Below are 72,089 nucleotides of genomic sequence, written 5' to 3' on the forward strand. Positions count from 1 at the left end.
CTTTAAGGAGAACTACAAACCACTGCTCAGTGAAATAAAAGAGGACTCAAACAAATGGAAGAACATACCATGCTCATGGATAGGAAGAATCAATATTGTAAAATGGCCATACTGACCAAGGAAATTTATAGATTCAATGCCATCCCCATCAAGCTACCAATGACTTTCTTCACAGAATTGGAAAAAACTACTTTAAAGTTCATATGGAACCAAAAAAGAGCCCACATTGCCAAGACAATCCTAATCCAATAGTACAAAGCTGGAGGCATCACGCTACCTGACTTCAAACTATACTACACGGCCACAGTAACCAAAACACCATGGTATTGGTACCAAAACAGAGATATAGACCAATGGAACAGAACAGAGCCATCAGAAATAATACCACACATCTACAGCTATCTGATCTTTGACAAACCTGAGAAAAACAAGAAATGGGGAAAGGATTCCCTGTTTAATAAATGGTGCTGGGAAAACTGGCTAGCCATAGGTAGAAAGCTGAACCTGGATCCCTTCCTTACTCCTTATACAAAAATTAATTCAAGATGGATCAGAGACTTAAATGTTAGACCTAAAACCATAAAAACCCTAGAAGAAAACCTAGGCAATACCATTGAGGACATAGGCATGGGCAAAGACTTCATGTCTAAAACACCAAAAGCAATGGCAACAAAAGCCAAAATAGACAAATGGGATCTAATTAGACTAAAGAGCTTCTGCACAGCAAAAGAAACCACTGTTAAAGTGAACAGGCAACCTAGAGAATGGGAGAAAATTTTTGCAATCTACTCATCTGACAAAGGGTTAATATCCAGAACCTACAAAGAACTCAAACAAATTTACAAGAAAAAAAACAACCCCATCAAAAAGTGGGCAAAGGAAATGGACAGACACTTCTCAAAAGAAGACATTCATACAGCCAACAGACACATGAAAAAATGCCCATCATCACTTGCCATCAGAGAAATGCAAATCAAAACCACAATGAGATACCATCTCACACCAGTTAGAATGGCGATCATTAAAAAGTCAGGAAACAACAGGTGCTGGAGAGGACATGGAGAAATAGGAACACTTTTACACTGTTGGTGGGACTGTAAACTAGTTTGACCATTGTGGAAAACAGTGTGGCGATTCCTCAAGGATCTAGAGCTAGAAATACCATTTGACCCAGCCATCCCATTACTGGGTATATACCCAAAGGATTATAAATTGTGCACCTATAATGACACATGCACACGTATGTTTAATGCCACACTATTCACAATAGGAAGACTTGGAACTAACCCAAATGTCCATCAATCATAGACTGGATTAAGAAAATGTGGCACATATACACCATGGAATACTATGCAGCCATAAAAAGGGATGTGTTCATGCCCTTTGTAGGGACATGGATGCAGCTGGAAACCATCATTCTCAGCAAACTATCGCAAGAATAGGAAACCAAACACCACATGTTCTCACTCATAGGTGGGAACTGAACAATGAGAACACTTGGACACAGGAAGGGGAACATAACACACCGGGGCCTGTTGTGGGGTGGGGGAAGGGGGGAGGGGTAGCATTAGGAGATATACCTAAAGTAAATGATGAGTTAATGGGTGCAGCACACCAACATGGCACATGTGTACATATGCAACAAATCTGCACGTTGTGCACATGTACCCTAGGACATAAAGTATATATATATAAAGAAAGAATACCAAAAGGATGAGAAAAAAAAGAGTATTATATGAGGTGTTTTATTAAATGTAAATATTACCATAAAAATAAAAGTCTTTCTAAATATCAAAAATATACTGAGAGAAAGAGAGAGGTAGGAAGAGTGAGACAGAACAGCTTACATAGTGGTATCTATAAAATAAATGAGCTTAACATACCTGTTAAAAGAAAAACATTTTCAGGTTTTCTAACAAAGCAAAACAAAACTAAACCCAAAAGATTCAGAAAAGCTTAAAATACAAGGATACAAAGATGTACCCCAGACAAATACAAAGAAACAGAAAGAAGTATATTTTTATATTTGACAAGATAGGATTCAACCCAAAATGTCTTTAAAGAATTTTTTAAAAGGATACTTTATAATACCAGAAGCTATAATTTGTAATAAATATAAAATTGATATTAGTATTTATATACTCAAAAACATCAACAATTTTCATAAAGCAGAAACTATAGGAAATGCAAGAAGAAATAGGTGGAAACATACAAAATATAGAAAACGTTAACATACCACTCTCAATTCGAGACAAATCAAATAGTCACCAATTTAGTAAGAATATAGAAGAACTCATAAATGTAATTTATAAGATGTATCTTATAGTTATATCAAACTCTGTACACCTGTAGTAGAGAATATATATATCTTATTTTCAGGTACACAGAGAATACTCACAAATACTCTGGCAACCAAAAAATTAAAAGCTCAATAAAAACCCAAAGAATAGAAAAAATATGAATTGTACTTTCTAAACATAAGGCAATAAAATTAAGAATTACTAGCACATTTTATAGACCCTTCAACATGCAAATTATTCATAGTCTCACTTTATTAAACTCTTAGGTCCAGGAATAAAACAGACTGAACTTACAGATTTTCTCTCTGTAATAGTAAAATACATAAACACTTCTCGAAGTTACATAGGAGAAATCGACTCTGGTTTTAAATTATTGGTATATGCTAGAGGAGACCAACTGTTTTTTCTAATATGTAAATAATGTTGAATGTGTTTTTCTTCCTTATATTTTTATATTTATTTTAAATTTTTAGCTGAGTTGGTTAATGTTTCATTTTTCATTATGTGCTCTGAACAAAAAGTTCAACTACTATCATAGTTTGCATCTTAGAGTGTAAGAAGAAACAAAATCAAACATCAACCAAGCCTCCAAAATAATGTTTCCATGACCAAAATAGAAAAGTAATGATCAAAGTTGGATTTAAATTACTACCCTGCAATGGCTTTTTCATATTGGTTGGCATCAACTAGTAAACTCACAATGTTTAAAAGCAATTATTTTCAAAACTTGACTGATCATAAGATTTTCCTTGATGTGACTATTGAAAATGCAGATTCAAGTCTCCCCTCTGTGGATTCTGCCTCCATTCCACCGGGCTGTAGGCTGGGTTGAATATTAAGCCAACTCACCAGGCGATTCTTAAGATAAGCAAGGTTTGCAAAAGTCACGTCAAGGAGTGATCCTGTTACCATCCTAATGGGCTCACTTTAATGAATCCCAGGGGATGGAGAGAAGAAAGGCTTGCATGGAAAACGGAGCTTTTACCTTCACTCAGTCTCAACATCTGGATCGGAACTGAGGTAGGAGAGTGAAAGGTAAAATTAGATAATTACGATTTGAATCAAAAGAATCTCTCCTCTAAGAAACAGAAAGTTATATACGAGAGGTTCTGCAACTTGAATGAGCATCAAAATCCCCTAGGATGAAACTCAGTGCAGCAGAACTGGGGCTTGGCCATGGGTTTTTTAAACAAACACCCAGGTAATTCTGACGCAGATGGTCCACAGGCCTCACTTTGAGAAAGACTTCTATAAATTACTTTTCAGACACGTAATAATCGTCAGCCTCCTCAAGCCTTTCCTGATGAATTCACTTGTCTTTCTCTTACTCTCCAGACTTGTTCAGCAGGAGTTTGTATGTGTGTGTTCTCTCTCTCCAAATATACTCAAAGTTTGTTTAACAATGATGATGTATTTTATCTGTTAGAACTCCCACATAGGAGATGTTAATGATACCTTGCTGACTGATTCCTTAACTAACATTTACCAAACACTATGTGTAAGAAAGATATGGAGCTAAATGCTGAGTAAATGATATTTGATGATAGATGTTCCTTTGTTCCTCAGATGTCTTAGTGTGTTTGGAAAGAGAGGAAGGGAGCCCAAGTGTAGACCAGTGTTTTCTTGTGTGTGTTCCTTGAATGTGTGCATGTTTCCCACATAGGCTCACACTCACAGCACAACCAGGGCTAAGGCTATTTGCAATTATGGATGAGTATGGAAGGAGGATGAGTCCAGTCTACGTGTGATGCCTTTGCCCCTTCTTGTAGTGAAATACTATGAGCACCATGAATAGCAATTGCATGATGCTATGGAGATGTGGGTTCTAGGAGAAATTCCAGATGTCTGGCATCATCTTTTCCTAATAAAAGTATTTATTGGCCTCTCATCAGGTACCAGACACTGATACATGATTTTCATTCATTATCTCATTTAATAGCCACAGCATTCTATAAAATAGTATTACATCCATTCCTAATTTGCAGGAAGAAAATGGCAGCAAAGAAAATTAAGTAACTTTCCCAAGACAAAAAGAGGATTGAGCTTGGCTTTAGAACCCACTCCAAATTTTCCTCCACACTATTTTAGTTCAAACCACTGAGGAGGGAAATGGCCCCGAGCAATGACTTTTAGAAGGCAGAGGAAGCAAGTTAATACTTAGACTCACTTCTACGTCATCTCCAGTTCTTAGTTGTAAAACTCAAATCTCATCACTTTACTTAGTGAAACCTATCAATGGCTTCAATATTCATCCCAGACTTGTTAGAAAGCCCCTTAGCATTGGATTGAAAGTTTTCTTCTCAGCCCTCTGGAATCACTGGAATTTTTTCAAAAGTGTTTTACAAATATTATTCAATTTCTAGTTGAAGTGGCTTCTTTCTCACCCCAACTCTGCTCCTAGGGAAGAAAGAATAGAGCTCTCCTAATTGACTCTCTGGAGCCAGTTAAAACCTTATCTTCTCATAAAAATTCTCTCTGTTAGGTTCCCACCTCCCAATAACCCAAACATCCTGGCTCTTCACCTCTGCTTTCCCAAACATCCTGGGCCTACCTTTCTTTATAGCCATGATTCACAACTAATTAATAAAATTACTCTTGTTTCTCTGGGAGTTCCTTCTCATTCCTCTGTTTTCCTTCAATGTGCATTGGCAGTTAGCGGTAGTATCTGGGCTCAGAGATTCTTTCTTGGCTCACAAGGTTAGGTGCATGTGAGTGTAAAACAGGATGTCTCTGGAGACAGAGAGCCAGGTTGGATGGTTAAAAGTTTCCCTATTTGAGTTTGAAGGAGGTGCTGGCATCTCCTATAGAGACTGCATATGCCAAGGAACTCTGGTTCCCCTACTGGCAGAGGCCACTGGTAAGAGGAGTCTGAACCTTAGAAACTGTCTCCCTTTCTGGAGGTGGAGATACTTACCTTGCAGTCCTACAACCTCATTCAAAATGTGTATTCTAGCCTTATGGGTATGTAAAAATATACTTAATACACATTTCTTCATCTTAGCTATGGTATCTGGCTACTTTTTCTTTCTTGTGAGATCCACTGTCCCCTTCCTCCTCAAGGCATCCCCACATATAGCCTTTCTAGCCCATATTTTCACCCAGCTTCACCCAAAAATCCTCCACTTAGGCCAGCCTCCTGGTGCAAAATTTCTCATACCCAGAAACCTCTTGAATTGGTCATTACCATAGAAGAAATTAAGTCTCACTTTTTAACCCACTGTTTTTCTCTCTCTCTTTCTTCTCTCTCTCTCTTTCTCTCTTTCTTTCTTTCTGTTTCCAGTGTTTCGTTCTGTCATCCAGGCTGGAGTGCAGTGTTTCAATCACTGCTCACTGCAGCCTCAACTTCCTATGCTCAAGTGACCCTCCTGCCTCAGTCTCCTGCATAGCTGGGACTACAGGAGCACACTACCATGCCCAGCTAATTTAAAAAAAGAAAAAAATATGAGGTCTGGAGTTCAACACCAGCCTGGCCAACTTGGTGAAACCCAGTCTCTACTAAAAATACAAAAAAAAAATAGCCAGGTATGGTGGCAGATGCCTGTATTCCCAGCTACTTGGGAGGCTAAGGCAGGAGAATCACTTGAACCCAGGAAGTGGAGGTTGGAGTGAGACGACATCACGCCACTGCGCTCCAGCCTGAGCAACAAGGCGAGACAAAAAAAAAAAAAAAAAAGAAATAAAGAAAGAAAAAGAAAAGAAAAGGAAAAGAAAAGGAAAGAAAAGAAGAAAAGAAAAGAAAAATGTCCAGGGACAGGATACTACTACGTTGCCCAGGCCAGTCTCAAATTCCTGGGCTCAAGCCATCCTCCTGCTTCCGCTTCCCAAAGTGCTGGGATTGCAGGCGTGAACCACAATGCTCAGCCCTGTTTTCCTTATGTTTAGTTAATTAAAAACAACAACTTTTTATCACTCAGTGTCTTTTGCTCACACCCCCTATATTCTGTTTTTGTTTTCTTCTCTTTACTTTTTTTTTTTTAATCTTTCAGATATTCTTCTTTTCAGGTCTTTCATCATTTACCTTTTATTGGTCAGTTTCCTTTTAATGGGTCACCACTAAATGCCCTAACTGACAATTTAATTTGTTTTATAACCAAAAAATTGACATTTGATACATGTTCATTAAGAGAACAGACACTGTTACCATGAGGCCTTACATTTTCCTAAATCTAATCAAATCCTAAAATTATTCAAGTGTCACGTACTTTGTTGAAGATTGCTTTTAGGTTTGATCTAAAATATTTCCTTATATAAAGGGTTTTTTGGGAAGAGAAAGCACCAGTAAGTAGGAGCCAAGATTCTGGTTTAACATTTCATGATTTGGGACCCCAAATGAATGAACAATTGGTTTATTACAAGATAAACAGAACAATCCCTAGCAGCATCAAACTAAATATAGTTTTGTTTTGTTTTCTGGGCCTTTTTTACATTTCCCCAATTCACTGATAGAATTTTCTTCCTCCTAGTCACCTTTCTTGTGTTGACATATGGTGGAATCCTCCATAAATATTAGTTATCAAATTAAAAGAATCACTTCTTTAACATTCTTGTTAGGTGGGAGGATGGTTGAATGTTGCATTTTTTTCTTATACAGAGGTGACAACAATGACCAGTCTTTAAGATTTTAAGAATAATGGAACTGATCCATTTATAGCTGAGTGTCTCGTTCTCCTTTTAATCTGTAGTTCATGTACAAAGTTATAAACTTTATAGTTTATAAGACACTCGACTAGCCTAGTATCACAGAGTAAGTATCAATTCTGGGATTAGTTCCATATCCTTGGCCTCATTAGCTTTTTCCTTTAGTTTTCGTAACTGAGATATCGTGGCAGAAGGAGAAAGAATTAGATCAATTTCAGGAGAACTGGATTATAGTTCTGATTCTGCTTCTAACCAGGAGTGAAGTGGTATTTAGGTCACTAAATTGTGTACAGTTGTCCATCGGTATCTACAGGGAATTGGTTCCAGGACCCCTGAGGATACCAAAATCCATGGATACTAAAATCCTGTATATAAAACAGCATGGTATATGTATAAAACCTGTGCACAGCTACCCATATACTTTAGTTCATCTGTAGATTACTCATAATACGTAATACCACATTACTGCTACGTAATAGTTCTTTTACTGTGTTTTTACTTGTATTTTTTATTGATATATTGTTATTTTTTAAAATATTGTTATGTTGTCGTTTTTAAAAACATTTTGAACCCACAGCTGTTGGATCGGTGGATGTTGGAACCCATGCCAACAGTACTTGGTATTCTTATCTGTAAGATGGTTTCAACAAGATTGTTTCTTAAGATACCCAAATTCTATGGTCATCAGACAGAATTCAACTAAGTATAACGAGTGATATGGTTTGGATCTGTGTCCCTATCAAATCTCATGTTGAATTGTAATCCCCAGTGTTGGAGGTGGGACCTGGTGGGAGGTGATTGGATAGTTGGGGTGGAGTTCTCACAAATGGTTTAGCACCATCCCCTCAGTGCTATTCTTGTGATAGTTAGAGAGTGAATACTCATGAGATCTGGTTATTTTAAAAGTGGGTGGCACCTCCCCACTCTCTCTCATCCTCCTACTCCAGCCATGTGAAATGCCAGCATCCCCCTTGCCTTCTGCCATGATTAGAAGTTTTCTGAGGCCTTCTCGGAAGCTGAGCAGATGCCGGTATTATGCTTCTTGTACAGCATGCGGAACTGTAAGTCAATTAAACCTCTTTTCTTACCCAGACTCAGGTATTTCTTTATAGCAGTGTGAGAACAGACTAATAATACTACTAGTCAGTAGGCACTTTTGTTACAAATAGTCTTTTCATTTTTCATATCATGTTATGTCTGTAACATGTCAATTCTACCTATTCGAGCCTAAACATAAATGAAGGAAAGGAGAAAAGAAAGAAGGAAGGAGAAATTATGAATAATCTAAAACGTAAAGCATGAGAAAATTGACCTGATGGCAAGGTTTTGAATGCAATGTTATAATTTCATAATATAGGATTTTCAGAAGATAAATAAGTAAAACGTTTTCTTATATTGTCATAAATACAGTCTTACATCAAAAATGTGTCTGCTCTCAGAATCCTTCAGTGTCCATCTTAAAAGGATATTGGATGTAACCTCAATGTTATTTGAATTTTGTCTTCAAATAATAACTGAAGATTTTTACTGTCATGTTTAAGAAAAATTTGCTCATAGATTGATCTATCCTGATTTGAAGAAAAGTGTAAATTAAAATCCTGAGTGAATTATAATATAATCCCAATGTCAGTTCCTTTACCTGTACTTCCTGTAAAATTAAGAAAGATGATAAAGAATCTCATTAGTTCTGCCTAAAACAAAAGCATTGCAGTAATACAGTATACCATTAGAAAATTCTTCTATCAAACATTGTTTAATTTTATGAGCCTAAAGAATTAGAAGGTACCATTTTAAAAATCCCTTGAATAACCTTAGTGTATTAGGGACTCAAAGCCCAAAAGGGCTATATGATTCTATATGCCAGTAACTTGTGTATAATTTGCAATCCGGAAATTCATAAGAATATCAAAATATTGAATGAATCATGGTTTTATGTGTGTGGAAAAGGGGATAGTATGGAGTAAGAAACGGGAAACAAGAGAAAGATCTTCACAATTAAAGTTGATGGTATCTGCTTAGGTGATAATCTGGTACAAGTTCAACCAGATATTTAAATCTGAGTGGCATGATAGAAATTTAAAAGTCTCAATAAAAGGGCCTCAAATATGTCTCATACGACATATGACTAGAAAACCACAAATAAAAAAATCATAAAATGTAGGTAGTTTTAAGGTTAGTTAAATTAACATTTATTCAGTAACTACTTTGCTGGGCCCTCTTTTGAATGTTTTATATGAAATCAACTCATTTGTTAGGCTCTATGTAGTATATATCAATATTCTCATTTTACACGGGAAGAAACAGTTTCAAATGCTAAATAAATTTGCACCAAGTCATTGCAAATGGTGATGCACAAGTCTGCTAGTTCCAGGTCCCAAATCCTTTTTATTATAAAGTGCTGCACTATATTAGTGTGTGGAGTAGCAAAACTTCACGGAGTCTGATACAGAGTCAGCCACCAGCCAGCTGGGCTGTGTCATTACATCATCTAAACTTCTGAGCTTCCTCTTTCTCATTTATAGAATGAAGAGTCAGGAATTAGCAGCAATGCCAGCCACTGCTGACCTATTCACCTTGTAGTGAAGGCCTCCCTAGATAAAATAACAGCAACAAAAAAAGATCAGAAAAGAAAGAAGTTTAAGGATTAAAATAAAAATTGCAATTTTTCCAGACTACTTACTTATCTTTCAAAAAAAAAAAATACAAGAGAACTTAAAGGATATATTTAACAACTGGGCTGACCTTTTTAATTAGTTTAATACATTGTGTTAAAATTAATTTAAAAGGTCAATGTATTAAACTAATTAAAATATATTAAAACTAATTAAAAAGGTCAGCCCAGTTGTTAAATATATTTTAAAATTAATAGCATTCATACAGACCAGCAAAATACCAATTAAAAAAATGTGAAAGGCAAAAAAATGTAACATTGGCAATTAGCAGTAAAAACTAGGAACAGACCTAACAAACTGCAAGAACTTTATATAAAAACTACAAAATATTCTTGAGAGGCATAAAAGACCTCAATAAACAGGGAGAGCTTCATTCACTCATAAAACAAATATTTCATACCTATTTTGTGCCAGTCATACTTGTAGGCTTCAATTCTTAAGTAGCAAGACAGAAGGAGAGAGACAGAATATAAAAGATAAATAAATATAATGTTAAGTGGTAGTGAGTGATAAAAGTGAAAATGAAGGAATATAAGGTAAGCTACTGTTTTATGGAAGGTGATGTAAGCGTCTGGAAAGAGAAACATTTTAGCAGAGATGTAAAGAGAGGAAGCAAGCTGTGGGAATATCTGGGTAGATTCTGCCTCTACCCAGGCAGAGGGAGAACAATGAACAAGATAACATGCTTAGCGCTGTTGAGGAGCAGCGGGGTGGTGCAGAATGAGGAATGTGGGTGGGAGATGAGGTCAGAGAAAGAGTAGGGAGCCAGATCATTTTACTAACCAACCAGATTTTACCATAAGAAATAATGTTAAAATGACTGAAATTATATCTTTGTTTGCTTGTTTATTTTCTTGAGTAAATTCCTGGAAGGGAGCAGTCTGACTTTTAAGAAACAAACCAAAAAAAGCTTAATCCTGGATTGCTTACTGTAGGAATTGCCAACCTAATGTTCATTTTCGCCTTATTTTTTACCATTAGAACTTTGCTTTTTCCGGGGTGGGGTGGGGTGCTATAAGTGGCACAATTACTTTTTCCAGCTCCTTTGTTGCTAGGAATTAGCATGTGACACACCAGCCAATGAGATTCGAGCTCTTTATCTGCAGCTGACTTAGCACGTTTGTCTCTTGTTCTTCTCCCTATTTCCTGCCTGGAACATAGTCTTGATGTCTAGTGGGGGTTGGACTGGGAGCACTGAGGGGATTGAATGAAATGGTGGAAATGGAACCATCTTGTAATCATGAGGAAAGGGAACAGGAAAGGATGGCTGAGTAAACAGAGAAGGAGCCTGGGTTCCCACTGACATCATGAAGCTGTCCTGCTAATCCTAGACTCTTCTTTCAGACTCCTTGTTATCCTTGTTTTGTGGGTTTCTGTTGGTGGCTCAATATAATTATTGAAAGTATTTAGGTAATAATCATCTTATGTTTAATAGATTCCCTAAAAACCCAGTGTTTTATTTATATATTTCCCTTCTGGCGTTGCAATAAAGAATATTCTGTGACTTGTATTATGGGATTATAAAGAAGAATGTCTTCTCTATATCTTGGAAGTCACATTCCCTGGGAGCCTGAAACCTCCCTCACAACTCCTTAGTTGTGACTTCTGGTACTTTTTTCTTTGGTCCAGGGAAACAAACCCTCTAAAACCACATAAGACTGTACAATTCCAAAATAGTTACTCAAGTTGATAAAGTCTGACCAATTTTAAGGCAAATCTGTTTGCAAAGATATATATAGAAAAATATAGACATATATACATGCAATATATTATATATGTATCTTAATCATATTAGTTTTTCCTATAGGTATTTGACTAGGCTTCCAAAAAAAATCTGTTGATTGATTGATAATAGGTTACTGTTAAAACGAGATAAAGATAATTCTCTTGAATAATAAATGAGATAGTTTTGAGGCTGTCTGAACAGTGTATGTACAAGAGGAATGAGGAATGACCTAGAATAATATTTTTACACATGGGCTGAGTTCCTAGAACTGTAACCCATTTCTGGACTTTGGTTTGGTTGTTACTGAGAGACCAGCTTTGAACTGGGAATTGGGGAAATTCAAGCTTGAGGGCTAGAGAAGTAGTGGGTGACCTATTCAGGGGTCCTTGTCAGGGGTCCAATTTGAGGTCTAGGGTAGTCTTCCTAACAGGCACAGCACACCCAGACAACTCACTAGGTGCAAGGAGCGAGGGGGATAGTCACGTATGGTATTTTCTTTCTTTTCTCTTTTGAAAAAACAAAACCATAGCAAAATTATTGTTATTTGAAGTTAGTTTATTAGACTTTGGGGAGAATGGGGAAAACTACAAAAATAATGCAGGCTTTTTGTAATAATTCAAACTACGCTTAGTTGTTGTATTAAAAAATGTTAATATCTCCCTTTCCCGCCAAACCCACTCCATTCCATTAAACAATGTTCTCGGTCTAGTGTGATACCTCACCTACCTTTTCCTATACTATTTATAAACACATACAAAAACGCAAGATTTCCCCCTATTATTTTTTGCAAGGATAAGAAAATAACATATAAATTTCTTTTCAATCATTCTTTATAGCAATTGCTTAATGAGCTCTAGCATGAATGTACCACAATTGATTCAAGCAGTCAGTCCCTTTTTACTACCTTGAAAAGGTATGTGTGTGGAGAAATGCTGTTTTCCTTTTCTTATAGGATAGATTCATAGAAGTTGTCTGATTGGGTCAAAGAACTGTTAAGTTTAATAGACACTTTTCCACATATGATTTTTTATTTGAATTAGATATATGAAAATTAGCACAATGAAGTACAGCTTTTCCATTTCCCATTCAATACGGTAAAGGAGTGCATGAAACTTGTAAGTTCTCAAGCTCTTTATCTCAACTAAAGGTCTTATCAAAAAAATTGATGTGTGTGTGTGTATCTTTCATGTGTGCTTCTGTGTGTTAAGATAAGTCTGGCTTCATAGAGCTTGACCTGGGAAGTTTTGGAACTCCTGTAGTTATGATATCAGTCAGGGTTAAATCAGAGAAGCAGAAACACTATGATAGAGATTGATAGTAGAGAGATACAAACATACATAGCTATGTCATCTACAATTATAGATATAGATATGCATTTATACTTTTATAGTGATCTGACCATACATAATTGGAGGAGCTGGCTATGCAGTCTCTGTAAGATTTGTCTTTTTATCTGAGGCTAGAGCCTGAAATCCACACGGCAGGCAGTAAGGAAGGGAAGGTGGATATAAAATGGGGGTGAGCAAGAACAAGATGGAAGTACAAGCACATGCTGGAGTACGTGAAAACATACTGGAGTCCATGTCATTTTTCACTGTCTCTGATCTTTATGGTGTGGGTGTCCTACATGTGCTGGGGAGCATTTGTCATGGAGCCAGAGACACTTAGCCCAGGAATCAGAGAAGCTGATCCCTGAGGGAGGATCTGGGGAAGGAGGAGTAATTGCAGTCTCCTAAGGTGTGTGGGCTACAAAATGGCTGCTAATTCACTTTTGGTCTCCAAATCTCATTAAAGCTCTCATGTGGTCTGCCCTAATAGGAAATGTACAGAGAAATAAATTCTGGGAAATGTGGTTCATCATAGCCAGGCTAACACCTTACACTTTGCAAAGCCACTACAATTATGATGCAAAAAACCACAGTAGCAACCACCAACCTACCCTCAGTATTTCTGCAATATTATTTGGTTACCTAGCCAGTCCCCAGGAAATTATGTAGTGAAAAACAACATTCCCAGGCCGGGTGCCATGGCTCATGCCTATAATCCTTGCACTTTGGGAGGCCCAGGCAGGCTGATCATTTGAGGTCAGGAGTTCGAGACCAGCTTGACCAACATGGTGAAACCCCATCTCTACTAAAAATACAAAAATTAGCCAAGTGTGGTGGCGGGCGCCTGTAGTCCCAGCTACTCAGGAGGCTGAGACACGAGAATTGCTTGAACCCGGGAGGTGGAGGTTGCAGTGAGCCAAGATCATGCCACTGCACTCCAGCCTGGGAGACAGAGTGAAACTCTATCTGAGATCTACCACCTGAGATCAGGAGCTTGAGACCAGCCTGGTCAACATGACGAAACCCCATCTCTACTACAGAAATTAGCTGGGCGTGTTGGCATGCATCTGTAGTCTCAGCTACTTGGAAGGCTGAGGCAGGAGAATTGCTTGAACCTGGGAGGCAGAGGTTGCAGTGAGCTGAGACTGCGCCACTGCACTCCAGCCTGGGTGACAGAGTAAGACTCCATCTCAAAAACAAACAAACAAACAAACAAACAAAATCTTAAGACAAGAATAGCAGCTTATTTCTGCAGAGTCTAAGTGTACATTGGGAAGGATTTGGCAAATATCTCAGAGACCAACCATATAAGGAAAAGGTAGTGATAGAACAAGATATTAAAGGATAAAGTAGGCCTTCTGCTCTCCAAGCTTTACTCCCAGGCCATGTATGGGAGAAGATTCTTTCTTACCAAGATAGCTGCTAACAGAAAATGGTCCCAAAATGTAATATCTGAATCATTCAGGACACTTTTTAAATATTCAAATCTTCAAGCCCCATTCCAAAAATTCAAACAGCAGGTCTGAGATAAGGCTCAGGAAACTGTTAGAAAAATTTCTCAGATGATCTGAATGCATAGTTGTGTGTACAAAGAACTGACATATTCTGCTGACAAAGTTGCATTTTTATAGCCCATGTTTTATTTAGAGACTGCATTTCCAAAAAGAGATTTGTCACATGCTGGACAAGCACACTATTGCTTTCTCCTGTGGAGGTGGCTATTATGATTTGGACAATTGCTCACAGTAAAACTAAGATTGAAAGTTCAGAAGGTAGACTAGTACATAGTCATGATCTTTAGTTCATGCTAGAGGAAGTATTCCTGGATGAAATGTGTTGCCGTTCCATCAGTAATGTATTTTTTCCCAACTTAAGAAATATGTACCACTTTTTCCTAACTACTGAACATCCATGTTTTCTAATGTCCTTATATTGAGAGAATCTAAAAGAATCTTCCAGAAGCCACTGACTTCAAAAGTGGACTCAAGATGATAGAACAAGATCAATTTTCTGATTCTTCAACACCTCTTTCTGTCCCTTTACTACCAATATTGCCTATTATTCCACTTTATCTCACACATTCCTCGGTGAAATTTGTCAGCATTCAACCAAGACTATATTGCAACAAGAAAGGAGCTAACTCTTCCCTTCATAATTGGGTAGGAAATGTGAGGAAGGAATGACCTCTGCTACCAGATAGATAACTCTCCTAGTGATGTGGACTTTTCCATTCTGATGTGGTTATTGAGATCACAAGCCTTAGTTCTTATGCGTATCAGGATGGATATCCTCTGAGGGAATAGACATTCACCTCTGTCATTCAGACTGAGAAGAAGTGCATATTGGGACAGGAAATGAGAAAATGGAAGTTTGATGATACTCTGAAGGGACACATAGGATGAGAAGTTCCTCTGGGTCCTCTCCAACCTGAACAGGAGATATTCGGAGGAGTTCCCAGATGGTGAGGGAAAGAGGACCTCACTAAGAACTAGGCAGGGAGCAAAGTTTGTAATTGACAGGAAAGAGCCTATAGCATGGCATAGAAGCACCACAAAGGGTTTTCCTTACTTAAAATCAGCCAGAGTCTGTGGTGTAGGATTGATCCTACAGGTAGAGAGCCAAGTGGTATCTCTGTGTTATAATTCTCTTTCATTAACTTGGAACCTTTACTAAAGTCTTGTTAAACTTTCTAGACCAATCTTAGATATTATAGGAATGGAAAGGAATGATACCTTTCCTCACTAATTGTAAGGGTCACAGACAACACTCCTATAACAAAAGACAGGTTAACAAGAAAAAAGCATAACAAACTTATTTAATCAAAGTTTTACGTGACACAGGAGCCTTCAAAAATGGAGACCCAAAGACCCAGGGAAAACTACCTTTTTTTTATGCTTAGGTTTGATGAAGAATGTACAATCATAGAAATGTGATTGGACAAAAAGGTATAATCTAATGATCATAGACAAAGGGGAGAATCCAGCAAGGCCTATCTGTTCAGAGCCCTCTTTGGCCTGTCTGTGTTGCATTACTTCTGCCCAAGTATGGGCCAGGATTCTTCTGAAATGAGAATTTTCAAGGGAGAGAGCAGCCTTTCTCGATTTTATGGCTTGCTTTGGGGGAAAGAAGTTCTAGTTTCATTGACTTGCCTAAAAGAAGAATTCTGGTTTCTATGACTCACTTTACAGAAGAAAGAGGGGTAGAAGACAGGAGGACAGGAGAAGATCAGAAAGACCTTGCATCTGAGGCCTTTCCAATTTTCAGTTCAAAATATTCCACATGCCAAGGTGCCATACTCTGAGATGTTATGTTCTGAACCCCAATAATATGCAGGGAAGACAAAACTTGCATTGCCTAGGACTTTCTGGGTTGCAAATGACAGAAAATATCTTGTATTCGTCTAAAATAATAAAGGCCATTTATTGGCTTACAAAACTACAAAGTCGAGGAGTCAGCTTACTTAATTCCTTGCTAGATCTAGAAGTGCAGATGGGTTACTGGGGACCTCTTTCTATCCACTCCTTGGCTCTGCTTCTCTTTCTCATAATGGCTGTGTTGTTTCTCTCCTGCTGTAGCCTTTCCTAGGGTGGCAGAGGATGCTCACTGGCCACCTTGAGCCCCAGTCTCTGACCAGTCCTTGTTCCACCTGACTTCTTGACAACCAAGCCTTCTAGTCCCAGTTATAGAAAAAAAAATCCTTCCATATTCTAAGTTCTTTATGTTTCAGATGGGAAGAATAAGAAAAAGAAAATAGAACTTCTGAATGTAAGAAGAAAGAATATCATGAATATGGCACACTGCCTTCCTTAAGCATTAGAAAAAAGTCAATCTATCTCTTGCCAAATCTAGGTAAGAAGATGGTAAATGTTTCCAAATACATTATCACTGAAAATTGCAACACCAACCTTTGAAAATAACATTTGAAAGCAGTTTTATTGATTTTTAGGAATCATAGCAACAAAGGAAATATAGTCAGGACCTAAGATAAAAATGCAAAACTGCCATTTTCTTAAGGAAAAAAATTAGTGAAATGGAAGTGAGATACATTTAGGCCATGAAAAGAGATAAATGTGTTTTATATCCACAACATGCCATTTCTGTTTTCCCATCAGAAGTCAGTCTTTTTCAGCTGCTGGTACCCTTTTCCTTCTGTAAACTGTGATAATAAATAGGAATGGGAAATCACTATGGAAATAGGATTATTACTGCTGTTGAGGGACCTCCTTTCTTCCAGGCATCATAATTCCATGTGGAGGAATTTAAGATTAGCACTGCTCACCTCTCACTGTCCTTCCCTCGCTCTTACTCAGAGGAGGGAGAAAGGCAGGGCACAGGGGTCTCAGAGTTTCTGAGCTGTCTCATCAGACCACCTGGTTTGTGCTCTGCCAGGCTGCCTGGAGCCCACCACCCCAGAGGAGAGCTGCAGGGGCCCAGCTGTCAGAAACTGCTGTGTGTACATTTAATTCTAGGGTATAAAATTACTAACCCCTTTGGCTGCACATCTAATGGGACATCGTGCAGTTTATCAGTAGCAAAAGTGATACTTTGGCTTCCATCTCTCTGACTCTTGGTTCTTTTTCCCAACTGGTTCAGAACTCAAGTAGTCAGGAAAAGGGCTTTAGGTATTGACCCAACATTATTATTATTAGTTAGGTATTGACCCAGCATTATTATTATTATTACAACAAACCACAGCAAAACTCATAAAATAAAGCACCATGTCTTCTAAAGTTGTTTTTCACAGTAGCAAGGGAATGACTACATACAAATAGATTTAAAAGGTATGGTTTCCAATATGGAATTGGAACACATGCCAAATCGTTTTCCTGCCTGTGGAGCCAAAAAAAAAGGGAGTAATTCAGGCTAAAATCCGAGGTACACCTCCAGCCCTGTGTGGAATCATGGAGCAGCCTGGAGATAATCAACAGCTTTGCTGCTAACTTTCTGCTTTGCTAATGCATATATCTTCATTTTTGTGAATAATTAGACCAATCTAAAAAAATTCCAAAAACATTTTTTCTCTTGTTTTATTCTAAATACCTGCTTCAATATATAAATGACCATTTTGCCTTTATAAGGAGAAATGAAGATGGTATTTTGCTGTAGAAGTTGCACCATTACCTCAACGCTTGCCTTTCCTGCCTCCCCTTCTACCTGCTCCACCTCTGCCACCCCTGAGACAGCAAGACCAACCCCTCCTCTTCCTCCTCCTCCTCAGCCTCCCCAACACAAAGATAAGGATGAAGACCTTCATGATGATCTGCTTCTACTTAATGAATAGTGATTATATTTGATCTTCCTTATGATTTTCTTTTCTCTAGCTTAATTTATTGTAAGAATACAGTATATAATACATATGATATATAATACATAAAATATGTGTTAATCAACTCTTTATAAGGAAGGCTTCTGGTCATCAAAAGGCTATTAGTAGTTAAATCTAGGGGGAGTAACAGTTTATTCTGGGATTTTCGACTGCATTGGGCATCTGTTCCCCAGCCCCCAAGTTGCTCAACAGTCAACTATGTTTGCTTGGTTCTATTTTTCAGAGCCCCTTTTCCTTAGTGCTTTTTAACACTAAGCACGGTATAAGCATGGATATAGATTAGACAGACACAATTCATGCTGATAGTATTTAAAGGCATTACCATCTAATTCTATGTCTCAAATCATGCTCCAAAACCCAATAATAATTGACTTTCTTTTGTGGCTTTGATACTTTAAATTGATTTTAGATAGGAACTTGACCAAAGAGCCATTATTACTCAAGAACAACGGTTCTTACACATCATGTGAATTATTTTAAAAATTCTAGATTTCTGAGACCCAGGTTCTGAGGTAGGACCTCTGCAATGTGCTGTGATTACAGAGCATGCTGCTGTCAGCCAGACTTGTCCCTGCAGACAGCACAAACCTCCAAATATTTCAAATAGAAATTCCTGGCCAGAAGGTAAAAACAGTATGCAAATACAACCCTTACTCTCTGAAACTGGGTCGTTTACCTCCAGTTCTCCTGCTTAGGAGCACCTCCGCCTTCCTCCCACTTATTGTGATTAATACCACAAACACATCAGACACACACACACACACACACACACACACACACACACACACACACATACACACACACCCCTCTCCCTGGAAACACAATGTTACAATTTTCTTCTCTCTCAGGATACTCTGTGATGAGAACTATATTTAAAGGCCAAAATAGAACAAAGCTAACCTCCCTCATTGCAAATGCACAAGATGCCATTTAGAAAAACATTGATGCAATCACCCTGGCTCTGTTAAACAACGGGTCCCTAATGTGGTCGGCGATCAAACTCCACTTCCTCGTTAAGAGCATATGCCTAAGGTAAGACAGAGCCTCCTTTGTTTAAAAAGAGGCTGCGTGAACTCTGCCACGGGTCCCCAGACACCCCTAAGTCCTCTGTTCTGAACTTGCAATTAATTCGTAAGAAACCAGGTACCACAGCAGCAGCGGTTTGACAGTAGATTCATTCAGCACCAGCCAGATGTGAAAGGCTTTGAAAGGGACCAAAAGGCACTCCTATTGCCCAGGGAGGCAGGAAATGGTAACCTCTGGTTTGCAGCCTTACCATCATCTGATAATGCCATTTCTAATATATTTCAATTCACTTTAATAATAGCTATTTTTTTTTGCAAAACCAAAGGTTATTGATTAACCCAGAGCAAGTAGGAGGTCACTATTTGATTTGTTATATTTTTCAGCCTAAAATGACTTAAAAACAGCTCAATAGGAATGCTCACATCAATGATATTTTACTACTTTCTATGCTCTTTTTGAAGTGTGAATAGAGTTTCACAAATTAAAGGAAAAAACGTTTCCTTTAAAAAAAATTGTAGGTTATTTTCAGAGGATTTGCTCTATGGAGAGGCATGATAAAAAATCTTCCTCTGGGAAGACTGTATTAGAGTGTCACTAAATTTAGTTCTATTCAACCTCTATCAGCAATTTGGAAGATGCAGAGGATGACTTTTTACCGTTTGAAATTACACAAAGCTTAGAGGGATATTTAATGCAATAAGCTACTTCGAGATGAAAAATTATCTTGACATTAGAATCAATAATACAAAATTTGTCAGCAATAAATATGAAAATTTACATTTAGGATTTAATAATCAATTACGCAAGAAAAGAATAAAGGAGGCTGGGTTCCTTTGAATTCATATGAGAAAAATGCCTCAGAGTTTACTTTATCATAAGTGCACTAGGAATTGGCCATATGGTTTGGCTCTTAAAAATATAATTTTGGACTATATTAATAAAATGTCATTTGTATATTTAATCATTTTGTATTTGCCCTAGTTGGACCATATCTGCAATATTACAGTAAACTCTGTACATTGCATTTTAAGAGTGACTGGGCTTGTCCAAACGGTTCAAATATAAAGGAATTTTAAAATTCCATCAGAGAGTGTTAAACAAACTGAATACGTTTCTTCTAATATTGCCTCCCAACCAGCATGGGAAAATGCTGTTCAGCATCTATGCCTGATGGTCACTCATCTTGCTTAGAATATGTTTAGTTATACGGAGATCATTACTCTGCATTGTCAGCCAGGTCTCACTTTAAAGTCCTTTCGAATTCTTCCTCATGTTATTGCCACTCTTTAATCCTAGATTATTAGTAACCTATTTTTCCTTGCACTTTCTCTTGACAAACCATTATAGACTTGAAAACCTACTATGGCTTCTTCAGAGGATGTAAAGAGATTATTTCTTTCTTTCAGAAAAAATCAATTTGCAAGAAAAAGAAATGTATTAGTCCGTTTTCATGCTGCTGATAAAGACATACCTGGGATTGGATGATTTATAAAGGAAAGAGGTTTAATTGACCCACAGTTCCACATGGCTGGGGAAGCTTCACAATGATGGCAGAAGATGAAGGAAGAGCAAAGGGACATCTTACATGGCCAGCAAAGAGAGAATGAGAGCCAAGTGAAAGCGGTTTCACCTTTGTATAAAAACATCAACTCTTGTGAGACTTACTCACTACTGTAAGAACAATATGGGAGAAACCACTCCCGTGATTCAATGATCTCCCACCGTGTTCCTCCCACAACACATGGGAATTATGGGAGCTACAATTAAAGATGAGATTTGGGTGGGGACACAGCCATACCATACAAAGAAAAGCTTATATTGATAAGCAAAGCTTATCAATACAATAATAAACACAGATGTCAATCAAGTATTTAAGACCCCATGGTAAATACAGATTATAATTTCAGAAGGTTATTATTTAATTACTGACAAATAATCAAAGTTTTAAAAAACTTCTTCACCAATTTTTATTTTTTGTCATTTGAGAGCCTTGGCTGTTCTTTAAACATACTTAGCAAATTTACCTGAAGGACCCACTTTGAATTAGTACAGGATTCTCCTCAGCATTCATTTCCCATCTATTCAATTTCATGACTAAAGCAAGCTGTAGCTGGTGGCTTGGGAATGAGTTTATTTTTGCTTTTAGGGAAATTTAACAAATAAGTGATGTTCTGACTGGTGAAAGTAATAATTTACTATTTAAATTAAATTATTTAATTAAATGATTAAAGGTCCTAATTACTATTTACTTCACTAAAGACTTACCACACACAGGTAGAGAAAAACTATCCCATGGAAGTTCAAGCTTTCCCTCTAAGGTGTAAGTCTGCTGAAACGAATTGACAATATATATTAACAGAAGAAAAGCCATAACACAGTTATTGGATCATAGTTTTATATGATATGAGAGCTTTCGCACTGATGACCCAAAGGCTCAGGGTGAACTACCGATTTTTACACTTAGGTTCTATTAATCATGGACAGCCATGTAGAAATATGGTTAGGTAAAAGGCTACAATCTAAGAGTAATAGACCGAGGGGTAAACACAGAAAGGCAGGTTAGAACAATATTTTTAGAGTCACAGTTTTAGGTCTTATGGCTGGCTTTGGGGAAAAGGGATTTTGGTTTCTAAGACCCCCTTAAGGAAGAGAGATTTTAGTTTCTATGTCGTGCCTCAGGGGGAAATAAAGGATGAGAGACAGGAGGGTAGGAGAAAGACAGAGAAAAACTTTGTTACTTCTGAGGTGTTCACTTTGCGGTATCATTGTCTGAGTCCAACACTACCAAAGATCATGGGTTTTCATGTCACGTCATGTTCTTAATTAATGATTTAAGGGCTATTGAGAGAAAGAGGAGGAAAGAACATGCAAGAAATGGGAGCTAAAGAATTCTGAATTACAGCCAGCTCACTAATACCCCTAAGTATCATTATACCAAGCATGTTGAGAAAATCTCACACCTCAGCCCTCATCTGTTAAACGTTCCACCTGCCTCTAACACAGGCAATGATCTCAGAGGCAGTCCCATGTCCTTGGACTTACCTCCCAAAAGGAAATTTGTTATCCAGCACTCCCCTACATTCTTCAGACAGCTCTGACTTTTCCAATTAGGACTTTCTTCAGTTTATCTCTAGCAGTATCAGAAAATATTTCCTTGACTTCCAAATTTAAGCAGACTTGTGCATAGAAATTCTATTTTTTTTTTCACTTTTGGTAAGTCTTAGTGTCAGGAGGCAAATGTCAGGGTTCCCTGAGGTCATTTGGGAATTGATGATGTCCCCATGTGAGATATTGCCATACGTGAAAAGGGCTCTGGGTGACAGACAAGAAAGGAAAAGAGAAAAGGAGCCACGTGGAGACTGGAGGTCTTGGGTGGGAGTGCTGACAGGCACTGGGTGGGGAGGCCGAGGTTATTACCCTGTTAACAGGTTCCTTTGTAAATCCATCATTTGAGGGGAGTCCTGACGCAAGGTGTGGGAACTGAGAAAAGAGAAAACAGGAAATACACACCAGCAAAAAAGCAGGCTTTCGAATAAAGAACAGAACCTCCAAAATTTCAGCAATGAGAGATGTAAAATTCATCTTAGTCAGTGGAAACACTGACTAACGAGGTCAGATAGCCATAGTTTAATGTCCTTAGTTCACTCTCTCTTTCCCTTCCTCAAAAGAAAGAATACGGAGAAAATAAAAACTTTTATCCATAGAATATAATATCAAATGAAGTATATTTCAAAGCATTGCACAGAATTGACATCCTTGCTACTACAGTGCTGTAGTTAATTGTCTAGCCTGTACGAAAAACTGAAAAATGAGAGAACAATGAAATGAAGCAGATGCCAAAGGATTCTGGAATGAGAACAAAACACAGCAATAATCCATAGGCAGATTTTCAGAAGTTTACAGATGATAATCCTGAAATATTGATTCAGCATTTGTTTTGTTTAGCACTGTCTTAAGTACTTACAAAAAAAAACCCTTAAAATATATACACCTAGTCAAAGATTCAAAGAGCAAAATGAAGGTATTTATTTCCGATCAACGTACAAGCATGTAAAATTTTTTTTGTGGGTGACTAGATAAAGACAGAGAAATCTAGAAATGCCACAATCTTTTAAGGTTTTGAATTGCATTTCAGAGAATCTGATAGTACACATTATTCAGAAATTAAAGAGATGGTTCCCTTCTACTTTCTTTTCAATCGGTGCCTCAAGAACAGGGGACCTTTGTTACACTCCATGGTATACTGAGCATATGTATGGGAAATATCCTGTGTGGCTTAGGATGAAATAAATAACCTCCTGTGGTCACAAGCCACTCTACAAAATGGCACTAAGAAAACTGAGCTTAAAGGCAGAGGCCTTTAAGCATGGCCTTTGGAATCAATTGGTTATTAACATTGTTATAACACAGTTTAATTTTTATATAAACATTAAATAACACTTATTCAACAAGCTTAATTTCAGGACCTTTCTTCCCATTTATCTCACAAGTTAAAAAAAAAAAAAGCAACAGAAAAGGTCTCCCCATATTAGAAGTCCTAGAGTGACAGAGGAAATGAGTCATCAAGATAATTTATGATCTTTCCCATAGCTTGCAATGCACGAGCATAATAATCCTTTGTTATTTGGTCAACTCAGAGACCAACTCCAGGACCTTGATGGAACACAATTAAAATAGGATTTCTGTAGACTCAAGTCTCTGCTTCACATCCAAAAATGGTTTTACCTTATTGCAATATACTCAATTAATTTTTTTTTTTTTTGAGACAAAGTCTCACTCTGTCACCCAGGCTGGAGTGCAGTGGCGCAATCTTGACTCACTGCAACCTTCACCTCCGAGGTTCAAGAGATTCTCGTGCCTCAGCTTCCTGAGTAGCTGGAATTTCAGACCTGCACCATCACGCCTGGCTAATTTTTGTATTTTTAGTAGAGACAGGGTTTTGACATGTTGGCCAGGCTGGTCTCGAACTCCTGGCCTCAAGTGATCCACCTGCCTTGGCCTCTCAAAGTGCTGGGATTACAGGTGTGAGCCACAGCGCCAAACCTCAATTTATATTATTTACTATTTTTTACTTTTCTACTGTAGTCACAACAAGCTAGTCTCTGTAAAAAATTATTTTTAAAATGAATTTTTAAAAAGTTTATAGGCTCTAGGAACTTATAATTGATAGGAGAAAAAGCGAAGCCCCAAACAGCTGGCATACTCAGTAAAATTTACCCTGAAAGTCACAGGAGAGCTTCAAAGTATTAGAACAGAGAGAGAATTTGCATTCCAACAGGTTTTTGTTTTATTTAAGAATTGAAGCTTCTGGATCAATGGGGAAAAACTAATCAGGCATGATGTTTAAAACTCTAGTTATTTTTGAGAATCTTTTGATAGGGAGCCAAAAAGATGTTCTTCAACTTATTTCCAGAGGAAAAAGTGTTCAACAATCTTAACGACCTAAAAGGTGTGTAGAGACATATATTGTTAAAGGTAGTCTTACGTTTTCCCTAGCTTTGTAAAACTGTACTTTCTAAAAGCAACTGTACTTTCTAAATATATTATCTAGGTATAGTACATATTACTGTAAATATCCTCCCACCTGTGAAATGTCATTTAGCTTGACTGGGTGTTGAAGGGTGTCCTCCAGGCTCAAAGCAAGGATAGCCTTTCACATCCTGTCTCCTCTCAAACACTGTGTCTTAAGGCACGTATCCTCAACACCTCGGAAAATTGGGCAGGGCCTGGCCTTCTGTCTGCCACATTATTTATCATGTAGATGTGGTCTATTGACAATTCTAGACACCATGCATGGGAAAAGGGGTTTCTAAGTTAAGTCATCAACCTCTCTCCTGAGCAGCAGGAAACTCCATTCCATTTGGCAGTATTTGCTGAGTCAAATTCCGGTTTGGTAAAAATATGTTAAGAGTGGATCCAATTCAGCCCTGAAACACATCTATGCACTCCATGAGGACCACGCTGGATATTGTTTAAGCCAGTGCTTTTAGTCCTGGCTATGCTAGCCCACTTACCTGCCTTCCAGGAGACCACTAAACCACACATCTGCACATGAGCACAGGTGTGTGCTTATCACACACAGTTCTTATATTACATGAGTTAGCTCCCAATTGCTCATTAGAATGTTAAATGCATTTTCCTAAAGGTTAAGCACTTGCCAAATTATGTGAAACATAAAGATTAAGAATATTTTTTCCCATTCCTAGACCATGGGCCTGTAGGAGTAAAAAGGTAATAATACCTTTCCTTCATATATTATGAGAGTCATGGCCAACACTGCTTTAACAAAAGACAGGTTAGCAAGAGAAAAGCATAACAAAATTATTTAACAGTTTTCTAAGACATGGGAGCCTTTAGAAACAGAGACCCAAAGACCCAGGAAAAACTGTGTTTTTATGGAAAGTTTGATGAGGAATGGACAGCCATGTGGAAATGTGATTGAACAAAATGGGTGTGATCTAATGGCAATAAACTGAGGGTGGGGTGATGGGGAGCAGCATGGGAAAGGGAGTGGTATCCCAGCAAGGCCTGTCTGTTCAGGATCTTCTTGGCTTCTCTGTCCAGCATTCCTTCCCACCACGTATGGGGCAGAAGTTCTCTGGAATGATGAGGGTCTTATGACCTATTTTGAGGCAAGGTAGTTCAGATAATTCTTTTACAACCATGCTTCACACAGAAAGGCAGAGGAAAGGCACAGTGATCTGGCTTCTGAGCCCCACCCAATCTCCTTCAGTTCAAAGCACTTTGGGATAGTGTTTTCTGAGCCTGGACAGGCTTCAGTTTTTGGTTTGGAAAATGTGATCACTAAGTATATACAACAACGCTCCTGACCCACATTAGTAAGGCATATGCTTTTTTGCAGTTTCCTAGTGACAGTCAATCCCACTTAATCACATGAGAATAATAAATGTATTTGTAAGATGCTTGGCTAGATCTTGAAGTATTGTTTACTGCAATGAATTTGAACCAAGTTACAGCCACTGTGTGGAATAACTGGGGACAAAAGGGAGTATTTTTTGAAAATGATGCACTACACACACAACTAAGAAACAGTAAGGTGCACATAAGTCCCGTATAGAACCAACAACTCAAAAGAAACCAGTGCAATCACAAAATTCTACTCTATTTTCCCATTGCTCAGATGCTTATAATCCCTTTTCCAGGAAAGCTTTTCCAAAATTTGATTCTCTTAAGGCATACAATTTGTGCACCCATGCACTGCTTCTAAGTTGGGCACTTCTACTTAGAAAGAGTGCTACAATATGTGGGATTGACTCTTATTTAGGTTAAAAAATTGCTGATTAGTCAGGGTGTTTAATAATAACAAAATACCTAGACCTGATGATTCGGGTGCTAAACCTAACGTTATATTATGTCAATTTAACAAATAATAAATATATATATATTTTTTTACTTAAAGGATGAGGTGGGGTGGAAGAAGCAGATTTTTTTAATAGTCTACTATGAGTTATGCATTTTACACACAGTATCTTCCTTCCACTACATAACAAGTTCTGTTCTTATCCCTTTCTTACTTAGAAAGAGGACATAGAGACTCAAAGAAATTACTAACTAGTCTGATGTCACATAGCCAGTAGTCAGCAGAGCTGAAATTTGGTATTTGCTTGGCTGCAAAATCCAGGCTCTTTTCAAAACTCCAAGCTGTTTCTTTCTTACCCAAGTTGGGTTGATATTGCCCAAATGAATAGTAAGCCAAAAACCTACAACCAAGGAAAGGCAGGGGGAATGTCCCTGTGTGTTCCACGTTTACTTTATTCTTTCCTGGCAGCTCAAATACCCACAGAATCCCTGGTGATCCTAAGCATTTGACGATGACTGTGAGAAGCACTTGCATTGAAGAACTAACTAATCAACTAAATCACTCCAACATGTAGTACGTTGCAGCCTTCATTTCACGGTGTGCCTGGGAAAATGAGATATAAAAGAGAGAACGTACTTCAGGTCCTTTTATTGGAGTGGAAACATAAAAGAGGAGGTTAAGCAATAACACATATGAACCGTCATTTGCAATTACTTCTAACGCAATGTGGATCCATGGGTCATATGATCAACTAGCAGTTCGGGCACTTCAAGGCATAATAATTTCCTCTCTTTTCATAGATCAGAGTCATAGAAAAACTCTCCCAAGTCATAGGTTTCTACATGTCTCTACAATTAGCCTTTTGGCGCTACCCAGTCTGCTTTCTAGCCTTTTAAGTGATCTTCTAACACTTTTCTCCAAAACCTTATGCCTGTGGTTTGCCAAATCTTCCACAGGTCTTTTTCTTAGGAACCACTTTCCTGTTCCTTATTTAGAATTGCTCCCCCTTACTCATGGTAGGACTAAATTTAGCAGTTGGCAATCTTCTTAACGACAAGATGTAAATCACGTATTTAGGATTAAAGTGAATTTCCAAAATGGTTATGTATGCAGATGAGCCCAAAAAGTCCAGTTAATAAATGATCTCTCTGAATTGTGGAACTGAGATACCTTTGAGCCTATCTCTCGACATAATTTATAGCACTGTTTTTTTTTTTTTTAATCAGAAAAAGAATGTGTTCCCAGTTCTATATTCATTTATTTACTCAATACGTATTAACGAATGCCTACCTGGGGTCAGATGGTATGGATAAAATAGTAAGTAAAAACCATAAGTTTCTGGAGCGTTCAATATAGTGGTTGAAACAGTCAATGAAACACATTAATATACACCCCAAAACATGTGATGAGACAGTGCAGGATGCTACTGAATACACTGCAGGGATATGTCACAACCTAAATAATGAACAAGAGAAAGCCAGGTAAAAGTAGTGACGAAGGGAAGGGGAGAGGTGACAGGCAGAAAGAACATGTGTGTTCTTTCTATATAGTAAAAATAAAGGGAATAGAGAAAATTAAATAGCCCGGAGGAAGCTATCCAACGTGAAGTCAGGATCCCTTTCCTGGTTTTAGGAACTGAGCACATTTTTAGGCTCAGAGCTTACTGACTGTGGGAGAGGCCAGGTTCCTAAGAAAAAGGACCCTCTAATATCATGGTAATTATAAAAAGTAGTAATTCCCCCAACCTTCTCCAAAGGAGGCCAATTGCTTGTTTAACTATGCTATTGAAAAAGGGTAATACTCAGATACGTTGTGGTCTACAGTACATAGGGTTGAAGTTGACATTGGTACCAAGGGACCTAAAGCATCAAGATGGCAAGTTGTTTCTATTGAGCTTTTTCTACACTAGAAAAGGCAGTGATTTGTCTTGATTGGAATTGGCATGAATTCTGAGACAGGGCCTCAACCAGCACCACTATTTAAGGCTTACAGAGTGTTTGATGCACTAACATGGCATCCTATCTATCACTCAATCAAACAAAAGAACACACTTTAAAATAAAAGTGAGGATGCAGTGGGCACATCCCCATGGGATTCACTGACCCTATCACATACTAGAGCACCTGGAAGTTGTCAGGGTGAAAAACAACAAAACATCCTTGTATTGATGCAGCTCAAGTAGCGGTTTGGAGATGATACTCATGAAGATGAGGTACATTCCTGCAGCACACAGTCAACCACAAATCGATGACTATCATTTGATGCTTTGTCCTCACTGAAATCCAGAAGTCAAGAAATCAAGAGCAGAAACAGGAGTGTCCCCATTTATTATTGTGCCCAGTAATCCGTTTCCTACATGTCTAGGGTTTACCAGCATGCAGTAGCTGCAAAGTCTTCTTAAGATGTAGGTACAAAGCTGGTACAGTGTTGTTTCTGCCACATTTCACCGGTTAAAGCAGGTCACAGGGCTGGTCCATAGTCAACAGGTATCCATTGACCTTTCCAGCATAAAGAAGCTTAATGTAAAAACTCACCATCTTGATGCTTCAGGCCCTCAGGTGTCAATGTTAACTTGGACGTTGTGTCCTGAATTCCTCAAAATATTCCCGTATTCTCCTTTCCCTGGAATATAGTTACATGAGTTACAGTATTGTCATAGGTCCTATTGGGGAAATCTGGGGGAATTATTTTTACTCTATATACATACCATGATGCTGCAGGTTCCTTCCTCCTGGGGACCTGGCTTGAATATGTTGCCCCCTTCGGGGACAAAAAAAGGGCATGAATACTGGGAGCGCAATTCCCTGGGAGCCACCAATGTGTCAGACTACAGTACTCTCCAAAACTGAACTCACCATTTCCCTAACATTATGGACTGGAAATCAGGTTCTATCCTGTTTCAAAGGCAGTGACTTAAGTAATCTTCCAACACTGTATAGGAAAGCACCTCTAGGGTAAAGTGAGGGCTCCCCTTCTAAGCACACAATACCTGTTGTCTCCAAGGTAGGATTACAGACTTGGGGTTGATTAGTACGAATATGCTAGGTCTTTTCTTGTGTGGTCCTGTATTTCTGCCTTAGGGTTTTGTGTTTTTGTCAGGTAAACTTTTTCTTGGTAACTGTAGATCCTGTAAATATTCTTAATGTCTAGCTCCTCTGACACTTCTCTCTCTCATTTTTATTTATTAATATTTGTGGATAGGTAGAGGAGGGAGAATCAGGAGTAAATAGTTTCCTGTTTTCATAATTAAGAACAAGAGTTTGGTTCAGTAATTTAAGGCTAGGGTTGATGAGGGAAGTCAGTGGAGAGAGGAGAGGATGAACAATGTAATCTAGGAAACTTTTCAAATTATATACTTTGCTCTCTCAAGTTAGCAGAGAGTGGAGAGGGGGAATTTGAGGACCACCATCATTATCTTTTTAATGCAGAGCATGTTGCAAATATAATCCTTCCTTTCCCAAACTTTATTATTGAGGGATATTTATCTATAATTTTCATCTAAACCCTAGTTTATCATTTATAATTTTAAAATTCTTTTAACCACAAAATGTTTCACAGAAGCTGACTTTTAGCAGTTAACATGAGCTATCATTGCTTTTTTTTTTTTTTTTTTTTTTTTTTTTTTTAAGAGACAGGGTCTCCACATCTTGCCCCAGCTGGTCTCAAACTCCTGGGCTCAAGTGAACCTTCTGCCTCATCCTCCAAAGTGCTGGGATTACAGGCATGAGCCACTGCACCTGACCTATCATTGCTTTTCGTGGAAGTTTTTCTTTTTCTTTTCTTTTTTTTGAGAAGGAGTCTCGCTCTGTCGCCCAGGCTGCAGTGCAGTGGCCGGATCTCACTGCAAGCTCTGCCTCCCGGGTTTTACGCCTTTCTCCTGCCTCAGCCTCCCAAGTAGTTGGGACTACAGGCACCTGCCATGTGCCTGGCTAGTTTTTGGTTTTTTTTTTTTTTTTTTTAGTAGAGACAGGGTTTCACCGTGTTAGCCAGGATGGTCTCGATCTCCTGACCTCGTGATCCGCCCTTCTCGGCCTCCCAAAGTGCTGTGCTGGGATTACAGGCTTGAGCCACTGTGCCCGGCTGGAAGTTTTTCTTATGTCTGTGTGTACCTAACAGGTAAGATAAAGTATGAGATACAGTATGAAAATTTTGAAGACATAGAAAGTTGTTTAGAAAGAAACTTGAAATTTGACAAAAAGTAAAAGTATTTTCAGTACCCTATCTGTAGGCCTCTTTAGATACCTAAAATCACATTGTTAGTTTTTCAATGGGTACGATTTATGCAGTTATCCTTCACACAGTGACCTTAAGGGACGTAGTCTCTGGGCCAAATTATTATTATGAGTGAACTAGAGGTTTCTGAGTTTTCTGCATACCACCAAACTAGCTTGAGGCTTTGATCATGCTAAAAACCAACAGTCCAAAATGTGTCAGTGTACCCCTGCCAAATTCACAGTGAACAGGGTCCCCTTGATAGCTCAAATTCCAGTTCAGAAGTTGGATTCTAAATGGAACCAAATATTAAAACATTTAACAGGAGATGATAAACAGTTGACAAAATATAAAAAATATGCTTAACTCCTCTCAAAGTGACATGGAAATTCAAACTACGCCAGGACACTATTGTTGACTGTTACATAGGCAAAGATTTAAAATATTCCTAGTAAACAATTTTGAATACTCTATAGGAAGACAGGCATGCTTACATATTGTTGACAGGGGCATAAATTGGATATTTTGTGATACAATTGTTACTATTTTTAAAGACTGTCTTTGTTTTCTACAAAGATTTCAGGAAGTGTTATGGCTCTATTTTACTCTAAAATACAATCTTGAAAACAAATTTTTAAAGATTTCAGAAAATCATGTTCAACCTAATCTCTTCCCGCCCTGTTCCCCAAAAACATTTCTTACTTTTTTCTCCCCATCTATAATCATCTCCAAATTTGACCGTTTCCATCACTATCGACCTCTGCCTCCAGTCCACTAAAATGATCAGATATCCTGGAACTGAATCAGTATGGTGATTAACTTGTTGATTACCAGTCCAAAAAATTCAGTAAGTATTTTGCATGTCTTGCCAACATTTTAAATTTGAGTACTCAGGAGGCTGAGGCAAGAGAATTATTTGAACCTGGGAGTTGGAGGTTGCAGTGAGCTGAGATTGTACCACTGCCCTCCAGCCAGGCTACAGAGCGAGACCGTCCCCCGCCCCCCCCCAAAAAAAAATTTGGGAGTGTTCACATAAAACTTCTGTATTTCTGGCCATCCTTAAATACTGGAAACTGAGTCTATATTTCCATATAGTATCAATATAATAGAGCTGATGAGCAGCCACTGAAAAAAGTCACATGAAAAGGAGCTTAAGAAATACAAAATCTGACTGCACAGCCATGTGCCCAGCAACAACTAACTCTACCCATATGCAAGAAGGGGAGAATGTGATCTTATGGGTTGCTAGTGATCGCCACAATACCAGTAGATATACAGTTTATCTAAAGCAAAGATAAAATGCACATGGTATTGAACATTTTTTAAATGATTTTTTTATTCATTAGCGGATGGCCTTTCAAGAAGGAGATTCCAGTTCCAAAATGGCAGCAGAGAGTACATACATATATATATATATATATATATATAGAGAGAGAGAGAGAGAGAGAGCTGAGATTTTCACCAGTAACGTGACAGAACTCATATACGAGGATGAGACACTTCCTAGGGCCACAGAGAAATTAAAAAAATTGAACAGATGGTAAGAGAATCAGATTCCACGTATGAGATGTCCCTCTCCCATTCTGCCTGGCACCAAGCTGCTGGGAAATCTCGCCCCAACTCACAGTTTCTACACTGGAAAAGTGAGTTTGAGGTGGACAGCCAGCTTCCCCCCCATCTTGAGTTCCCTGGCAGAAGACCTGTCCCTGCTTTAACTCATGGAAGTATTGCGAGTGCCTGAAGGAAGACATGTCCCTGAGGACAGGCAGAGACAAACAGGGGAGGCAGAACTACCATCCCCAGCCCTGGAAACTCTGCTCTGTAAATGGGCCAAAGGAAACACCAAATTACAGTGGCTGTTGAGCAGCACCATGCTGTACGAGGTGTGTTCCACAGGTCCCTGGATACAAACCTCCAGTCAGCCTTCCTAGACTGCCAGGATAATCCCTTTGGGACCTCCCCCATTCAGGATAGGCAGCACTCTGCACATTTGCTACAGGTGAGGTCAACCTGGGCTTAAAGTGCTGCCTAGAGCTGAAATGGAGACAGCAACCTAGCCCTAAAGATTTGCTAAACAAACATATCCAATAAATAATGAAACAAGCTGTACAGAGAAAACAGGAGTAAATAATTAATTCTTCAATGTGAGGACATTGACATATACCCACAAGTGACAACATCAAATAGAGAATCAAGAGTGAGGGCTTGCTATGGTTTAGCTCTGTGTCCCCACCTGGATTACATATCGAATTGTAACCCCGATATATTGAAGGAGGGGCCTGGTGGGAAGTGATTGGATCATGGAGGCAGCATCCCCCTTGTTGTTCTCATTATAGAGTTCTTATGAGATCTGATGGTTTGTAACTGTGGCACTTTCCCCCCACACCCTCTCCTGCTCTGCCATGGTAAGAAATTCTTGCTTCCCCTTCACGTTTCACCATGATTGTAAGTTTCCTGAGGCCTCCCAGTCATGCTTCTTGTTAATCCTATGGAACTGTGAGTCAACTAAACTTACTCTTTTCTTCATGAATCACCCAGTCTCAGGTAGTTCTTTATAGCAGTGTGAGAACAGGCTAATACAGTAGTCGAAGCACATGTGGAAGCTTGATGAAGAAAAATAGCTACATGCTATAAAAATACCAACCCATGAGGCCTGATGCCACCCAAATTGCTGGTGATTCTCAGTGAGTCAATTTATGGTGCACCATCAAACTCCTACTGTGGTTTACACAGGGTTTCTGGCACTGCTGACATTTGGAGCTGGATAATTATTTGTTGTGGGTGTCATCCTGTGCATTGCAGGGTGTTTAGCAGCATCCCTATCTATACCTACTAGATGCTAGCAGCACCTTCCCATCCTTACCCTCCACTGTGGCAAGCCAAAATGTCTTTAGACATGGCTAGGTGTCCCCCAGAAGCAAAATCGTCACCAGAACACTGGCTGGAAACCAGTGGTTTAACTATAAATCAAAACTATGAGTTTTATAAAACATGCTTTCATTGACCTCTTCTTATGGATGTATGGTTAACCCTCTATTTAATATTTAAACAGGTTCAATACAACACCACCTGCGTTCTGAAAGTGATTTCTGTTAGCATCAGTAGTCTCTTTCCTTACTTTAGATTGGATTCTGCTGCTTCAGATGTTTTCAGTCATGGTTTATGAATCATGCTTGACATCAAGGTTTGGATTATTAGGTTAAGTAAAAAGCAATTTGAAAATGGTTCAGTGGTGGCAAAAATAAGACGTTTATGATGAATGTAAATTATGCAGGATCTTAAAGTTGTAAATTGTGCAGGATCTTAAAGTCAGAAACCCCTATTTTTGAAGAAAGTTGACTGTGTATCAGTTGAGCTTTAACTCATTACTAATACCTCGAGTCCAGAATTTGTCTAATCCTGTGATCTGATCCTTGCTCATCTCTGACAAGATCAAAAAGTCACCAAGAAAAAAGGTTAAAAAATTTTTTTCTACTTAAATTTTCTGCCTTTGGATTTAAACAAATAATTATCAAAGCACTAGCTAGATTCTATGGAGACTACAGGGTTACTTCTTTCAAGGGGCTGATGGTAGGGGGTGAGAGATGGGAAGGTGATTGGGAGCCTTAGCAAGACTTCATGCTCCTTCCCACCAAACTATTCTGACAAATTTAAGGAGAAAGGTCTTGTCACCTAGGATTGAAGAGTATTTCCTTATGGCTTTATCCCCTTGCATTCAGCCTGACAGCAGTGCCTGCCTAGCTCATAAAAGAATTTCCACACCCACAGCCTTTTATGCCTGGGTAGCCACATTTTCTCTCTCCTGAACAACCCCCCGCCCTCGGTAATGATGGCTGATTGGATTGAGATGAACACGGAGACCCAAGGACATCTAATTAGCAGTGACTTGTGACATTGTTCCTAAAAGATAAGCTAGACCAAATGTATTCCCTCTTGAGAATGTAATCTAGGAACTATCCAGTGGAAACTGAAGTTAATAAACTCCATGGCGGAATGGGCCATGAGGCAGTCAGGGCTTTAAGATAGACTCAGAGCTATAAGGCATTATGTCAAACTAAAGTTATCAATAAGAAACACATCTATGAGCATATAGAATCTAAAAATTAGAACACATATATTCAGAGGAGAAGAAAAAATAAATCACTTGGGGTGAACATAAAAAACAAAAACTATTTTTTAATTCCCCCCTCCCTTTTCACCAGAATTATTATAACAACTCCAACAAAGGATAATATTGTGGACTGGTTAAGTAGGTCTGCTGTAGAGTCAGGCAACCTGGGTTTAAATTGCAGCTTGTCTACTTAATAGCTGAAGGTTCATAATTATGCAAATTAGAAAACTCTTTATGCAGCAGTTTCCTTCTGCCTCAGAATCTGGAGAGGATAAGACTGAAAGAAGCGCTTTTAAGAATTATTTTCTTATTATGAGGTGAGATTTTGGGGATGCTCACCACCTTTTGTTTCCAAGTCACTGACATTTTCTGGACACTTCAGTGTCCCGGTAACCTTTCTAGTCCCTGAGTATGCTTTTAAAAGCACCTACCCATTGGAAACTAGTCTCTAGCTGAGATATCACACTGCTGGGGGGCTTTGGAGCAAGATGTCACTTTAAAGGATACTGACTACTCAAAACCTCCCGTGTTCCTGCACAATGCAGCTCCACTTCTTCCAGCCTTAGCTATTTTTTTCCAAGATAATCGCTCTGGTCCTGACAGAGTTATTGATTTCAAACATTTCCCTAAAATACAAGTTTCCAAATTCAGTTTATTTTCTGTCTCTCACTGGAATTTTCTGCATATGTCCCTCCTCTTGGCCTCTCCCTAATCCTCCCTCCTACAAGGTCTTCCGTGAACTTTTCCCTACTCATTCCACCACACATTAGTCTTGCCTTACTCGAGTCTTCCTGTGTGTGCAGCTCATTTCCACCTGTGTATGCTATCTGTGGTGTTATTTCTAGGCTTCAGGGTCTACACCAGATTACTCCATGCTGTCTAGTACTGTGCCTCAAACACTGTGTTTAGTGAACAATTGTTAATTCTTTTGGGGAGGATCATATTTCTGTCAATTTGCCACAAGACTCAGCAATATGGTGAAAAACCACCAAAACCATCAAAAAGAAGCTTTATCCATGACTTGTAGGAGTCAGGGAAGATCATATTGTTTCAGGTTGGAGTGTCTAGGAAGCAGATTCTGGGATGCAGATTAATAGGCAGGAGGTTTATCAGGCAAAACTCTCATGGTCAATCACTGCAGAAGGGCAAGGAAGGAAGGAAGGAAGGGAGCAGGATTGGGCAGAGAGAGAAATCAGGCTGCAGAGCAATTATAACAAGACCTCTGCAGACCCCATGGGTGACCCTGAACCGAGCATAGCCATTCAGAGACTTCCCAAATGGGAAAAAGGGCTTTACATCCGTTCCCACCCCACTGACCAATTTTTAGATGTGGATTGGCCTGGGAAGGGGTGGGTCTCTTCAACTGAGGCAAGACCCAGAGAGGGCTGACAATGGAAGCCTATCTGTTGGCATCATTCCCAGCAGCTGGAGGAATTTGTCCTTTGAGGATCTGGGAGACACAGCACAGAATCCAAAACAGACTTCTGCAAAGGCTTAAGAATCCTGGAGCTAGAGAGATCCAGTCTAGAGAGTATCAGACAAGGTCCGTATTTGTGGCAATAACCTGCTTTTGATTCTTCAGCAGGTTCTCTCTTGCCCATGTCATGAAGTACACACACTCTTCTGCCTGGCATCCAAGGCCTGCATGGGACAAATCCAAAAGCACAAGAATGATTTCTCCTTGGCTCATGATTTTGCCTCCATATTCATCCTTTGACATCCCAAGCCCTGTCCACCGTGAAGCCAACTCATTTCTCCCATCTCCTTCTCCACTGAGCCCTCGCCCCAGCATTTGCCGCCAGCTCCTGCCCAGGCACATGTAGATTGTTCCACCTGCACCATTCATTCAGGCCCCTGAAAATTACTACTGTGTGTGGCTGTATACCTAGGAGATAACCTGCTCCGCCTATGAGATATTAAGCTCCTTGAGGGCGAGAACTGTGTTTTTAACACTTGGCAGAGAGCTGAGTGCACAAGAGTCATCCAAAATATACTTACTCCTCAAAACCAGACCCATCTCAGGTCAGCAGTGTCGAAGAAAAAATGCTCATGAATGAGCCTCACTTGGCTCTCTTCTCACACGGGTTCCTGTGCTTCAGTAAGAACTCAGAAAGCACAGTTCATGAGATAAAGAAAAAGGGGAAAAAATAAAGGGAAAGGCCCCTGCTCAGATGTTCTCCTCGCTCACAGCGTACTTCAGGACAGGAAATAGAGACTTCCTGCCAATTCAAACGACGTTATTTTTGTAAAAGCTTATCCACAGGCATGTAGAAAGAGGTACACACGAAATGAGTTCATCATATATCATATGAATTGGTTAAAATTGAATTCAAGTAAATCAGAAAATTTTGAAGAGCCACACAATTTTAAAATTCACAGTCATTTCCCGAAAGTGCCGTCTGGTAAAATTGGCTTATCACCTCACTTTTAATACACATATGTGATTTCCTGCTTACAGCATTTCCCCAAGGAATGAAAAAAAAAAATTACAACTGGGAAAGTTTTATAAGAGGGATTATCTATGGTTTCTGAATAAGAAGCCTTCTCCCTCTCCAAGCACACCTGCAGCTCCTAATGACCGATTTACGCAATTTTCCTTTCTACTTGAATCAAAAATGGTAATAAATGTACATGTCTCAGTGAGTTTTTTAATTTTGTATTTACTGGTTCGTGGAAGTGACTCCATCTAATTTACCAGAGTGGAGGGGTAGGTTTGCATGGAGCAATTAGGGATGAGATAGCCAAAGAGACAAAGTCAGTTGAAAAAAAAGAAAAATCTGTGTGTCTGGCTTTCTGTATGAATTATGACTATTCAAGGGGGAAAAAAATCTGAACATTTGCCAAAAGACTGGCGTGTAAAGGGACAGCTGGAGTTTTCTGTTAGAGGTTACAATGCATTGCTTGTTCCATAAGGGCAGAATGGAATCACTTACCACAGCGACCCACACATTGCTTGAGACACTGGCACATCGATACCTCACGAAGCATTTTCTTCAAAGGAAAAGAACCAGATATTTCAGGAGAGTCATTGAAGATGCTTAGACCACAGACATGCTGACCTTACTGGTAGAGATTTGTAGCCTTTGTGGCATGTGGACTCTGTCTCTATAGATGCCTTCATTGTGCTATAATTTTTATACAGGATGTATTGTTTGAACTGCCAACCCTAATTCTAATTCCCTTGGGGACTCAGGAAATTCTAACTAAATAAAATAAAACCCCATTGTATTTTTCCTTGTTTGAGATGCAAATATGCAAATAACATTTTTAACAAGAATATGAATAAACACAGCACATGACACATAGTTGGAACTTTCAGTGAGACTCTAAAACTGAAATAATTTCAACAGCAAAGTAAAAGTGAAGGAAGAAAAATGAAAATTGAACCAAAACCATGTTAAAACATCTATCATCAGAACCAGAGACTCTGCCACCACTGTGCTAGGTGTTCCCAGCAGGTCTGTTTGCTCATCAGCCCTGAGAACAGCACTAACTAATCCTGCAGGGGCAACCCTCTCTACCAGGGTCAAATGTGGACACTTTGGAAGAATCATATCTTTTTAACCCCAGATTTAAACAAACAAACAGAAAACTTTATTTTTTTTTAATTTTACTTTAATTTCTGGGATACATGTGCAGAACATGCAGGCTTGTTGCATAGATATACACGTGTCATGCATCAATCTGTCATCCAAGTTTTAAGCCCCACATGCATTAGTATTCGTCCTAATGCTCTCCCTCCCCTTGCTCCCCACTCTCCCGTCAGGCCCCAGTGTGTGATATTCCCCTCCCTGTGCCCATGTGTTCCCATTCTTCAACTCCCACTTATGAGTGAGAAAATGCAGTTTTTGGTTTTCTGTTCCTGTGTTAGTTTGCTGAGAACGATAGCTTCTTCCAGCTTCATCCATGTACCTGCAAAGAACATAAACTCATTCTTTCTATGTCTGCATAGTATTCCATGGTATCCACATTTTCTTTATCCAGTCTATCATTGATGGGAATTTTGGTTGGTTCCAAGTCTTTGCTATTGTGAATAGTGCTGCAATAAACATACATGTGCATATGTCTTTATAGTAGAATGATTTATAATCCTTTGGGTATATATCCAGCAATGGGATTGCTGGGTCAAATGGTATTTCTGGTTCTAGATCCTTGAAGAATTGTCACACTGTCTTCCACAATAGTTGAACTAATTTACACTCCCACCAACAGTATAAAAGTGTTACTGTTTCTCCACATCCTCACCAGCATCTGTTGTTTCCAGACATTTTAATGATTGCCATTCCAACTGGCATGAGATGGTATCTCATTGTGGTTTTGATTTGCATTTATCTAATGACCAATAATGATGAGCTTTTTTTTTTCAATATGTTTGTTGGCCACATAAATGTCTTGTTTTGAGAAGTGTCTGTTCATATCCTTCACCCACTTTTTGATAGGGTTGTCTGTTTTTTTTCTTGTAAATTTGTTTAATTTCCTTGTAGATTCTGGATATTAGACCTTTGTAGATGGGTAGATTGCAAAAACTTTCTCCCATTTTAACAGAAAACATTTTAAAGACTGATTTCACAAATCAGTTTTAGTGAGCCATGATCTGTTCACTATATATAATTAATGTTCACATCCTAGATTCCCCAAATTAGCAGAACAGTCAGACTCCATCTCATTGGTTGAGCCTATCAGGACATAACATCTATCTCATATTTAATTTGCCTTAGAAAGCCATATGTTTAAATAAATACTCATGATGCCTATGGAGGGAAAAAATATTTTCTAAGTTCAGGACTTGGAGCATAAACCAAGTTCAGGCCAAATGGAGCAGACTCTGGGATTTACAGTGAGAGCCTTCTAGAGGGCTGTTAGCTGGAGACTCCATTTGGTTTCCTTAATTGTGGCATATGTAACAGTGCTTGTGTTGTCTCAGACCATGGCCAGCACTGAAGCTGCAATGATGGTCCAGGAGTTGTTCAAATTCAAGGGCAACTCTGAATCATATAACTGAGAGCGGGCCACTCTCTTGCCGTTAAACAACCCCCCACATTCTTTTTAGATCTTTAGCATTTGTCTTGACACTTAAATAGGAGGAAATAACTATAGTAGATAAATGATGTTTTCCAAAAAGATTCCAGCTATCAGAAGAATCTTCTATCATTTAAAATGCCTACTGTCAGGTATACTGAATAAAAATAATCTATTACAAAATTTTTGAATACTCATATTAATGATAAAAGATCTAAAAGAAAATAAGAGAAGTCCACATTATGTTTAATGCTCTATTTGTTCAGATCACATATTGTTCCAGAAGGTAGTTCATTACTATTTCTATTGGGGAAATCACTTTCTACTTCATTCATGAGGTTTGCTTTCTTTATTATTCCACTGACTAAGGGAGTCCATTTAGCATTTTGTCATTATTACATTTATTCACATTTTACTCTGTAATAGCTTATATGACAGTACATATTTCTTAGAATGGGTATTGTTCGTAAATTTTTACTCAAAAAACAAAAAAGGACATCCCTGGTAATTGATTTAAAAACTATAATTTATAACCACAATTATTATCATCATCATCTCAATTTTTAAAATTGTGATCAAATATGTATAATATAAAATTTACCATTTTTAAGTGTGTAGCTCAGTAGTAGTAAGTACATTCACATTGTTGTGCAACCAATCTTTAACAATTTTGATTTTATAAAACTGAAACTCTGTACCCATTAAACAAGTTCCTATTCCCCTCTCGACCCAGCCTGTGGCAGTCACCATTCTACCTTTTTTTCTAGGATTTTGACTACTCTTGATACTTCATATAAATGGAATCATGCAGTATTTATCTTTTTGTGACTGACTTATTCCACTTAGTATGATATCCTCAAGGTTCATCCATGTTGTAGCATGTGTCCAAATTTCTTCCTTTTTTAAGACTGAATACTGTTCTACTGTATGGATATACTACATTTTGTTTTTCCATTCATCCACAATGACCATCTGAGCTGCTTTTATCTTTTGGCTATTGTGAATAATGCTGCTATAAACATATGTATGTAAATATCTCTTCAAGATCCTGATTTTAATTCTTTTGGATATATACCTAAATGTGGAATTGCTGAGTCATATGGTAAATCTATTTTTAATTTTTTCAGGAAGCACCATATGTTTTCCAAAGCAGCTATGCCATTTGACATTCCCACCAACAGTTCACAAGGGTTCCAACTTCTCCACATCCTAACCAACACTTGTTATTTTCTGTTTCTTTGACAGTAGCCAACCTGATGGATGTGAGAAGATATTTCATTGTGGTTTTGATTTCCACTTCCCTAATTATTTGTGATATCAAACATCTTTTTATATGCTTGTTGACCATTTGTCTGTCTTCTTTGGAGAAATGTGTATTCAAGTCCTTTGCTATATTTTAATCAGGTTATTTGAATTTTTGTATTGTTGAGTTGTACAAGTTCTTTGTATATTCTAGATATTAAGCCCTTATCAGACATATGATTTGCAAATATTTTCCATTTTCTCTAGGTTGCCTTTCACTCTGTTCATTGTGTTCTTTGATGCACAGAAGCTGTTTTTTTTTTTTTTTTAGAAGTTTTTGATTCTGATGAGGTGTAGCTCATCTAGTTTTACTTTTGTTGCCTGCAACCACAGTTCTTCAGTTAGCTTTGTACATTGTATAAAAATTAATTAGAATTCTATATCCATGATTGAATTTAGTGCTGCTCCCATTTGGCAATAATTTCCAGTAGTTTTTCAATGTTTTTGCTTGATGGATGAGATGATGACATAATTTTAAAGGATTAATTGAGTTGATGAAAATACAGAGATTAGGGTATATTTAGAGAAAATAATTTTTTGCCCAGACAAATTTATGCTACCCACTTTTTTCCAGTTAAAAGTAGAAGGATTTTTAAATTACCATATATTTTAGCTTTCCTACGCATAATAAAAAGGGAGAAAATTATGCTTTAAATATATAATCAGAAATCTATGCATTTGAAACCAATCAACCAATCAAAGCAAGAGATATTATTACTTTCTATAAGTACAATTAACACAATCTGCCATTCTCCAAAAACCAAATCTTTTGATCTATACTGGGACTAAACAGGAGTTTCTTTGTATACTCTTAGAAGCCCTGAGTGCTGAGAAGCTAACTATGCCGGATAAAATATTAAAGAAGCTCTCTTTGTGTTAAGAGAGTTATTTCTCAACATTCATGCAAGACTTAGTACCCCACATTGGTGAAAGTACTACTGTAGGATCATAGTTTCCTGGTGAGAAATATTGTTGCAAACTATCAATAAAGCATATATGTGTTTATAGGAAAAGGAAGAAAAGAGTAACAAGAAAGTACAAACATTCATTATTCTTTTTTAATCACCACCATTAAAATCTTTTGCTTATTTCCCTCTATTTCTTTGTGGCATGTGTTCAAAGATCTACACTGTGGTGTGCTGTGTTACTGTTTTTGGCTCAATGCTATATTTAAGCAATGAGAAGTATTTTAGTTTCCTTTTTTCTTTGATAATCTAACGACTGGAGTGAATAAAGTTTAGGGTCCACTGTCTTCCATTGCAGATTGGTTCTGCAATGAATTGAATTTGGTCTCTGCAGATCATTCAAGGTCTCAAGCCTATCTCAGACTTTGCTGCCTTTTGTCACTTGATTTTCAATTTACTGGGAGAAAGTGTATTCCTGCTAGTCATGAGTAACTTCTCGTTCCTATGTTTATGAGATTTATAAGGGCCAAACTTATGTTTTGATGACCATATGTCACCTCCTAGAGATAAGTATCTGGTCAGATGATGCATAAATGACTCTCAAAATAAATATTTGACTATCTATGGAAAGACAAATTAGCGTGGTTAGATTAAAAGAAATATTTTCTTTCTTTGTGTTTTTTCTTTATTCTTTGTTTTTTGTTACTTTGATGTTAACATTGCTTTTATTTGATGTACTTTTGTATTAGAAGGAAAATAAATGTTATGGTGAGCAAATTTAGAAATAAAATGGAGACTTAAGAGAAATGTAATTAAAAGAAATAATGGAGAGTAAAGAGAAGGGAGGGAGAATTGCTAGGAGAGTGGAGTAGGGAATTGAAAAAAAAGAAAAAAACAGAACACGTTAACTTCCCCCTCTACTAGTTTCTTACAGCTTGGAGATTTATACTGTTTTTTTTGTTTGTTTGTTTGTTTGTTTGTTTTTGTTTTTGTCGTTGTTGTTATTATGGGTTATTTTTATTTGTTTGTTTTTGTTTTTTGAGATGGAGTCTCACTCTGTCACTGAAGCTGGAGTGCAGTGGTGCAATCTTGGCTCACTGCAACCTCTGCCTCCTGGGTTCAAGCGATTCTCCTGCTTCAGCCTCCCTAGTCACTGGGACTACAGGTGCACGCCACCACGCCTGGCTAATTTTTGTATTTTCAGTAGAGATGGGATTTCACCATGTTGGTCAGGCTGGTCTTGAATTCCTGACCTCAGGTGATCCACCCACCTCGGCCTCCCAAAGTGCTGGGATTACGGGTGTGAGCCACTGCACCCAGCCAGATTTATACTGCAGTTTTAATTCAAATAACTTTATGTGTTAGTACAGTGAATTCAGAAGAACTGATTAAATGGGAATTTTAGCTGACAGAATCTTTGAAAGAACTTCATCTAGCTTAGCCCCACAATTTGCAAGAGAAGAAACCACACCGTGAAATCATTTCCCCAAATACTCCCTGGTTGTTAACAATAAAACCAAAATTAGAACTAATGAACAAGTCAGTGTTATAAATTGATAAATGGAGGGTAATCAAAATTCTAAGATTGAAACAACTCAAAATTTAATGAAGACCACTTTCCATATGTTATATATTCTAAATCATGTCATTGCCATCTGTGTGAATCGTGCCCCAGGAGTTGTACAACATGATGGGAGTGCTTCAGAGGCCCTGAAAAAGAAATCAGGAAACTTGGGTTTAGGCCCCGTTATAGTAGGCAAATCTCTTCACCTTTCTAGGCTTCAGTTTCCTCATGTATAAAATATAAGGGTTAGACAAATGCTTTCTAAAGTCTTTTCCAGATCTGAAAATAAATCTGTAAGGTTATCCTCATTCAAGTTCACATATAATTCCCCATACACCCTATCCTGGAACACTTTTCCCAGAGCAACTTTTGCCCAGTCAATTTCATTGGCATGTAGTCTGCCGCATCCATACTCAATCACCTTGATTAGCCAGCCAAGGTTTGGAAGAGCTTTGCTGCTTTACTCACTGTGAAGCAAGCAGAGCTGCACTTCTTTTCTGCCTCTATACCACCCAAGAAAATATTCCTGATCTGGCCAAGCAAAGTTGCTAAATGGTTCAAAAGAGCAGGGTTTTCTTTTTTCTTTTCGTTTTTAAATTCTCAACAGTGAACAAAGCAAAGGGCATTAGAAGAACCACATGTATCTCAGTTACTGGGCTATGCTCTGTACACAGTCCTGGAGAGAACAGATCTCCTTCAGCCCTGAAAATATAAAAAGCAAATCTTAAATTTGTAAAGCATGAAGTCAACTCTGTGGCTCTGCAGAAAGAACCTCAAAAATAGACTTGGTTTATTGAAGAACAAAAGAGTAAAAACAGATGTAAGGCTTTTGTAAACAATAGAAAATGATCTGCAGATGATGGAAGGACTGCCATAAGAGCTAACAAACTTTTAACAGTATGGTAAGCATTCATCCGGTTTGCCTGAGACAGCCCTGATTATTCCTGTTATCCCAAATTGTTAATAGTACCTCCTTTAACTGTAAAAATGCCCTAGTTGGAACATGAAATAACATGGTCATTTGTCAAATAAGTGACGCTGCTGAAAGGAAGTCTTCCCCATCCCAGAGGTGGCGGGGATAGCTCTCTTTAAGGATCCCTTTCAAGAACCTCACCTCGATTTCAGTGTTCAGGAACATTGGCCCCTATATGCCTATAGTGTTGTTCAACTCCAAGGGCACTATTCATGTATACTGCAATGACATGACTTAGAATGTATAACACATGAGGAATGGTCTTCATTAAATTTTGAGTTGTTTCGGTCTTGAAATTTTGCTTATCCTCTATTGCCAATGTGTTACACTGACTTGGTCATTAGTTCTAATTTCAGTTATAACATTAACTTACCAGGGAGAACTTAGAAAAACCATCTCACAGTGTAGTTTCTTACCTTGCAACTTGTAGGGCTAAGCTAGATGAAGTTCTTTCAAAGGTTCCTTCAGCTAAAATTCCCAGTTAGTCAGTTCTTTTACCACCAAGCTTTATTTTCCCACCTCAGTTGCCTATCAGCCAAAACATGAGAAAGCTATTTGATCATGTATAGGGCTGATCCCATTCCTATCTAAGCCCACATGAGAGCCACTTCCCAATTACAGCATATTCTTGGCCGTGTGTCATGGAACTGGGAGGGAAACCTTCTTTGTTGAGACATATTGCCTTTCCACAGCTGAAGAACAACCTAGCCCATATTCTTTCTTTTGCTGGGAGAGTTTTCTCCCAACAAGGGCTCCTCAAAGATAAGAGATAGGGTATGTTGTAGTGTGGTAACTGTGAACATGAACCATATGCCAACAATAACTAGAAGGGACAGTTTTTTACTGGCATACAAGAAATCCAAGAGCTTGTTTGTGGACAAGGGAAGTGGACTGTCAATCCACTGTATGTTTTTATAAACACGAGCCAAAACAAATTTTCAGATTTTTTTGTATGGATCATGTGCTTGGGGAGAGTGATTGTCGTCACTGGGCAAGACATGTAACATCATCACTCATAGGGAAAGTCAGATCATCACAGAGAAACACATGCACATAAAAGTGGCCTCTGTCATTCACTGTGAGCCCAGACACATCCTGGGGGAACAAATGGGAAGGGAATGAACCATCCGCAAGAGGCGTGTTTACTCTGTGGCTCTCTCATGTGTGTGTGTGTGAGTGTGTGTGTGTATTTTCTGACAGTGGGTTTTATTTTTAGCCTTTTAAATGGAAACAATTAACGGGCCAATTCATTTTTGCTTTGTAACAAATGGAGTTTCTCTAAATAAGCAGGTATTCCTGCATTAGACAATAATCATCCATGTCATGTATATCTGGGAAGAACAGCCAGAAGGATAAGATGTATATGATTTGTGACTATGTGAACAGAAAAAAAAATTATTTTGCTTTGTTTTCTTTTATTTTTATATTTTTTTGTCTTCAGAAATTGCTAAATGGGAATTTTAAGTAACCATCTCATACTCTAGGAGTTTTTTTTTTTTTTAATTTGAAGCATTAATTGTATCAAGGCATGTCAAAGTAACATAATCAGAGTTAAATAAATAATTCACCTCTTCATAAGATAACAAATATTAGTGCTATTATTACTGGTATGAGCATTTAAGTAGAAGAGAAAAAGTCATTTGTTATGAAAATATTTTAGTAAACTCACACTTCATTTTCTGGAAACACACCACCACCAGTCGCATGTCTGTCTTGTTCATCCTATCTAAAATTTCTTTTTTTCTTTTTCCGTAGAAATTTGTCATCACCCATAATCCCTGAAGCTGTGACTTTCTGTAATGTTCCTTTGATGACTTTGAGTAATGCTTTTCTTCCTCAAGGCTATTTTAGCCAACTTGTAAATACTCTTGAAACTCAAAAGGAGCTGAATTGAACTAAACCCATTCCTTTTCAACTTATGGTTATTTATCCAATAGTTTCTAGAGAATTTTACTGAGATACACAATGAAGACAATAAAATAGGAGGCCTTAAGTATTCGTGTATAACTTTGTATTTGTATTGAATTTGCAAAGGCCTCCATGGAACATTAAGTTTGTTTTCTGCCTAAAAATATTTATTTGTTAGGCTTAGATTTGTTTTCCCCCGATATTAAATCTTACCCATATTTGTATCCATCATGCCATTTATTTAAAAATATGTATTGAGCATAACTGTCCCATAAGTTGATGAGAATAAATAGGGAATAAATAGGTTCAGGCAGTCCTTGGAAGGTTTTTCATGGAAAAGATTTCAATCTTTGTCTGACATTTTTGTTTTTTTAAATTTTCTATTTTTGTTTTTAAAAACTTTATTTTGATTTCATTAAGAAAATATTTCAAGTAAGAGGCTCTTAAATAACACTCCAGATCCAGTTTGACTCTGTCCACATTTTTTTTTTTTTTAAGTCTCGGGCTTGTTAAGAAAATCTAAAAGTGGGAGAGAACCAGGAAGGGGAAAAATAACTGGGGTGGGGTCAGGGAGAACCTTTGAGGAATACATTATAGTCTCACCTTGTTTCATGTCCACTACACTCCCGTGTATCCTGTGGTCCCTGATCCCTGAAGCATACGTTACCTCTCTTACAGCACGCATCACTGTGGTTCTAACTACTCTGTTACCATTTTCCCTAATCTTTTAAAATGGTTCGATTGCTTTAGGAAAGATGTCCCCTGAGAATATAAATGGAAGAATCTTGAGCCATTCCTCATGATGTACCTTATTAGAATTTATAACTGTTTTTTCAAAAATAAAAATCTGCTAAGTTAAACTGCATTATTGTCTCTTTTGCTTATAAGAATAACTAGGATGATTTGATATCTTATTCTTTTTTTGTGGGGGAGGCATGGGGACGGAGTCTTGCTCTGTCGCCCAGGCTGGAGTGCAGTGGCACGATTTTGGCTCACTGCTATCTCGGCCTCCCGGGTTCAAGAGATTCTTCTGCCTCAGCCTCCCGAGTAGCTGGGACCACAGGCGCACACCACCACGCCCGGCTAATTTCTGTGTTTTTAGTAGAGATGGGGTTTCACGATATTGGCCAGGCTGCTCTTAAACTCCTGACCTCGTGATCCACCCACTTAGGCATCCCAAAGTGCTGGGATCACAGGCGTGAGCCACTGTGCCTGACCCTGATATTTTATTCTTATTAAAACATCATACTGCTATAAAAATCCTTCTCAGCTGTACTATCTACTAGATGCTTTCTTTGCCCTTTAGACCAAAGTAGCAGTCTTACTTTCATCTCTGCTCTGGGTTTAAACTTACTTGAAGTAAAATAAAAATAATGTCCAACTTTTTCACACATCAGCTTTCTTCATATGTGAAGACATTTGCTTTCTTACTTCAGAGCAATGATCTGATTATTGTCTTTTTAAGAATACAGTGTTGGAGGGCTAGGGTTCATTGGTGTTTGCGTTTCATTTATTTGGATTATATCCCTTTGAGAAAATGGCAAATCCTTTCAATATGCCAGCAGGAGAGGTGGTGTGCTTATATACAAAAGCAGAAATAACTTGTTTTTAACAAATAATTTTTTTCATCTGGCTTTCCATCCAAACATGGATTTCTGTAGAGACCATCGGTTGATTCTATCACATAGTAAATTAGACGCAATTGTTTAATTGACAGGAAATTAGTTTGAATGGGTGTAGATTTGTTTTCATTTTAAAGAAAAGAGTTCAGCCTCCAAGAATACCACTTTAAAATCAGAACTTAATTTCTTTTCAAAATTATAACCACTCAATCTTCTCTCATTCCTTATTCTTTTTTACTTAGTAGTTTTCTAAATCATTTGTTAACTATTTTACAACTATAATATACCTTCATGAAGGAATCATAATACTTAACAGTGAAGAGCTATTTATAAATACTAATTAAAAGGGAACAACCTAATGATAGGAACAGGAGGCAGGGAAATATTGGGTGGAAGAGGGCGGTCCTCACTGAGGTCCACACCCTTAAGCCCGGAACCGCGGCCCAAAGTGAGAACATGCATTTCTGTTTTCCCACTTGAATGTTGCTTTTTGGCCTGCCACCCCGTACCCCCCATCCCGTATCCATAAAAACCCCAGGCTTCACTGGCACAGCAGCAGACCAACAGAGTGGCAGGAAAGGAAAAAGGAGAAAAAGCAGCTTGACATCGGCAAGAAGTAGCTTGACTTCAGAGCAATGAATTGATGGTAGGACCTCAGAGAAGAGTTCAGCAAGGGACGGCCAAACTCCAGAGGAAGACCGCCTTCCCACTCCATCCCCTTTCCAGCTCCCCTTCCTGCTGAGAGCCACTCTCATCAGCAATAAAATCTTTCACAGTTATCATCTTCAATTTGTTCATGTGATCTGATTTTTCCTGGACGGCGAACAAGAGCCCTGATACAGAGGGCTGTCACACTGAGCTGTTAAACATTTCAGCTGTCCACGGATAGCAAAGCTAAAACAGTACTATAACACATGCCCTCTGAGGCTCCAGGGGTCACAGGCACCCCTGGACACTGCCACAGGGGCTACACAGAGTTATTCTCCTGCTGGCATCCAGAAGCACTTGTCCCAGCCCCTGTACGTGCTCAACTGCATGCTGCCCCTCCCACAAGGGATTGAGAGCTGAGTAAGGGGCCACCCTCTTCATGAGTCCCACAAAGCAGTCAGGGAAATTGCCTGTTTCATTAACATTTTAATATTCATGTAGAGTATTATCTACCAAATAAATGGTTATCACCTAGTTTGGCTAGTCAACCATTTTGTGCATTAAATACACAATACCTACCATTTTCTCCAACTCAATTTTGCACTCATTTGCTGTGTTTAAAGATATTCTTAATTGACATGTAACTTCTAGTAGAAAATAGGAGTTACTAAACAGTACTGCAAAGATTTTTTTTTTTTGAGATTGTAACTTTAGTTGTTTCTATGTTCGATATTGATAGAAAAAAGCAATCTCTCTACCTTCTGCATCTAAAGCAAAAGTTTATTTTTTATTTGTACAAATTTATGGGGTACATATGCAATTTTGTTACATGCATAGATTGCATAGTAGTAAAGTCAGGGCTTTTTAAGGGTATCATTATCCAAATAACATACATTGTACCCGTTAAGTAAATTATCATTATCCACCTCTCCCCAACAACCTCCTGCTTTTATTTTTTACAGATTACCTTGTGCTGGTATTGAATTAAATAGGTCAGAGCATGTAGTGTAGCAGAAAGCACATTATAGTTGAAATCAGAAAAACCTTTCTGGCATGTGATCTTGGAGAGGTCACTTGACTTTTCTGGAATTAGTTTCATCATCAATGAAATGAGAAAGTAGACTAGATTTCTTTATTGATGTAAGTTTCTAACAATGCAGTTTATTAAGTATAAATCCTTTTTACTAGGGCACTTTATTTTATACATTACCTGGAAAATAACAATAGCAATAGACACCACACTGAATATTTTATTGTCTTGTTTAATTTACTTCTTTTTTTTTTTTTTTTTTTTTTTTTTTTTTGAGACGGAGTCTCGCTCTGCCGCCCAGGCTGGAGTGCAGTGGCCGGATCTCAGCTCACTGCAGGCTCCGCCTCCCGGGTTCACGCAATTCTCCTGCCTCAGCCTCCCCAGTAGCTGGGACTACAGGCGCCTGCCACCTCGCCCGGCTAGTTTTTTGTATTTTTTAGTAGAGACGGGGTTTCACCGTGTCAGCCAGGATGGTCTCGATCTCCTGACCTCGTGCTCCGCCCGCCTCGGCCTCCCAAAGTGCTGGGATTACAGGCTTGAGCCACGGCGCCCGGCCTTAATTTACTTCTTAAAACAACCTATGGAATATATGTATCTCCATTATACATCTAGGAAAATGGAGGTTCAAGTTAGAATATAGTAAAGTGTTCAGAATATCCTCTCTATGTAGAGTGCTTTGGGAGGTGATAGTGAATCAGTAATGGTTGTAAATTAGACTTAGTGCAGTGCTTCTCAATCTTGCATTATGTGATGATTAATATTGAGTCCCCTCAACTTGACTGGATTGAAGGATGCAAAGTATTGTTCCTGGGTGTGTCTGTGAGGGTATTGGCAAAGGAGATTAACATTTGAGTCAGTGGACCTAGAGAGGCAGGCCCACCCTCAATCTGGGTGGACACCATCTAATCAGCTGCCAGCATGGCTGGACTAAAACAGGCAGGAAAAGATGGAAGAGCAGACTTGCTGAGTCTTCCAGTCCTCATCTTTCTCCTGTGCTGGATGCTTTCTGCCCTTGAATATCAGACTCCAAGTTCCTCAGCTTTAGGACTCTTGGACTTACACCAGTGGTTTGCCAGGGGCTCTCAGGTCTTTGGCCAAAGACTGAAGGCTGCACTGTCAGCTTCCCTACTTTTGAGGTTTGGGGACTAGGACTGATCCACCACTTGCTTCCTTGCTCCTCAACCTTCAGATGGCCTATCGTGGGACTTTACCTTGTGATCGTGTGAGCCAGTTCTCCTTAATAAGCTCCCTTTCATTTATACATATGACCTATTAGCTTTGTACCTCTAGAGAACCATGATTAATACACACACATATTTAAATCCCCAGAGGATCCTGCTAAAACTCTGATTCCAATTTAGTATGTTTAAGACGGGTTTTAGATTCTGTATCTCTAGCAGTCTTCTGGGTTATGCCAATGTTGCTCATCTGTGGGCCACACTTGGAGTAACCATCAGATTGAGGAAGTTTCCTTCTAGTCCTAGTTTGTTGCAATTTTTATCAGAAATGCGTGTTGGATTTTGTCAAGTGCTTTTTTTGCATATATCGATATGATCATATACTTTTCTTAAATAGTCTGCTGGAATGATAAATTACATTGATTGATTTTCTATTGTTAAAAAATGCATTCCTGACAAAAACTACATTTGGTCATGACGTATCATACTTTTTATATATGCTGAATTCAGTGTGTTAGTTTTTTATTTTTTGCAACTATGTTAATGAAGGGTATTGGACTGTTTTCTTTTCTTGAAACCTTTTTACCTGATTTGATATGAGAATAATGCTAGTTTCATAGAATGATTTGGGAAGTATTCACTCCTCTTCAATTTTCTGGAAGAATTTGTGTAGAATATACTTTTTAAATATTTAGTAGAATTTTACTAGTGAAGCCACCTGGGTCTGGACTTTTCTTTGTGGGAAGGATTTTTTTAACTATAAATTTATTTTAATGTTATCTATTTATTTTTGATTGAACTTTGGTAGTTTGTGTCTTTCAAGGAATTGGCTCATTTCATCTAATTTGTCCAATTAGTTGGCATAGAGTTGTTCATAATATCTTTTATCTTTTTGATATCTTTACGATTTATAGTGAAGAAATGTCTCTCATTCTTATTATTGGTTATGTTTTCTTTCTTTTTTACTGATCTGTCTGGTTAGAGGTTTAGCAGTTATATCAGTATTCTCAAAGAACCAGCTTTTAGTTTCCTTGATTTTCTCTATTATTTTTCCCTTTTCTAATTCATTGATTTCCATTCAGTCTTTTATTATTTCTTTTCTTCTGCTTACTTTGCACCTAATATGCTTGTCTTTTCTAACTTTTTAAGGTGGAAGCTGAGGTTATTGATTAGGGAGCTTTCTTTTTTAAAGGCATTAAAAGCTATAAATTTTCTTCTATATATGACTTTAGCTGCACCAGAAAGTTTGATATGTCGTGTTTCCATTTTTGTTCAGTTCAAAATACTTCCTATTTAAAATTTTTTTCTTTGACCCACAGGTTATTTAGAACTGTGTGATATGATTTGCATATCTGAGATTTTTCCACATATCTTTGTTATTGATTTCTTAGTTAATTCCACTGTGGGCAGAAAATATATTTCATATGACATGAATTATTTAAACATTTTTTGGTCTTTAATTTTATTGAAATATGTTTTAAGGTACAGAATATACTGTGTTTTCATCAATGTTCAGTGTGCACTTGAAAATGTGTATTCTGCTGCTGTAAGGTGGAGTGGTCAATAAATGTCAATTAGATCAGGTTGGTTGATAATGTTCAAGTCCACTATATTCTTACTGATTTCTGTCTCTGTATGTATTGATTGTTGAGACTAGGTATTGAAATCTTTGACCATGATTGTGGATATGTCTGTATCTTGCAATTCTATTGATTTTTGCTCTATATATTTTGAGATTGTGTTACCTAATACATAAATAATAAATATGATTATGTCCTTCTAAAGAATTAGCCCTTTTATCATTATGAAATGACCCTCTTTATCTCTGCCAATACTCTTTGCTCTGAAATCTATGTCTTACATAAAAAGGTCATTCAATCTGAATTTTTATTTATTACATATGTTTGTCCAGTCTTCTAATTTATAGACTATTTTTGTCTTTATATTTAAAGTATAATTATCTTCTTTTTAATTCATTTGGACAATCTCTGCCAAATTTATGTGTTTAGACAATTTGCATTAAATGTGACTATTGAGATGATTGGGTTAAATCTACCATCTTACTTTTGATTTCTATTTATCCCATTTGTTCTTTGTTAACATTCTTTCTATTTTTCTGTGTGCTTTTGAATGAATTGAGTAATTACATGATCTTATTTTATCTTCATTCCTGGCTTACTCAGTATAACTTGGTGTATTATTCTTTAGTGGCAACTCCAGCATTTAAAGTATACAAATTTTACTTATCACAGTCTACCTTCCATTCATACTATTCTACTTTCCAATTAGTATAGGAACTTTCAACACTATTTCTCCATTTCTCCCTTCCTATATTTTAGGCTATTTAAGTTATATATTTTAGTTCTATATACAGATGCTTGTCAACTTAACAATGTGATTACATGCTACCCAATAAACTCATCATAGCTAAAAACATTACAAGTCGAAAATGCGCTTAATATACCTAGCCTACCAAACATCATAGTTTAGCCTAGCCTACCTGAAACATGCTCAGATCACTTACAGTAGCCTATAGTTGAACAAAATCAGCTGACACAAAGCCTATTTTATAACCAAGTGTTGAATAACAAATGTAATTTAGTAAATACTGAAAGGGAAAAACCACGATTGTGTGGGTTCTCAAGTAAGGTTTCTACCGAATGCGTGTCAGTTTTGCATCATTGTAAAGTAGAAAAATTGATAAGTCAAATCATCTCGAGTTGGAGATTGTCTTTATACTACAGAGTATACCTGTTATTTTTGTTTTAAGGGAGTAATTTTTTTTTACATAAAGTTTTCTTTTATTTAAAAGGTCATTCGCAAAGATTGCATCCATAGATTTACTTTCAGTCATATAGCCAAAGTATTTGGAATTCCATTCTTACATTTAAAAGGCAACTGGATTGCCTAGAAGTTTAGATGAATTCTTTTTGTTCTTTACTTTTTCCACACTGAAGATGTAATTAGGTCATCTGAAAACATTAGGTTTGATCATAACTACATAGTGCATGTTATTCTTAAGTATTAGTATAATATTGCACAAATGGTTCTTATCGCCAAAGCAGAGAAGATCACAGGTGGAAGGCAGGAAAGGAGAGTTCTGTAAATTGCTGAGACCTTGTAATATAAACAATGTTAAAGAAACCAAGGATGACAGACAGTGATGAGCTATTATCTAAGTGCACCATATGGCACAAGCCAGGCTAGCCCTCAGCTCTCCGGTCATCCTGGTGAGGGTCTCCTTTCCTTGGGTTTCTAGCGTTATCTGACCCTAAACTGCTCCCAGTGGGACAGACTGGGACTCAAATGCTTAGATGTTTTTCATTTGTTTACACACCAGTGTGTAAGCTCTAAAGCTATTGCCCAACCTCCTACTTCTGGGTGAGTGCGAAATACTGTACATGAGAACAATAAACTTTGTCCCAAAGATGAGGCAGCATACCTGAAAATGTATTGTCATCTACAGTTATTTTAAGGTTCTTGACAGCTCCACATAGTAAAAATTTCAATTCATCAAGTGAAATAAAGTGTCAGATTCTAGGCCCATTTTCATTATGAACTTATGGGACAGTGGGAAGCACAGTATCTTGTTATGCTACTTATACTAAAGAACAGATAAACACAAGAAAGATGAAAAGCACAAGGACAACAGGGATTTGGGGGAGAGGCACTGTCAGCCTTATAGTTAGCCCAGTGCAGCTCCAGCACCACCAAAATGGGTGATTATTTTCTAAAAGCACTTAGGTATTCAGAAAAATATCTTTACATACACACATGTAGTTGTGGTTTCTGTGGCTTTCATTCCTTTGTAAAGATTCATATTTCCATCATATAATTTTCCTTGAAGGATTTCCTTTAACATTTCTTATGGTACAGCTTTGCTAATTTAAAAAAAAAAAAAGATATTTTAGCTTTTATATTTAGGAAAGATTCTTTATTCTGCTTTCTTTTACAAAGATATTTTCACTGCTTAAAGAATTCTAGGTTGCTAAGGTTTTTTTCTTTCACTTAGTATTTTAAAGATCCTGTCCACTTTCTTCTAGTGTGAATTGTTTCTGATGTAAAATCTGCTGTCTTCTTTGTGTCTGTGTCTGTTCCTCTGTATGTAATGTCTCTATTTTCTTCTGGCTCTTTGTATCTCTATTAATTATAATGTATCTTGATGTGGTTTTCATTATATTTCTTTCTTTTTTTTTTTTTTTTTTTTTTTGAGACAGAGTTTCACTCTGTCGCCCAGGCTGGAGTGCAGTGGCGCTAACTGCAAGCTCTGCCTCCCAGGTTCACTCCATTCTCCTGCCTCAGCCTCCCGAGCAGCTGGGACTACAGGCACCTGCCACCACGCACGGCTAATTTTTTGTATTTTTAGTAGAGATGGGGTTTACCATGTTAGCCAGGATGGTCTCGATCTCCTGACCTCGTGATCCGCCCACCTCGGCCTCCCAAAGTGCTGGCATTACAGGCGTGAGCTACCACGCCCGGCCTTCATTATATTTCTTGTGCTTGAGGTTTATGGAGCTTCTTGGATCTGTGGGCTAGTAGTTTCATCAGTTTAGATAATTTTTCTCAATTATGTCTTCAAATATGTTTTATATCTCACCCCTCTCAACTGTCTTTTGGTTACTCTAATTATTTGGTCATTTGATGTCATCCCACAGATCACTATGCTCTGGTTTTTGTTGTCATTGTTGTTTAGCCTTTTTTCTCTCTTTTTTTTTTTTTTTTTTTTTTGGAGAGGGTGGTGGGGAGGGAGGGAGGCTGTTTCTATTGCTATACTTTGAAGCTTCTTAATCTTTTCTACTGAAATGTCTATTCTGCTATTAATCCCATCCAATGAATGTTTTAATTGCACAGTGTGGTTTTCATTTGTACAAATTAAATTTTGGTTGTTTTTATATTTTCCATGTATTTACTTAAGTTTTTCAATCTTGCCTCTAGCTTCTTTGGCTTATGGAATACTGGTATGGTTTGGCTGTGTCCCCACCCAAATCTTGAATTCTAGTTCCCATAATTCTCATGTGTCATGGGAAGGATCTGGTGGGAGTTAACTGAATCATGGGGACAGGTCTTTCTTGTGCTGTTCTCATGATAGTGAATAAGTCTCACAAGATCTGATGGTTTTATAAAAGGGAGTATCCCTGCACAAATTCTCTCTTGCCAGCTACCATGTAAAATGTCCCTTTGCTCTTCCTTGATTGCAAGGCCACCATGATTGTGAGGCCTCCCCAGCCATGCAGAACTGTGAATCAATTAAACCTCTTTCCTTTATAAATTACCCAGTCTCAGGTATGTCTTTATCAGCAACATGAAAATGTACTAATACAAATACAAGTAGAGTAATGATTGCTTAAATATCCTAATCTACTAATTCCATCATCTGTGTCAACTACAGATCAGGGTCAGTTCCAAATGAGTGACTGATCTTCTAATTAATTTCTTATTTTTTTTGGCATTACTTTAGGTTCGAGACATTGTGAATTGTACCTTGTTGAGTGCTAGATATTTTTCAGTTACCTTGTTCTTGATGGATCTTATTTTTAAGATTTATTAGAAGAATTACAGCAGCATGTCATTTAGGGTTAATTTTTTCCCCACAGTTGTTCCAAGACTCTTCTTAGTTCTCTAGCAGATACCCTCTGAATTGTGAGGTTTTCCCCTGTAGCTGTTGAAAATAGGCAGTATGTCTGGCCCCTTGTGAGTTCTGCTTACTATTTCCCCTTATTCTTTCAGGAAAATTTTTCCTCAGGTTTGGGTACTTTCTCCACACACATGCTAATATGGTTTAGCTCTGTGTTCCCACCCAAATGTCCTCTTGAATTATAATCCCACGTGTTGAGGAAGAGACTGGTAATCTCCATGTATCAAGGGAAGGAAGTGACTGGATTATGGGGGTGGTTTCCCCCATGCTGTTCTCATGACATCAAATTCTCACAACATCTAATGGTTTAATAAATGGTAGTTTTCCCTGTACTCTCACACACTGTCTCCTGCTGCCTTATGAAGAAGGTGCCTGCTTCCTCTTCCACCATGATTGTAAATTTCCTGGGCCCTCCCCCCACCCCGAGCCATACAGACCTGTGAGTCAATTATACCTCTTTCCTTTAAATTACCCAGTCTCTGGCACTTCTTTATATTAGTGTGAGATTGGACTAATACAGTAAATTGGTACTATAGAGAGTGGGGATACTTCTATAAAGATACTGGAAAATGTGGAAGCAACTTTGGAACTGGGTAATGGGCAGAAATTTGGAGGACTCAGAAGAAGACAGAAAGATGTGGGAAAGTTTGTAGCTTCCTAGAGCCTGGAGACTGGTTTTGACCAAAATGCTGATAGTGATGTGGACAATGAAGTCCAGGCTTAGGTGATCTCAGATGGAGATGAGGAACTTGTTGGGAACTGGAGCAAAGGTCCCTCTTGCTATGCTCTAGCAAAGAGACTGGTGGCATTTTGTCCCTGCCCTAGAGATCTGTGGAACTTTGAACTTGAGAGAGATGACTTAGGGCATCTGGTGGAAGAAATTTCTAAGCGGTAAAGCATTCAAGAGGTGGCACGGCACAAAAGTTTTTAAAAATTGCAGCCTGACCATGCAATAGAAAAGAAAAACCCATTTTCTGGGAAAAAATTCAAGCCTCCTGCAGAAATTTGCATATAAAACGAGGAGCCAAATGTTAATTGGCAAGACAATGGAGAAAATGTCTCCAAGGCATGCAGAGACATTTGTGGCAGCCCTTTCTATCACAAGTCTAAGAGAAAAAAATGATTTCCTGTTCCCAGCCCAGGGCCACCCCTTGTTCTGTGCAGCCTTGGGACTTGGTGCCCTGCATCCCAACAGCCAGGGCTAAAGGGACCAAGGTATAGCTCTGGCCATGGCTTCATAGGAACAAGCCCCTAGTCTTGGTAACTTCCACATGGTGTTGGGCCTGACACAGAAGTCAGCAATTGAGGTTTGGGAACCTTCACCTAGATGTCAGAGGATGTATGGAAACACCTGGATGTTCAGGCAGAAGTCTGCTGTAGGGGCAAAGCCCTCATGGAGAACCTCTGCTAGGGCAGTATAGAAGGGGAATGTGGGGTTGAAGCCCCCACACAGAGACCCCACTGGGACACTGCCTAGTGGAGCTGTGAGAGGACGGTCACTGACCTCTAGACCCCAGAATGTCAGATCCACCTACAGCTTGCTGTGTGCCTGGAAAAGCCATAGACATTCAGCATCAGCCCATGAAAGCAGCTGGGAGGGGGCTGTACCCTGCAAATCAACAGAGGCAGAGATGCCTAAGGCCATGAGAGCCCACTTCTTACATCAGTGTGACCTGGATGTGAGACATGGAACCAAAGGAGATTATTTTGGAGCTTTAAGATTTAATGACTGCCCTGCTGGATTTGGACTTGTATGGGGTAGTAGCCCTTTTGTTTTGGCCATTTTCTCCCATTTGGAATGGGAGCATTTACCCAATATCTGTAACCCCATTGTATCCAAGAAGTAACTAACTTGCTTTTGATTTTACAGGCTCATTGGTGGAAGGCACTTCCCTTTTCTCAGGTGAGACTTTGGACTGTGGACTTTTGAGTTAATGCTAAAATGAGTTAAGACTTTGGGGTACGGTTGGGAAGGCATGATTGGTTTTGAAATGTGAAAAAACATGAGATTTTGGAGGGATTGGTGTGGAATGATATGGTTTGGCTTGGTGTTCCCATCTAAATCTCACCTTGTATTGTAATTTCCCCATGTTGAGGGAGGGATGTGTAATCCCCATGTGTCAAGGGAGGAAAGTGGTTGAATTATGAGGGCAATGTTCCCCATGCTGTTCTCATGATAGTGACTGAATTCTCACAAGAGCTGATGATTTTATAAATGGTAGTTTTTCCTGCACTCTTATACACTCTTTCCTGCCACTTTGGGAAAAAGGTGTCTGCTTCCTACCATAATTGTAATTTTCCTGAGGCCCGCCACTAGCCATGCAGAACTGTGAGTCAATTAAACCTCTTTTCTTTATAAATTACCCAGTCTCAGGCAGTTCTTTATAACAGTGTGAGAATGAACTGATACACATGCCCTAATCTGGATTCAGCTGAATGGATACTCTCAAGGGGGGTTCCTCTATAGATATCTGGAGTTCTCTGTGCAGCCTTCTCCTCTCTGGTACTCTGCTCTGTGATCTCTTGCTACTTGGGTGTCCCCAGACTCACAGCTGGCTCTTCAGCTCATGAGATCACTGGACTCTGCCTGGGTTCCCTGTCCTTGCACTGTGACCTGGAAACTTTCTCCAGTCAGTAAGCAGGGTCATTGTTTGGCTCACTTAATTTGTTTTTCATATCTCAGACATCTTTCTCCCTGTGATGTCCAATGTCTTGAGAGTTGTTATTTTATACATTTTGTCTGGTCTTTTAGTTGTTTCAGGCATAAGGGTAAATCCAATATCTATTCCTCCAGCAGAAATGGGTTTTCCATGGTTGTTTGTGAAACATAAATAATTTTACATCAGTACCTTGCTGCAAACCTTCTAATAGTTTACTTTCAAAGACTCTTTACTAACTTATCAACATCCACAGACTCTGCATATTCTAACCTGTGCTTATCTTTCAGAGCTTATCTACCATTCTCACCCCACTTTGCTCTCAAAGGGTATCTTGCTTTTTCCCAATATGCCAAGCTTGTTCCTGCCTCAAGGCCTTTGCGATAGCACAGAAGTCTCCTACTTTTTTGGCACCAGGGACCAGTTTCATGGAAGACAATTTTTCCACAGACCAGGGATGGAGGATGCTTTCAGAATGAACCTAGCATGTTATATTTATTGTGTACTTTATTTCTATTATCATTACATTGTAATACAAAATGAAATAATTATGCAACTCACCATAATGTAGAATCAGTGGGAACCCTGAGCTTGTTTTCCTACAACTAGATGTTTCCATCTGGGGGGTGATGGGAAACAGTGACAGATTATCAGGCATTAGATTCTCATAAGGAGCATGCAACCTACATCCCTGGAATGTGCAGTTCACAGTAGGTTTCCCGCTCCTAAGAGAATCTAAATGCCCCTGCTGATTTGACTAGAGGTGGAGCTCAGGCAATAATGCAATGGGAAACAGCTGTAAAGAGAGATGAACCTTTGCTTGCCTGCCACTCACCTCCTGCTGTGCAGCCCACTTCCTAATAGGCCGCCAGTACTGTGGCCCAGGTGTTGGAGACCCATGCTATAGCAAACCTCCCCACCTGGTCTGTCTTTTCCCCACATTTTCCAATAGCTGACTTCATCTCTACTTAAGAGTCCACTCAAATATCATCTCCTCACCAGGGCTATTTTATCTAAAATAGGTGTGTGTCATCCCTTCACTGTATTTCCTTAACTGCTGAGCTTTTCTAATGAGCCCTTACTCCTGACATTATTTTATATAATTAACTTACTTGCTTGTTTTCTGTTTTCCCTGTAAAATAATGGAAATAACTTTGTCTTATTCACTACTCTATCCTTAGAGGTTACAACATTGCTTGGCACTTAGTAGATGCTCATTATATAGTCATTGAATGGATGGCTGGATGGATGAATAGAACCTCAAAATTAAAGGGCGATAGAGTACCCTACACACAAGAATTCAGGTACTGATTCACATCTCAGACAGTTGTTGTGTTATCAGCCAATATCATGTGGCTAAAGAAATAAATGTGTTTTTGTAGGAAATGGTAGTTTAAAAATTACTGTCTTCTTCTTGCCTTTTCTGAATTCAGAGGAAATCCACAGTCCAGCAGTCAGAGGTTGGGAATCTTGAAGGTTTGCTCTGAGGACCTTCGACCCTGATTTTTGTTTCTTGTTTCTTCAGCTGTTGTTTTTCTTTTCTTTCATCTGACAAAATCCTCTATGTGGCTCAAAAGGCAGGTTCCCTACCCCTATGGATGGCTGCATTCATGATTCTTTTGTCTTAAGTCCTATAGGGATGCTTACTTTTGCCTGTTTGGCTCAATGCCCCATTACTTTTGTAGCGCCCATCACATCTTTGTCACTTTATAGGCATAAAAATAAGTGTTCAGAGCAAAACTTCTATGCCATCTTTCTTTTTTTTTTTTGAGACGGAGTCTCGCTCTGTCGCCCAGCCCAGGCTGGAGTGCAGTGGCGCGATCTCGGCTCACTGCAAGCTCCGCCTCCCGGGTTCACGCCATTCTCCTGCCTCAGCCTCCCGAGTAGCTGGGACTACAGGCGCCCACAACCGCGCCCGGCTAATTTTTTGTATTTTTAGTAGAGACGGGGTTTCACCGTGGTCTCGATCTCCTGACCTTGTGATCCGCCCGCCTCGGCCTCCCAAAGTGCTGGGATTACAGGCGTGAGCCATGCCATCTTTCAAAGTCATCTTTGGGAAAACATTTTTTTCTCCACTAATACATCTGTCACATGGCCCTAAAATTTGTCTGAAGTCATTCTTTCACTTGAGCTTTTTGCGGAAATGTCAAACATCCTCAAAGATGGCATGCTCTGAGCTCCATACCATAGTTTCAAGATGCAAAATTGCCAAGTTGCTATTGGATATGATTAGACTGATGCACTGAATACTCTTAACCAAATTTTAAATACAAAAATTTATATTTTTCTTGATGGAAGCAATTCTGCTAGGAAGTGAATATGTGGATTTTATCCATATGTCTTACTTATAAATATATGCATTTATAAAAAATAAAGCTGGAGGGAAGCTTCTCTCATTCCCCACCCCAAATCCTGCAAAATAAACAAGTTGAATGACTTATCAAGTTATGCACTGATTGGGGTATATTTACTCTGATATGATTTCCCAAAATGTTGCTATGGAAGGACTGCTGGGGAGCAGAGATACATGAGGAGACAATACCTGATTAATTCTTTGGGCAGAGAGAGAGGCACTGGATTTACAAGTCAAGATTTCCTGACTTGAAAACTCCTATTTCCTTGGTTACATATGATTACATTCCTTCAGGAATGTTTATGATGAAAGCTTTTCAAGAATTGACCTGGGAACCTAACCACCACATATTATATTGTTTCTGTAGGAGAGACATAATATTTGTACAAATAATTACATTATATCTGAACTTTTGAAACACAATTTCTTTATAAGCTGGAAGCCATCTATATTCAGGGAACAAAAAAACATAATAGCCAGTAAGTGCCCTTGGGAAGAAGGAACAGCACCTGCTTCCATAAAACAAAGTAAATCCAAGGAATGGGGGGTGGTCCGAATTGTGATCTAGTGAAGAATAGCAGATTGCGTTGGGGACCTGGCTCCTTGTCCTATCTCTTTTGCTGCTAGCCTCAGTTAGCTGTGGATGGCCACTGCTCAGCCATCTGTCAACCCACGGTACCAGCCTAGATCTGCTCTCTGATTCCCAAAGGCTTAAGGAACAAAAGAACGGCTGGACAGGGCCCTATTGTTACTCCCATGTAACCACTGAATCTTGTCTTTCCAGTGTCAGAAGTAGGAGTCCGTACCTACAAGTTTCCTGCATCCAACAGTCTGCAGAGGTCATCCTCAGGAACAAAATCTAGACAAAATGGAGAAGGCTAATTTAGTCTCTAGCTCCCCTTTCCTGCCACCATCCTGGTGGTGTCCTTCCTGATACCCCAACATTCCTTCTGACTTTGTGGCCTTTTCTTCCTCTTTTAAAATACCCAGAATCATTAAAGTGACTCAAATCAGCTCCATATACTCCTTCTTTGTAAAGTGTGTGCTTTATAACACACATCAATATTTGATTAAGTCAAAGGAATACATCTCAAATTGTAGAATTTCTGTGCATTGAGGTATGGGTAAGAGAGGAACTCAGGGGAAAGAGGATTTTCCCAGCACCCAATAAATCATACTATATAAACGGCTAATTTATCTTACCTGCCCTTTAAGAGGCTGATAATACAGTAGTGATTTTTCACCCTGGCAACCCTTTAGAATCTCTGAGAGTTTTAAAGACATATATGATGGCACAGGCCCTGCCCATAAAGATTCTGACTTCATTGATTCAAGTGGAACATGGGTATTGGTATAGTATTTTTAAAGTTTTGCCAGTAATTCTAACAGGCAGCCAGAATCGAAAATTATTTTTTGTAGGTGCAAAAGCCCCTGTGCCCTTCCCTCCAGAGACTCTTCTCTCCCATCCCTGCCCTGGTCTCTAGACCCCTAGCAGACCTGGCAGTTCTTCATTTTTCTGTCTCTGCTCACCTCTATTCCCCTGCTCCACAGGGCTGAGTGGGCAAGGGTGTCTGTGCCCGACAGCTCTGTGATGGACCAGGAGTGCTTCCTTGCCTATAAAGGAGTTTCTCTACAGGAGAAGGGTGTGTCCACAGAGCAGCTGATTTGCCTCTGTGGGCCTGAGCAGGCAGAATGAAGCCTACAGGATAGGATAGCATGTTCTTATTCTTTAAGAATGTTCCTTAGGAGATGGACTTGCCAGGGGAATTTTCTGAGCAATTTGATTCCAATTACAATCTATTTCTCCCTCTGTAAGGACCACAAATCAATACGGCAGTTTCTATTTTAAGTCAATGAGCTTGAGTGTTGGTACTAATGTTTTATGTGCTGACAAATCTATACATTTACTCAGTGATATTTTCAGAAAACTTTGATTATATCTCTTTTTGCAAATTCTGAAGAAAGGTATGGACATCAGATGGATATTTGAGTGAATTAGGTAAAGTTTCCTGGTTCACAGCACTTGATTAATTAATTGTTCCTGCAGAGAACTGAATTCACTTGGGCCAGTCTCTTAATGGTTTCCAATTCTGACTGCACATGGAATAATCTCCAGAGCTTTTTTTAAAAAATTGCTAATTGCTGGGCCCTATCCAAGAGGGGAAAAAAAAAAAAAGTCTGGGGATGGGGCACACGCAATGGTACTTCTGAACCATGCCCCAGGCATGGAGGTTTCGTGTGGAGACAGGGTTGGAAGCTGCCACTCCTCAGCAACACTCAGCAGGGCTGTGTGTTGAAGACTACCACTTCATCAAGTGCACCCGCACCTGTCCCACATAGAATAGGTTGAATCTTCCCAGGGATGTTAGGTTTCATTTTGTTTTGTCTGCTTGGTAAATCCCATAACGTAAATTTTGAGGAATATTGTTGACCAGAAACAAATGTCAGCAAGCCTTTGGGAATGACCTATTTTTCTGTATTTGGAAAGCTGTTTTATATTTAATGTCATAGAAACTACCAACATTATTGCTTTTTTTGCCCAAATTTTATTATAAAACTTAGCAAGAAAGAAGCTGGCCCATTGTAAGAATGAGACATTTCTTTAGCACTTCTAAAACACAAGAATCCTGAAGCAACACAATCATCTGCCTCTCCACAGCCGGCAGAAGGGCAGGATGGCATGTGACTTGACATGGATGTGAATATCAGGAAACTCTGAAATCAGAGATTATTTCTGGGAAGTTTTTTTTTTTTTTTTTTTTCCGCCTCTAAGGAACAAGACACGAATTTTCCTTGCCTCTGACATTTAGGACAGCCCTTTAAGTCTTTACGTTAAAACTTTGGACAACAGGATCTGAACGTTCTGTTTGCCAGCCTTGCAGTAGATGTCCTGTACTACCACAATAGAGACTTTTCTTGGGGTAAAGAGGAGAATGTAATCTGATCACTCCTGATTCCATGGAGGCAGCCAAACAATGTCAGCACCCATGACAGACTTTATTAGGTGTGCTGGGCAAAGACATAGTTGAATGTAGCTTTCTAGTCTATGCGGACATCTACATATGACATTTAGCAACCACTTCTAGTTGGAATATCATTCTGACTACGTGATTTTGTGGGGAAAAAAGTATATATATGTGCCACTTTTTACAAAGTATGAGAAACACACCATTAATAAGAATTATGGTTAAAATATGTCAAGAGAATTTTATTAGAAAACAAGATAAGGATGGAAGGAAGAAGGAAAGGAAAGAAGGAAGGAAGGAAGGGAAAGAAAGAGAAAGAAAATAAGAAAGAGAGAGAGAAAGAGAAAAAAAGAGAGAGAGAAAGAGAAAGAAAGAAAGAGAGAGAGAGAAAGAAAGAAAGAAAGAAAGAAAGAGAAAGAGAGAGAAAGAAAGAACGAAAGAAAGAAAGAAAAAGAAAGAAAGAAAAAGAAAGAAAGAAGGAAGGAAGGAAGGAAGGAAGGAAGGAAGGAAGGAAGAAAGAAAGAAAGAAAGAAAGAAAGAAAGAAAGAAAGAAAGAAAGAAGGAAAGAAAGAAAGAAAGAAAGAAAGAAAGAAAGAAAGAAAGAAAGAAAGAAAGAAAGAAAGAAAGAAAGAAAAGAGTCTCAGGTTTTGAGAAATTCTCTGTCTAGACTGGCCATATCCACCCAAGTTCTAGAAAACAATTTGAGTGCTGAGTGAATGTACTACAATGTAGCAGAACTAGAGAGGTGTCTGAGAGTTCTTGGTTCAATGCTTAATCACCTATATGACCTGAGACAGGTTTTTCTTCACTTCTCAGGGCCTCAACTTCTGAAAAAAAGGGCTGATTTTTAAAAATTTTTATTTATTTATTTATTTATTTATTTATTTATTTTTTATTTGAGTTCTGAGATTTCCTGGGAAGAGGAATGAGGAAACAAGCTCCACCTAGAAGGCAAAAGAAGACATTTACTGACAACAGTCAAAAACATGCTAGTTAAATTCAAAACTAGTAAAGGGGAACACTTCTGGGGAACAGATCATGTGTGAGCTTTCCCCTATCCCCGATGTATTGACAAGCATTATTGGCATCTTTAGGTTAATTTAAACAGAATTGTGTCACTGTACTGCTAGCCAGCAGCTTATAGAACCCCGCGAAAGGAATGTTTTAAATATATGAAGAAGAAATTGCAGGGGCATCTTTAAGCATTTTGAGCCCGAAGGTTTTCCTGTTTTCTCTGGTAAATTGTAGGGATGTGTGTTAGTAAATGGAAGCCACGGCATGTTATTTTGAGGAAGGTGGGGACGTGTGTCTTTTCCTTGTTCCTCCTACATCAGACCTTCTAGGTGAGGTTCTAGAACACAGGATTTTCATCAGTATTAGTAGAGCAGCCATAGAATTTTATCAGTTCTATTCATTATTCAATATTTGCTGTGCCAAGTAGGACTGTGCTCAGGGAAAACACATACAAAGCTGGACACATCCTGCCCCACCAAGGAGTAGCTGTTGCTGGAGATGAAGTGCGAAGCATTCAGTCTTCAGTAACCCCATCTTTTCATTCGAGATTTGGAAGTCTCTTATGGTGATTAACAGTACAGCCACTGAACTTAGTGAGATCCATCCTCTTGGGAAATTTGGGAAACTGCCCACAAGAAAGCTGAAGCTTTCTGCCCAAGGAGGGGATTACATTCTGATCCTCTGGGAGAGATCCTCTCGTGCGTCCTTTGAAGTGACTGCTTCTCTGCAGGTGTCAAGTAGCTCAGATTTGGAGCTCTCTGCTAAGCACTCTGAGTGACCTTTCTCCACGGGTCTTTGGGAAATTTACATGGTAATCCCTTAAAAGCATGATGGAGATCAGAAACAGTTTTCAAAATAAACTGGAAGAAGGCTGAAGGCTGCCCAGTACTGTTATTCCTGGCTTCAGTTTTGTTTGTTGTTGCTGTTTTTTTTTTTTTTTTTTGAAGGTGCAGGTAAAGTTTTTCTAGCACTCTCCCTGCTCCCACCAGACATGCAATGCCCTCCTGCCTGCCCATCCCCAGCCAAGCACTTGGGTCCAGATGCAGTGTTTCCCAGGCTTGGTCATTCTTTGCTAAATGTCCTATGTTGAGATTTAGTCCATCGAGGAGGATGCAGTAGGAGGTGTTTCCTGTTCCTGTGTCTCTCTGGTGACTTCCCTATTCTAGCCTTAGGCTTTGGGACAAGTCATTGCTCCAGAGTCAGCTCCTGGTGTTCACTGTTCCTGGTTCACCCTTCTCTCTTCAGCAGCTGCCCCCACTACCTGTCAGCCAGGAAAAGGAAATGATAGCTCTGCTTGCTTCTCTCTGTATTTGGGATATTCGTGTTTTCTATCCTTTGTTGATGATACCCATTAGTGCTGTGGCTGGTACAGTAGGGCAAGGCCACACCAGGGCACAGTCTTTTGCTTCTTTTCCCAGATGTCACTTTTTGAAGTTAACATCATTGGTTATGACTCTTTATTTAGTTGTTTCTCAAATTTTTTTAAGCTCAGTCTTACGACTCTTTAAAATTTTATTAAAAATTTGTACATAACTAATTAATTTCATCCATTGTATTTCATAGTAGGGAAGGTAATGTGGTTTGTTTGTTTTCAATAGCTGGAGTCTCACTATGTTGCCCAGGCTGGTTCAAGGGATCCTCTTGCCTCAGCCTCCTAAGTAGCTGGGACTCCAGGGGAAGGTAGACTTTTGATGGTTCTTCATTTCACCATCTTTAATCAGAATAATTGTTAAATAATTGCTAAAAATGCTTTTTGACTAACAATGGAAAATTTTATTTGATGATAAGATTTGTTTGGGTTCAAGCCCTTGCTGTGTGACTTTAACAAAGCTACTTCACCTCTCTAAGACTTAGTTTTGTCATATTTAAGAATTGAGGTGATGCACAACACAGCAATGTTGTAAGTATTGCATGGAAGAATGGGGTCTAGCTTTCAGCAGAACACCTCACGTATGGTAAGCCATCCATAATGACAGTGACAATGGGAATGATGAGTGAATGCGCTTTGGAAGGAGCAAGGGACAGGGTTGATTGAAGAGGAAGAAATCAGTCTATTAGGAATCTGCAAGTTTGAAGCAAATATGCAAGCAAAAACTACAAGAACAAAACATCATTTTGTAATGACTATAGTGATAAACAGTAGAAAAGAGCCCAAATAGCACCTATCGCCAGCAGTGTGATAGATCCCACTCACATGTACATACACATCCACACAGATCCACAGCACACACCACACTCATGTACACACTCATCCACATACACTCACTGACATATACACGGATATGTACACAGACTGCATGGTTTGGAACGCTGTAGAGAGTGAGACCTTTTAAATTATGTGTTTAGCTTAAATATTCAACCTGCCTCAGTCTTACTGTCAGTAGTGTCCGGGGCTATTTCTGGCACAGTTCTACCCCAGATACAGGTCATTCACTTGACTACACTTAGATTTGACCTTGTAAACAAGTTTCTTCCCCTTCTGAGGTCCTTGTGGTTTCTGTGGTCTTTTATTTTTTAACCTGTTAAAACACTTTTAAGTTCAGTTTTGTGGATTTGACATCCCACTCCCACTGGAACCTGACAGTGGTTTCCTATTTCTGGTTTATTGCTAAGGACTAATGAGAAATAAAAAGCATTAGAGCAAGGTCACCACAATACACGAAATAAGAAATCTATCCATGGTGCACATTTCCAAAGAGGGCTTCCTTTCAGGGTGATTTTCTCTTTGTCCTGTCTTAGAAGATGAGCTATAATTCTCTGAATTATTTGCCACATTACTTACTTTATCAAGCATGATATTTCAATCTTCACATCTGCTGGTAATTAAAGAGAAGAGTCTCTAAATGTCACAAGGACACTGGAATACATGCAATGGGACCTGTAAGCTGCTGCAGGAAGATTTTGGTAGAATTTCCCCGATACCTTAAAACACTGATACTCAAAAAACAAAACAATGTCTTACTAATACATTTTCCCTGTGAGTGCTGCTAGACCTACAGCTGTGCCAGCTTGTTAACACAGGTCTCTTAGTTAGCCAGATGATATTTGTTCTAGTTGTTAAGAATCAAGCCTATCTCCAGAGAGTTCAAGTGCAATAAAAGAGAAGCTGAGAGGGTAGAACTGATTGCTAATTTCAGAAATGTTTGGTAATTTGGATTAAGAATAAATCAAACATGGGCCCAGTGCAGTGGCTCACGCCTGTAATCTCAGCACTTTGGGAGGTCGAGGTGGGTGGATCACAAGGTCAGGAGATCGAGACCATCCTGGTTAACATGGTGAAACCCCATCTCTACTAAAAATACAAAAAATTAGCTGGGCGTGGTGGTGGGCACCTGTGGTCCCAGCTACTTGGGAGGCTGAGGCAGGAGAATGGCGTGAACCCGGGAGGCGGAGTTTGCAGTGAACTGAGATCGCACCACTGTGCTCCAGCCTGGGCAACACAGGGAGACTCTATCTCAAAAAAAAAAAAAAAGAAAAGAAAAGAATAAGTCCAACATACCCAAATGAAGGATGATAGTTATAGTGTTACCAACAGAGGAGTCAAGTGCTTATGCTCACGAATTCTCAAAGTGTGAAGATTCGTTTTTGTGAACCCTGTGTGCCTATTGTGTGCCCACACTACTTCTTAATGGATTTAGCATGGATAAAATCTATGAAAACATTTCAGTGGAGGCAAGCAAAGGCGAAGGCAAAGTAGAATGTAGTAAAGGTCAACCTGATACATTTGCAGGCTGTTCAGATGCAGGCCTCAGCAGAACTATCCATGGAAACAAACTTTCTGGGGCTCTGAAGGAACTGTGGAAGGAAGCATATTCAGTCCTCCCAGGACCAAACGAGTACCAGTTTATGGTTCCGAAAGCAAAGAATTCAATATAGAAGCACATCAAGGGAAGAAGATATAGGGGCCTACAACAACCCATTTTCTCTATTCATTTAAACATAACTCCACACATCATAAGGAAAATGTACAGGAAAGTTTATGAAGCTATATGAAATCCAGTCTAAGGGGAAAACATTCTAAGAAAAAGGTACTTTTATTTTAAACAGAATGATTCCAAAATGTCTCTTGTCCAAAAGACAAATGAGGTAACTCAGAAGATAAGCATCCTCAGAGAATAGAAGTGTGCAGCAAACAGCTAAATCAAACAATTATAATCTCTAATTTTGTAAGAAGATTTATCAGATTAAGATAATAAACATATTGATGAAGAAATAAACATCCCACTAACATGCCAATTACATTCTCCTTCCTGAGGACACAATGCAATAAATGAAGAAATGGCTACTATGCAATATGATAGGAAATATTTTCAAACTCACAAAATAATCAGCAAAAACCTAAAAACAGAAGGAAATAATACCAAGAATTAGGCTTATGAAATCATACTGTTGATCTTCTGATCTAGTCTTATTCTTCCAAGCAGCAGGACTCCTAAGCCATGTAATTATGTGTTGAACAAATGGCATAACAACTTTAAATATAGCCTGTTTCTATTCAGTATAAAATGTCTGGAGGTAAATTTAATGCCTTCTCTTCTGTTTTTTGTTGCCTGTAATCCTACAACACGACCAAGTTCTGTCTTCAAAGTCCTCTGCTTTATTTTTCCTTCAGACAGGACACTGATACATTATTTGTTCACTCATCCAACATTCAACACACACTATGTGGTAGGCTCCACTGGCCTGAATGACCATGTTCTCTACTAGATAACCCCAGACCCTTTCCTTAACCACAGCTTATTGGACCTGATGTGACAACTGACCCAAAGATGGTGGCTCCATTTGCTTCTAAAACTTAGGGCTTGTGAGGCTTGGCTAAAAACTCTAAGTGGAGCCAACCTTCCCTGGGAATTTGGAGCCTGAAGTCCTTTGCTAGTCAGCAGACGAGGGTCAGAAACATAACTATAAAAGGTTTCATGATGTAACAAGGACTGGATCAGCCCCTCTGAGTTATGTACAAGCTGAATAAGAGGTAGGCAGAGATGAAGATGGATCATAGACACAGAGGGTAGCAGAGACCCCATAACCCTGAAGCCCCCAGAGAGATAGAATAACTTCAATTCCTGATAGCTATACAATTTCAGGTCCCAGGACCTGGTTACATAATGAATCTAATTTTTGATTTCTATCACCCTTACTATATCTTTGTAAAAATTTAAGTTCTTAAGCTAGCTTAGGTGGGTTTCTGTTCCTTGACACAAAAGAGCCTTGACAGGAACACTGCCTGATTACATATGTCCTGAAGAATATAGCTGAAACCATGAATATCTGAAAGAGGCATTTCAGTGCAGGTCAATTGGAAGTTGGGCTCACTCTTTTCAGCTAGCCATTGTCATCTTTATAAGGATGGCCATTTTAAAAGCTATACTTGTAGCTAACCCAGCTATCCATTTATATGTAAAAATTGAATTTATTATCCTATCATGCTAGGTACAGTTTTGAACACATATACAATATATAGCAACTTATGGTAGAAACTTATCTTGCTGACAAGTCTGAAGTATGAAGAGTTGGGTAAGAAACCAAAGTCCCTATGACTGTTACTGTGAATATAACACTGTATGTTTAAAACCTCTTCTAGACTATTTCCTTTTCAAAATATAAACCTAGAACTCCTGCTATGCGTCTGTGAGGTTATCGTCTTAAACTTCTGTTTCATCCCTCTATGACATACTTTAGATCATGAAACATGTTCTTTCATCTTTTCGAACATGTCATTATAATGTCTATTTTGCAGTAAATCTGAACGAATACAAACTTACAGAGCAAAATAATTCTTCAAGATTCTAATGTCATTTTTAAACTCAAAGAGGGATATATCTACAGCCCAGGAATACGTGGATGATCTGTCTTTTAGAAAACTAAATTGTGTTCTTCCTCTTTATATAAAATAAGTGGTAGTATTTTAATTACATGGACATATCAGTAGAGTTTGTGTTGTTTCACTGGAATTTAAAAAAAATAGTCACTATATCAGTGTTTACAAATGAGCCTTAATGATAAAAATAAAATTTGTATGTAGTTTAATAGTGGTGAGTTAACTGCAGCTCATGAAATACTTTCTATACATATTTATAAAAGAAGCATCTTCCATAACACAAAACAAAGCAGTCAGAAAAATTAATTGGAAAATGCAACCAATAAAAGTTTGTCATATAGGGAAAAGCTTTTGTGGTCAAAAAAACCACATAGTTAAGAAAAATGTAAATAAAATGCTGAGTCAAAGAAAGATAGATGAATTCATGGTAGCTCTGACTACCACAATGTAATATATACATGGAAATGTAAAGGACATAAAATAACCAAAGCAATCTTGAAAAGTAGAACAAAGCAGGAGGACTTAGCAATACCTGATTTCAAGAATTACTGTACTATTATAATCAAGACAGTATGGTACCACTGTAAATCTCAATGAAATAGAATAGAGAATTCAGAAATAGACCACGAATATTTGGTCAATGATTTTTGATACAGCATTTTCAACCAATGCTACAGGAACAACTGGATATATATATATGTGGAAAAATTAACCTCAACTTTTACCTCCTACCATACATAAAAATTAACTTGAATGGATTATATACCTAAATGTAGATAATTAAAGTCATACAATTTATTTTTTTAAAAAAGCATAGAAAAAAATCTTTATGACACC

The sequence above is a fragment of the Macaca mulatta genome, chromosome 6 (assembly GCF_049350105.2).
Source record: "Macaca mulatta isolate MMU2019108-1 chromosome 6, T2T-MMU8v2.0, whole genome shotgun sequence".
Taxonomy (NCBI): domain Eukaryota; kingdom Metazoa; phylum Chordata; class Mammalia; order Primates; family Cercopithecidae; genus Macaca; species Macaca mulatta.